This window comes from Perca fluviatilis, chromosome 14, assembly GCF_010015445.1.
Source record: "Perca fluviatilis chromosome 14, GENO_Pfluv_1.0, whole genome shotgun sequence".
NCBI lineage: Eukaryota > Metazoa > Chordata > Actinopteri > Perciformes > Percidae > Perca > Perca fluviatilis.
The window spans coordinates 36,472,874-36,544,962 of NC_053125.1; the positions used below are offsets into that span (position 1 = coordinate 36,472,874).

The 72,089-nt window shown below is 39.0% G+C and overlaps 3 protein-coding genes, 1 long non-coding RNA gene and 1 pseudogene across 6 annotated transcripts in view; 2 read left to right on the forward strand and 3 right to left on the reverse strand.

Moving 5' to 3' along the window:
• LOC120572806 (zinc finger protein 239-like) overlaps positions 1 to 3,369 on the forward strand; it is an 11,782-nt gene extending 8,413 nt beyond the window's left edge. For all 3 annotated transcript variants that reach the window (XM_039822261.1, XM_039822260.1, XM_039822259.1), the window contains one exon: positions 2,245 to 3,369. In XM_039822261.1, the coding sequence (XP_039678195.1) occupies positions 2,245 to 3,030 (786 nt within the window). In that variant the 3' untranslated portion in view covers positions 3,031 to 3,369. The remainder of the gene's footprint in view (positions 1 to 2,244) is intronic.
• Positions 3,370 to 8,212: 4,843 nt separating this feature from the next.
• Positions 8,213 to 8,568, forward strand: LOC120573024. The gene is made up of 2 exons (XR_005641598.1): positions 8,213 to 8,411; positions 8,491 to 8,568. It is a non-coding gene; the product is annotated as an uncharacterized LOC120573024 (long non-coding RNA).
• Positions 8,569 to 19,561: 10,993 nt separating this feature from the next.
• LOC120572801 (zinc finger protein 239-like) lies at positions 19,562 to 28,031 on the reverse strand. Its single transcript, XM_039822250.1, has 2 exons — positions 27,828 to 28,031; positions 19,562 to 21,379 (listed from the first exon to the last, which is right to left on the reverse strand). The coding sequence occupies exons 1-2, from the start codon at positions 27,924 to 27,926 to the stop codon at positions 20,426 to 20,428; spliced, it is 1,053 nt and encodes a 350-aa protein (XP_039678184.1). The 5' UTR covers positions 27,927 to 28,031; the 3' UTR covers positions 19,562 to 20,425.
• A 4,118-nt stretch (positions 28,032 to 32,149) lies between these two features.
• LOC120572795 lies at positions 32,150 to 41,771 on the reverse strand (annotated as a pseudogene).
• Positions 41,772 to 57,704: 15,933 nt separating this feature from the next.
• The window catches only part of LOC120572641 (zinc finger protein 271-like), a 51,243-nt gene continuing 36,858 nt past the window's right edge, over positions 57,705 to 72,089 (reverse strand). The window contains exons 7-8 of the mRNA XM_039821958.1: positions 68,682 to 69,578; positions 57,705 to 58,301 (exon numbers count right to left, since the gene is read on the reverse strand). Coding sequence (XP_039677892.1) covers positions 57,705 to 58,301; positions 68,682 to 69,578 — 1,494 coding nt within the window. The remainder of the gene's footprint in view (positions 58,302 to 68,681; positions 69,579 to 72,089) is intronic.

Genomic DNA, 72,089 nt, shown 5'->3' on the forward strand with positions numbered 1-72,089 from the left:
TGGTTACCTAACTGATCTGAGTCGAGGAACAGACACCGTCTCATTTTTTGGGACAGGCTGTGGCTGATGTGAACTGGATGCTAAATTGACTATGTTTGCAGTCAACTTCTTATTACTTATGGGATTCACCACTTTGTATGGTCTATTGTTGATTATAACTGGAATAGTACTAGTACTACATGTTACCCTGCAGAAAACATTTTCAGATTCATCCACTTGTATAGTGCTATCAGGATCAATACCTGGGGGGCATGAATCTGTGATATTTTCAACAGAATGTCAATTAGTAGAGTTAATGGCAAATCCTCCTGTGACCACCTTAACTTGATACAGTTTAAAGTCTTTCACCGAATTTATTATACCAAGTCAAAACTGTCCAAGATATACCCAGACATTGATGACAGATGTGACCGCTGTAATACTACTTCAGCCGACATGGTTCATATGTTTTGGACTTGGTCCAAAGTTAAAAGAATTTTGGTTAACTGTTTGCAAAATTTTAAATGAAGCATTTGATACGAATGTGAGGCCGAATGCAGAAATGGCCATTTTTGGTGTATTTGTGAGTGAGGTCTTAGTGACCACTAACAAGAGAAACACATTTGCTTTTGCCTCCCTGTTGGCCCATAGAAGGATAGTACTGGAGTGGAAATCTCCTAAATCACCATATACGTCAGTCTGGCTTAACAACCTGATTGTTGGTCCCTCCGTCAACCTCATCATTTTTTTAAATTTTTAAATTTTTATTTATTTTCTCTTTTCCCTCTCTCTCGCTTTTGTTTTGTTGGTAATGGCAGTATGTGGGTGGGATGGGATTCATTTTCAAACAAGAAAAAAGAAATCAAGACACTGTAACCAAATGATCAGATCTGTATTGTTTTGCCTTTCTTGAATAAAAACATGGTTTAAAAAAAATAAATAAAGAGATCACGAGGGAGCGATTTTTGGCTAACGTAATAGACGCGCTGTTGTTGAAGCTGACTGGCCTTCAGCATACATTACATTTATTACAAATGTAACTTTAAACTTCACCCGAGGAAACTGACTTCACCTTCAGAAGCTCTGGGGGGCAGCTCAGTCGCTCCAGTCTTTGCTGGGATGCAGGGCCACCGCCCCGCAGCAGACTCTCTTTGTTAATGCCGCTCTGCACGTTTAATGCAGGGACGTAGCTAAGTATTTGAGGGGCTAAGATTAGATCTACAATTATTATTTATTAATAATTAATATAAATGAGTTGTTTGTTTCAATCTTTTAAGAAGCGTGTGGACATAGTGGCAGTTTGTTTTTACAAGCACAGTTTTTTTTAACACCAAAGTTAGGGGGAGGTGGCCCTACAGTGGGGTCAGCTGCCACCCTGTAGGTCCGCCCCCGTTTCCAGCCATGTTTAACATTACTGGGCTACTTTTAAGCGTTCATTTTGAAATTATTATATCATGACAGCATTTGAACGCAGCACTTGGGAAGCTAACTTGGCTAGTTAGCTAGCTAGTATTATTAGCGTGCCCATATATAGAGGTTTACTCCTCAACGAAGTGGGCCCAGGTTCAACTCCGACCTGCGGCCCTTTGCTGCATGTCATTCCCCCTCTCTCCCCTTTCATTTCTTCAGCTGTCCTGTCAATAAAGGCCTAAAGATACCCCAAAAATAATCTTAACAAAAAGTCTCTCCACTTATGCATGAATAGGTTGTGTGTGTGTGTGTCTGTGTGTGTGTGTGTGTGTGTGTGTGTGTGTGTTTTTTGTTCAGGCCTGTGTGTAGTGATTTCAGTGTAAATTGTAATTTCCCCACTGGGGATGTATAAAATTGAAGTAAATTAATACAAATTAATAGCAACCGGTCAGCAACTGGAACAGCCTTTCCTCCATTTTGACATAAAATAAATGCAAGTGTATCAAAGTTTGAATGGGATTTGAAAGTTTAATAATACTCAGAATGTATGAAATGTTTGTATTATTTTAAAGTTATAATGGAGTTTCTAACTGAAAGTATGACTAAAGAGAGAAATGTTTCAGTTTTGAAAATTGTCTCCACTCATTTGAATGGGGAAGATTTCCTGGGAAATGTAGAACAAGTTATGAAAAGTACATTTGCTTCCATAGTAACATTGTCTGCAACCAGCACACATTTTCCTTCATTTTGACATAAAATGATTGTATGAAGAGTATAAATTGTGTGAGAGCATGTCTAGGCTTCAAAGAAGGTTGTTCACTAACTCTCTCTCTCTCTCTCTGTCTGTTGCTATAGAAACGGAGAGGAAGAGAGACACTCAAACGTCACAACTGTCAGCACTGTGACAAATCCTTCACGAGATCAACGTCTTTAAAGATTCATCAGAGAGTTCACACTGGAGAGAATCTGCACAGCTGTGATCAATGTGGGGCAGCTTTCACACGACAGAGTTCCCTAAAAAGACATCAACGCATTCACACTGGAGAGAAGCCGTACAGCTGTGATCAATGTGGGGCTGCTTTCTCACAACAGACTGACCTAAAAAGACATCAACGCATTCACACTGGAGAGAAGCCGTACAGCTGTGATCAGTGTGGGGCAGCTTTCACACACCAGGGTCACCTTACACGTCACCAACGCATTCACACTGGAGACAAACCTCACAGCTGTGATATATGTGAGAAAGCTTTCACCACTAAAAGAGATGTTGAAGACCACCGACTTGTTCACACTGGAGTGAAACCGTACTGGTGTGATCGATGTGGGAAGACTTTTTGTAATAGTGGTAAACTTAAAGTCCACCAGCGCGTTCACACTGGAGAGAAGCCATATTGGTGTGAACAATGTGGGAAAACATTTTATAGTAGTAGTCACCTTAAAGTCCACCAGCGCATTCACACTGGAGAGAAGCCATATTGGTGTGAACAATGTGGGAAAACATTTTCTAGTAGTAGTCACCTTAAAGTCCACCAGCGCATTCACACTGGAGAGAAGCCATATTGGTGTGAACAATGTGGGAAAACGTTTTCTGATAGTGGTAACCTTAAAAGACACCAGCGCATTCACACTGCCTCGTTGTGAACATGTTTCAGAGCCAATCTGTTTCCTCCTGCCACCTCCTCATACCCTGATAGCTATGTTGTTATATTGTGATCTTCTCTCCACATTGAAGGCTGACCAGCAGTAACCTCTATCTTCTGAACAGCATGGATGTTATCGTGGCTACGACTACATATTACGCTCCCTCCCTTTGAAGAGATAGTCCTGTTAGAAGTCTGTCAGAGGCTGTTTCTCCTGATTCAGTTGGTTTCAATGTGTTCCTATTATTGATTTTGTCTGTCTCATACATAGGGCTAGATTTATCAAGCCGTTTGCGTCTGTTTCCAGGCGCTAATTGGTCGCAAAGACGGGCGTAACCGATGCGGGCTATTTACAAACAGGGCGCACTTGGGTAAAATCGCAGATTGTCTGCCACATGAGCGAGAAGAGACAAGTTGCGCTTTCAATATGCGTTCGTGGGAGGGTCGTGGGGAAAGTGGGAGTTCCACCCGAAAAGGTGGGAGGATAAGCGCAAAGTGCACCTAATTATGTATTCCGTGGTAATTTACAAAGACTGTCAGTAAGAGCCTCTATTCTGGGGAAATTCTCTGCCTCTTAAAAGCAGGTCTAAACCAGCCGCATCGAATTTCCCTGCGGACCCTTTATGCCGCTGGTGAAATGGCAACAGTAATTTGAGCAAGACGAAGACATAGGCGAGGCTGAAAATATTTTTAACACAAGAATCACACTTTGTCAGTGAACACAACATCATTTAGCGTTACAGATCAAGCAGCCATGCAATATTAGAGTTACTGGAAGAAATCAAAGATGAAATTGAATCTCCCACTCAGCGTTCGCATCCCATTCCATCAGTTGTTAAACTCCTCGCTACATTACAAATATCGGCATCAGGATCATTTCAAAAAGTCCTAGCATCAGCAGTGGGAATATCGCAGTCTGCACTCAGCCGTATCATGACACAAGTACCGCTTTGCTACAGCGCAATTTACGGTATAGTGGGCGGAGAAAGACGCTGATTGCCTGATGGGTTTCAGGGTTGATAAATACTACGCAAAATGTGGAAGCATAGCGTGCGCTATTACCAAACTCGCATAAACAGACGCAACGCAAACTGCGCTAGTGTTAGTAAATTAGGCCCATAGTCTCTAGTTATTATTGGTCCCTGCTACTAAAAGTGCGAGGAACCTAATTATTTTTGAAAGGATAATTATTATTTTCTGCGCATTAGCATTTTTGAGGGGCTTGGGATGCTGAAACTCATGGCATTTCGCACATTTTCCATATATCGTTCAACCCTATCTATTACCATGTTGTATGCTGTTATGTTTTTTGTGTTAAATTCATGGGTTTAAATTAATTCTGTGTGAATGCTGGATGTTGAAAGGCTGACGCTACACTGCATTGCTGGCTTGATTCTAATATGGATAGATAATTTAAGAACATGTTGCAGCCTTGTTAGATTTAGTAATTATGTCGATTTGATATCACATTTGGGCTCGCCCTTTATACACTCGAAAACTCCAAGATGGTTGGCGCACAAATCAAAACCCCTGAGCATTGTGAGACTAATTTGGACATATATGCCCCAATATTCACAAAAATTGGTTCAAACATTCCTCTCATCATCACGGACATTTGTCCAATTTACTCTCATTAGCTCCGCCCAACTGGAATTTGGCCTTTTTGAATTGTATGCTCTCTCATAGTTATTGTTGTTTCATAGTTATTATATTTTCTTCCTTTGTGGACTTTTCATTCAATAATCTTTGTTTGACATTTTGAATTCACTGTTTGTATTCGCTGTGACTATATGTGGTTTTAAATCTGTTGAGGTTTGTTCAGACAGAAAGCAAAAACGCTGATGATGTAATACAAAGTCAGAAAATCGAAAGCTAACTGTTCCAGCACAATAGAAGAAATAAAACAAGGCCACATGCTCATTATCTGTGACTTGATTTGTTAGTTACCCTCCTGATGTGTCTGTGTTTAAACTCCTAATTAAAATTTAACGAAATGTCCACTAAAAGTTCTGTTTTTGCCGCTGACAGACTGAGATTATTATTCTAAGTGTCTGACAACATTATGGAAAGGATCCCTACAGAGATGGACCTTTTAGTTAAAGAGTAAGATCCTTTTAGTTTAACATGAAACAGCCAAGAAATCACCATCACCAAACTCCACCAGACTCCATGTAAATAATCAGGACTTTTAGCGTGTATGGAGCCAGCATATTTCCACCAGACTCCATGTAAATAATCAGGACTTTTAGCATGTATAGAGCCAGCACATCTCCACATGTAAATGCGTGAATTAAGGGTTTATTTCAACCAAACCAGAGTGGTGATTGTTGGAACAGTGGAAAGATGAACCAAGACGGACTTTGGTAGTTTTATTTAGTTTCTGTCAATTATAATTTGAAGTGTGTTTAAAAGTGATACAATTACCTTAAATGGAGTCTGGTGGGAAAAGAAATCAAAATGCTTAAAATGTGTGGTGTAGTTATAAACAGTATACCCACTAAGAAACCCTCCAGGAATTAATAAAAAAGCAAAGGGTGGCTACTTTGAAGAATCTAAAATATAAGACATGTTTTAAGTTATTTCACACTTTTTTGTTAAGTACATAATTCCATGTGTTCATTCATAGTTTTGATGCATTCAGTGAGAATCTACAATGTAAATAGTCATGAAAATAAATAAACGCATTGAATGAGGTGTGTCCAAACTTTTGGCCTGTACTGTACTATACTTTATTTGACATGCTATTCTATGACTTTTTTCGACATACTATGCTACGACTTATTTTCGACATTCTATACTATTTCTTTTTTTTGACATACTATACTATGACTTTTTTTCCGATACATTATACTATGACTCTTTTCGACATGCTATGACCTTTTTTCAAAAAAATTTCGACATACTATACTATGACTTGGCCACTTGGAGGTCAAGAGGGGAACCAACAGCTACACATAGTTTATTAATCAGCGTTATTATATTCAGTGGTGGACTGTAACTGAGTAAATTTACTGAAACACTGTACTTAACTTGAGATACTTTTACTTTACTTGATTATTAAATAATGTACAGCACTTAAATAATGGTAAAATATAAAGGGAAATAACAGAAGATTCATTTTAAGCATTTTGATTTATTTCCCCACCAGACTCCATTTAAGAACAACAGTTTTAGCACTTTTAAACACACTTCAATTATAATTGACAGAAACAAAATAAAACTACCAAAAGCCATCTTGGTTCATCTTTCCACTGTTCCAACAATCACCACTCTGGTTTGGTTGAAATAAACCTTAATTCTCCCATTTACATGTGGAGATATGCTGGCTCTATACACTCTAAAAGTCCTGATTATTTACATGGAGTCTGGTGGAGATATGCTGGCTCTATACACGCTAAAATTCCTGAGTATTTACATGGAGTCTGGTGGGTTTGGTGATGGTGATTTTGGGGCTGTTTCATTTTAAACTAAAAGGACACTTAGAATAATAATCTCAGTCTGTCAGCGGCAAAAACTGAACTTTTAGTAGACGGATTGTTACATTTTAAGGAGTTTAAACAGACACACCGGGAAGGATAAATCCAACAAAGCAAGTCACAAATAATGAGAAATTGGCCTTGTTTTATTTCTTTATTGTGCTGGAATCCGTCAGATTTCTATTTTCTGACCTTGTATTACATCCTCAGTGTCTTGTCTGTCTGGACAAACCTCAACAGATTTAAAACCACATATAGTCACAGAGAATACAAACAGTGAATTCAAAATGTCAAACAAAGTTTATTGAATGAAAAGCCCACAAAAGGAAGAAAATATAATAACTATGAAACAACAATAACTATCAGAGCATACAATTCAAAATGGCCAACTTTCAGTTGGGTGGAGATAGTGAGAGTAAATTGGACAAATGTCTGTGATGATGAGAGGAATATTTGTACCAATTTTTGTGAATATCGGAGCATATACAGTATGTCGAAAAGTCATGAAAAGGTATAGTATAGCATGTCAAAAAAGTAAAAGTATAGTATGTCGAAAAAAATCATAAAAAGTCATAGCATAGTATGTGGAAAAAGTCACAGTATAGTATGTCGAAAAAAGTCATTGTATAGTATGTCAAAAAAGTCATAGTATAGCATTTCGAAAAAAGTCAGTATGTTGAATAAAAAAGTCATAGTATATTATGTTGAAAAAAATCATAGTGTAGTACATCGAAAAAAGTTATTGTATAGCGTATTGAAAAAAGTCATAGTATAGTATGTCAAAAAAGTCATAAAAAGTCATAACAGTATGTCGATATAAGTCATAGCGTAGTATGTCTAAAAAATTCATCGTATAATATGTTGAAAAAAAGTCATAGTATAGTATGTCGAAAAAGTCATAACATAGTATGTCGAAAAGAGTCATAATATAGAATTTCGAAAAAAGTCATAGTATAGTATGTCGAAAAAAGTCATAGTATAGTATGTCGAATAAAAAAGTCCTTAGTATATTATGTTGAAAAAAGTCATAGTATAGTATGTCGATAAAAAGTCGTAGTATAGTATGTCGAGTCATAGTATAGTATGTCGATAAAGAGTCATAGTATATGGTATGTGTATGGTGTATGGTATAGCTCTGCGGTGCCCTGCAGTGTTCTGCTATGTCCACCTATGCCCTGCTATGCCACGCTACAACCTGTAATGCCCTGCTATGCCATGAACTACTACAACTACTATTTCTAGTCACTGTTCCATTATCTTTAGTGTGACTAATATTGCCACTGTTCATCACACCTCTAACCGGCACCGTCAGACACCGCCTACCAAGAGTCTGGGTCTGTCCCAGGTTTTGCCTCGCCACTGTTGCACTAAATGCTTGCTCTTGGGGGAATTACTAGAATTGTTGGGTCTTTGTAAATTATAGAGCGTGGTCTAGATCTACTCTATCTGGAAAGTGTCCTGAGATAACTCTTGTTATGATTTGATACTATAAATTAAATTGAATTGAATTGAATAGCATGTTTAAAAAAGTCGATACAAAGTCATAGTATAGAATGTAATTTTTTTTTTTTTATTGTATAGTATATCAAATAAAGTCAATAAAATGTTATAGTATAGTTTGTCGAAAAAAAAATTCAAAAAAAGTTATAGTATAGTGTGTCAAAAAAAGTAATACAAAAGTAATAGTATAGTATGTCGAAAAAAAGTCATGGTATAGTAACGTGTTTATATTAATAATAGTCGGTTTGGTGTTTGAGGTGTCGTACATGGAGACGTGGAAAGGGAAGGTCCGTCCTCTTCTGTCCCAACACACTTCCTGTCCCTGTGACAGGACGTCCCGATTTGCTCTGTCTTGACTCGCCTCTTTGTGTTTCAGAGTGTGAGCCTGTCCAGCGCCGCGGAGAAGGTTGGATGATGATATAAGCAACATGTTCAGTCTGAAGTCATAAATAATTAATAATGTAAAAATGTCTGTGTGTGCTCAGTCTCTGGAGCTCAGAGGGCCCTATGACATCACCAACCTGTATCCTTCCTATTGGTTCAGACACAAACTGTAGTCTTCAGGGGCTTCTGGACACATTTATTATTCTTACAAACTGTTTATTTAATAAAGTTTTTGAAACACCACAAGTCTAAAATTCTGTGAAATGTTTTATTTATTTTTTTTAAATCAGTGTGCTGCACTCTGATTGGTCAGCACTGAAGCAGGTAATGATGTCATCAAAAATAGAGCTCTGCAGTACATTCAGTCAGAAATATAAAAATATAAATCTACAAATAGGAAGATTTCACAACAATTCAACAACCCTTTTTTAGGGTATAAACAACCATCTGAATGGATCCTTTTTTAGAAATGTTTTACTTCACAACATCTCAAACAGTTTAATGACCATAATTAATTCCATTAATATAAAACATATAAATCTACAAATAGGCAGATTTCAGACCCTTAATCAAATTCTCTTAAACATCATTAAAATCTCATTTAAACAGGTTTTTAAATGTAGTCCCTTTTAGACAAAACACAAACGATCTGAACATAACTTTAGATTTTTAAGAAACAACATTTGAGTGTCTAGAGGAGACAACCTTAAAAACAGTGTAATAGCCCTTTAGTGTTAGCATTCATTAGCTGATATACAACCGTTGGTGTGTTAAAGGACGCGTGGACATTTGACAACTGGACTGATCAGCAGGAGTATTAAAACGATCTGAAATGGAAGCACATGATTGGTCCTTTCAGCGGCAAGGTCATGATGACGTTGTCCTGCAGGAGAGGACTGTGATTGGCCGGCTGCTCAGAGGCCTAGGATGTGGTTGATGTGACCCTGAAGATAAATGAAAACATCTGTTTAATAAACTATGAAACACATTTTCTTACCATGAATACTTGAAATGATAAAGTAAGAAAATATAAACCACCTTGGTGTTTTCAACTATTTGTACGACATACTATACTATGACTTTTTTCGACATACTGTATTATGACTTTTTTTCAACATGCTATACTATGACCTTTTAAACAAAAACATTTCGACATACTAAACTGTGACTTTTTTCGGCATACTATGCTATGACTTTTTTCGGCATACTATGCTATGACTTTTTTCGGCATACTATGCTATGACTTTTTTCGGCATACTATACTATGACTTGGCCACGTTGAGGTCAAGAGGGGAACCAACAGTTACCCGTACAGTTAATTAATCAGCCTTATTATATTCAGTGGTAGACTGTAACAGTACATTTACTCAAGTACTGTAGTTAACTTTTACTTCTCTTGATTATTAAATAATGTACAGCACTTAATTAAAAATAATGGTAAAATATAGAGGAATAACAGAAGATTCATTTTAAGCTTTTCAACATACTATACTATGAAGTTTTATGACTTTTTTCGGCATACTATACTATGACCTTTTTGTAAAGCATTGCTCCTATGTTAATTCTCATAAATAAAGCATTTGTAAATTAAATCATTTTCTCTCTATAAACTATTTACAAACTATTAGTAAATGGTTTGTCCGTAGCACTTTGAGATTCTTTTATGAAAAGTTCTTTACAAATAAAATGTATTATTATTATTATTATTATTATTATAGTAAGCAAGCCCATGTAAAACATTTATAAGTTGATTTTTTTAATAATTCATAAATGATGCATTAACCATTTGTAAAGTAAGTTATTTTACCATTATTTACTAGGTACTCAGAATGTATAGGGTCGGTTAAAACTAGGAAGTTAATGATTAACAGACTATCTAGACCTACATTTTGATCAAGCCTTAAATAAAATGTTATGATTTAGAAATAGGCCTAAACTAATAGCTGGGGTGTTTATACATCTGTTATAAATAGGATTTTTTATACGTTTTTTTTACATACTATACTATGAATTTTTTCGGCCCACTATACTATCACCTTTTTCTCAAAAGCTTCGACATACTATACTGTGACTTTTATCGACATACTATATTATGACTTTTTTCGGCATACTATACTGTGACTTTTATCGACATACTATATTATGACTTTTTTCGACATACTATACTGGGACTTTTATTGACATACTATATTATGACTTTTTTCAGCATATTATACTGTGACTTTTTACGGCATACTATACTTTGATCTTTTCTGACATACTATACTATGACCTTTTTCTCAAAATTTTCGGCATACTATACTGTGACTTTTCTCGACATACTATATTATGACTTTTTTCGGCATACTATACTGTGACTTTTCTCGACATACTATATTATGACTTTTTTCGGCATACTATACTGTGACTTTTATCGTCATACTATACTGTGACTTTTATCGTCATACTATGTCATGACTTTTTCCGACATACTATACTGTAACTTTTATCAACATACTATATTATGACTTTTCTCGACATACTATATTATGACTTTTTTCAGCATATTATACTGTGACTTTTTACGGCATACTATACTTTGATCTTTTATGACATACTATACTATGACCTTTTTCTCAAAATTTTCGGCATACTATACTGTGACTTTTCTCGACATACTATATTATGACTTTTTCGGCATACTATACTGTGACTTTTATCGTCATACTATACTGTGACTTTTATCGACATACTATACTGTGACTTTTATCGACATACTATATTATGACTTTTTTCAGCATATTATACTGTGACTTTTTTCGACATACTATACTGTGACTTTTATCGACATACTATATTATGACTTTTTTCGACATACTATACTGTGACTTTTATCGACATACTATATTATGACTTTTTTCGGCATACTATACTGTGACTTTTATCGACATACTATATTATGACTTTTTTCAGCATATTATACTGTGACTTTTTACGGCATACTATACTTTGATCTTTTATGACATACTATACTATGACCTTTTTCTCAAAATTTTCGGCATACTATACTGTGACTTTTCTCGACATACTATGTTATGACTTTTTCCGACATACTATACTGTAACTTTTTTCGGCATACTATACTATGACTTGGCCACTTGGAGGTCAAGAGGAGAAACAACAGCTACTTGTACAGTTTATTAATCAGCGTTATTATATTCAGTGGTGGACTGCAAGTGAGTAAATTTACTCAAGTGCTGTACTTAACTTGAGATACTTTTACTTTACTTGATTATTATATAATGTACAGCACTTAATTAAAAATAAAGGTAAAATATAAAGAGAAATAACAGAAGATTCATTTTAAGCATTTTGATTTATTTCGTTATTTTATTTAGACTCCATTTAAGAACAGCAGTTTTATCATTTTTAAACACACTTCAATTATAATTGACAGAAACAAAATAAAACCATCAAAAGCCATCTTGGTTCATCTTTCTACTGTTCCAACAATCACCACTCTGGTTTGGTTGAAATAAACCCTTAATTCACCCATTTACATGTGGAGATATGCTGGCTCCATACACGCTAAAAGTCCTGATTATTTACATGGAGTCTGGTGATGGTGATTTCGGGGCTGTTTCATGTTAAACAAAAAGGATCTTAATCTTTAACAAAAAGCTCTATCTCTGTAGGGATCCTTTCCATAACGTGAAAAACCTAACTTTTAGTGGACGTATCGTTACATTTTAATGAGTTAAAAGACAGACACATCAGGAAGGATAAATCCAACAAATCAAGTCACAAATTATGAGCATGACGCCTTGTTTTATTTCTTTTATTGTGTTTGGAGAGCTGAAGAAGTCCAGAGATCCCTGCAACTCTGCTGCTACGTCCAGGTCAAAAGCACAAGCAAGTTTGTTATGAATTTGCATTAATTTGATCCACATTTAAAATTAAATCATTGACATTAATTTACAAGTCCGATGAATTCATCTGCTGTTTGGTATATGACTTGGTCAGCATCCTGCTGCTCCATCATTCTTTAGTGTCTGCTGGAGTTTGCTTCCCATTTTCTGACTTTGTATTACATCATCAGTGTCTTTGCTTTCTGTCTGAACAAACCTCAACAGATTTAAAACCAAATTCAGTCACAGAGAATCCAAACAGTGAATACAAAATGTAAATTAAAGATTATGTAATGACAAGTCCACAAAGACGAAAAAAAAGAAGAAAAAGTTAAACTTCAATTCAATTCAATTCAATTTTATTTATAGTATCAAATCATAACATAAGTTATCTCGAGACACTTTACAGATAGAGTAGGTCTAGACCACACTCTATAATTTACAAAGCCCCAACAATTCCAACAATTCCAGTAATTCCCTCAAGAGCAAGCAGTGCGACAGTGGCGAGGAAAAACTCCCTCTTGGGAAGAAACCTCGGACAGACCCAGGCTCTTGGTAGGCGGTGTCTGACGAGCCGGTTGGGGGTGTGATGAACAGTGGAGATAGTAGTCACATTAATAATGGAACAGTGACTGGATGTAGTGGGAGGCTGCAGGGTTCAGCAGGAAGCAGCAGGGTTCAGCAGGAAGTAGCAGGGTTCAGCAGGAAGCAGCAGGGTTCAGCAGGACGCAGCATGACATTGCAGGGCATCGCTGAGCTCAGCAGGGAGTGCAGCAGGACCACGGCGACAGCTGCAACCAGGATCTTGGTGCCAACGTTCTCCAAGGAAATACGCTGGGGGAAAGAACATAAGGACTCCGGGGAGTAAACTCCCCAGAAGCTAGGATTAGTAACAAGCATTTCTGGGACGGGCTGCACACAAATAGTAATAGTAATAGTAACAGTAATAGAAACAGTAATAGAAAGGGAGAGGAGAGAGCAGCTCAGTGTGTCAAAGGAAGGAAGTCCCCCGGCAGTCTAGAACTATAACAGCGTAACTATAACAGGTAACTAAGAGAGACAGGTCATAAGGAGAGGTAGCTTTTTCGGGCTTAGAACTCTCCCCCTGCCGGATCGGGCTTGGCTGGCCTGCCTCCCTCTACTTTGTTATGTATTATTAATCTAACAATTATGAAGAGAAGCAGTTGGGCCAGTTAGGTGAACACTGCAACTCCTCACTCCCTAACTATAAGCTTTATCAAATAGGAGAGTTTTAAGTTCATTCTTGAATGAGGTGACAGTTTCTGCCCCCCGAACCCAGATCGGGAGCTGGTTCCATAGGAGGAGACCTGATAACTGAAGGCTCTAGCTCCCATTCTACTTTTGAGACTCTAGGTACCACCAGTAACTCTGCATTCTGGGAACGCAGTGCTCTAGTGGGACAATAGGGTATTAGGAGCTCTTCTAGATATGATGGTGCTAGACCATTTAGAGCTTTGTAGGTCAAGAGAAGGACTTTAAACTCAATCCTGGATTCAACAGGAAGCCAATGCAGAGAAGCTAATACAGGAGAAATATGATCTCTTTTCTTAGTTCTTGTGAGAACATGCGCTGCAGCATTCTGGATCAGCTGGAGAGTCTTAAGAGACTTATTTGAGCAACCTGACAGTAAGGAATTACAATAGTCCAGCCTGGAAGTAACAAATGCATGGACTAGTTTTTCAGCGTCGTTTTGAGACAGGATATTCCTAATTTTGGCAATGTTACAAAGATGAAAAAAGCTGTTCTTGAGGTTTGTTTTAGATTGGCATTAAAGGATATATCCTGATCAAAGATAACTCCTAAATTTCTAACAGTGGTGCGGAGGCCAGGGCAACACCATCCAGAGTAGCTATATCTTTAGATAATGAAGTTGCGGTTAGGGGCCCCGGCACAACACAATAACTTCAGTTTGGTTAGGGTTTAACATCAGAAAATTATAGGTCATCCAGGATTTTATATCCTTAAGCACGCTTGAAATTTAGCTGCTGACTGGTTTTGTCTGGTTTGATTGACAAGTATAATTGGGTTGTCATCCGCGTAAACAGTGAAAGTTAATTGAGTGTTTTCTAATAATATTGCCTAGAGGAAGCATATATAAGGAGAATAGAATTGGTCCAAGCACTGAGCCTTGAGGAACCCCATGGCTAACTTTAGCTGTTTGGAGGATTTATCATTAACATTCACAAATTGAGATCGATCAGAGAAATAGGACCTAAACCAACTCAGAGCAATTCCTTTAATGCCAACCAAGTGTTCCAATCTCTGTAACAGGATTGAATGGTCAATAGTGTCAAATGCAGCACTAAGATCTAGTAAAACAAGAATGGAGACAAGACCTTTGTCTGCAGCAGTTAAAAGGTCGTTAGTAATTTTCACCAGTGCCGTCTCTGTGCTATGATTCTTTCTAAATCCTGATTGAAAGTCATCAAATAAACTATTGCTATGTAGAAAATCACATAACTGATTAGCAACCACCTTCTCAAGGATCTTGGATAGAAAAGGAAGGTTAGATATAGGTCTATAGTTTGCTAAGACCTCAGGATCCAGGGTGGTTTTTTTTCAGAAGAAGGTTTTATCACAGCTACTTTAAATGACTGTGGTACATAACCTGTTAATAGAGACATATTGATCATATCTAGTAATGAGGTGTTAACCACAGGTAATGCTTCTTTGAGTAGTCTCGTTGGGATGGGGTCCAAGAGACAGGTAGATGGCTTAGCTGAGGATATCTTTAACATTAATTGTTGAAGGTCTATAGGATAAAAGCAGTCTAAGTATATGTTGAGACTAGTCTTTATTTCTAACGACTCTGCGTTTAAAGGTGAACCATTAGAAGTTGAGTGTAAAAGGTGATGAATTTTATCTCTAATTGTTGTAATTTTATCATTAAAGAAGCTCATGAAGTCATCACTACTCAGAGCTAGAGGAATAGATGGCTCAGTAGAGCTGTGGCTATCTGTCAGCCTGGCGACAGTGCTGAAAAGAAACCTTGGGTTGTTCTTGTTTTCTTCTATTAGTGATGAGTAATAGTCTGATCTGGCCTTTCTTAGGGCCTTCCTATAGGTTTTGAGACTTTCTCGCCAATCCAAACGAGATTCTTCCACCTTGGTGGAACGCCACTTACATTCGAGGTTTGTGGTTTTTATGACAATTTGTGCGAGTTTGGGAGTTATACCAAGGTGCTAGTTTCCTTTGCTTCATCATCTTCTTTTTCAGGGAGCGCGCGGAGTCTAAGGTCGTCCGTAGGCATGTCGTAACACCGTCTACAAATGCATCAATTTGAGAGGGACTGAGGTTAACATACAGGTCCTCTGTTATGCTAAGGCATGACATAGAGTCGAATGTTGTTGGAATATCTTCTTTAAATTTAGCTATAGCACTGTCAGATAAGCATCTGGTGTAGGAGCTTTTATCTAATTGAATATAATCAGGTAGTAAGAATTCGAAAGTGATTAAAGAATGATCTGATAATACCGAATTCTGCGGAAATATTATTAAATCCTCAATTTCAATACCATATGCCAGCACAAGGTCAAGGGTGTGGTTAAAACAGTGCGTCGCCTTGTGCACACTCTGACTGAAACCGATTGAATCCAGTAATGAGTTGAAAGCAGTACTAAGGCTGTCATTGTCAACGTCCACATGGATATTAAAATCACCTACAAGAAGTACTTGGTCTGATTTAAGGACTAAACATGATAAAAACTCTGAGAATTCAGATACAAATTCAGAATACGGACCTGGAGCCCTGTAAATAACAACGAATATAATTGGCTGTAATGTTTTCCATTTTGGATGTTGAAGATTAAGAACAAGACTTTCAAATGAGTTATAATGTAATTTAGGTTTAGGAGTAATTAACAGGCTTGCATCAAAGATGGCTGCAACTCCCCCTCCTCGGCCTGAGCCTCTAGGAATTTGAGTATTAATATGGCTGGGAGGAGTGGCTTCATTTAGACTAACAGTCTTCATGGCCCAGCCAGGTTTCAGTAAGACAAAATAAATCAATGTTATTATCTGATATCAACTCGTTTACCAATACTGCTTTAGAAGACAGAGATCTAATATTTAATAGTCCACATCTAATTTTCCTATTTTGTTCTATTGCAGTCGTTTTAATTCCAATTAGGTTGTTAAGTATAGCGCATCTTTTGATTACCTTTGATTTAACCGATCTGAGCCGGGGGACAGAGACCGTGCTTATTAGACTATGAGTAGGCGACTGCTCCAACGGAAGCACAGAGGGACGCATTGCACTGCACCGCTGATTACTAATATCAAACTTGGGTTGTCATGGTTTATGTCTGATAAACTCGTTCAGATTTTTTGATATGAGAGCGGCACCGTCCCAGGTGGGATGAATGCCGTCTCTCTCAATCAGACCAGGCTTTCCCCAGAATGCCCTCCAGTTATTCACATAGCCCACATCATTAGCTGGGCACCACCCCGACAACCAGCGGTGGAAGGATGACGTACGGCTGTACATTTCATCATTGGTCAGGTTTGGCAGGGGTCCAGAGAAAACTACTGAGTCCGACATTGTCTTTGCGTATGCACAAAGTGACTCAACATTAATTTTAGTGATCTCCGTTTTGACACCATTCACCACCTACGTGATGCACGATCTTACTGTATTTACGGTTCTTTTTGCCAGCAGCTTTAGATGGGTTTCTATATCGCGCCGGCTCCAGCCCCGGGACACATATGACCGTGAGGTAGGCCTACTGTAGCCGGCCGGGGCGCTGGCTTCACATATCGCAGTATAGAGCTCCCAATAACCAGAACTGGCTTCTCAGCGGGTGTATCACTGAGTAGGGAGAAACTGTTAGAGAGGCGAAAACGCCTCGGTTTAGAGCGACCGTCGTGTGCACTCCCTGGTCTAGATCTAACGCTACGCTTCCCTCGGACAGTCACCCACTCGCCCGGCTGCTCGGGGTCTGCCGGGGGACAGCTAGCAGAAGCTACAGAAGCTACAGTATGTTGGCCCGCATTAACTACATGGTGCTGGCTAGCTACGGAAGCATACGATTCTGATTCCATGATGCGGAGCCGTGACTCAAATTCACTAAACTTCAAAACAATAACTAGAGAGCATACAATTCAACATAGACAACTTTCCAGTTGGAAGGAGCTAATTAATGAAAGCAAATTGTAAATATGTTATTAATGATGAGAGGAATATTTGTAGAATTGTTTTGTTAACATCGGAGCATATAGGACCAAATTAAGGCTTTCCACGCATTAGGGGGCACTCATTAAACACGCATGGACCAAATTGCTGTATAGTCTTTTTGAGATTTGCTCTGGAAGTCAGTCTGGCGAAGAGCCCATTCGAACCCATTTCCAATGTCCCCAAAATCGAGGCAACAATCACAACCGCTTAGGCGGGCTTTACACCAATCACAACCATTGAGGCGGGCTTTATGTGACGATAGCGCAGCGATGGCTAGCAGCTTTTTGTTTACATTCAACATGACGGCTACTGAAGCGCAGCGTCACCTGGATCTTTGGTTTGATTGGTTGAAGGACTATCCAATGACGGTGACGACCCTTTGGAAATGAACTGTCTATGAACCTTTCCCCAGACCCATTCTCAGTTACAACTGAGAAGGGTCTGGTGCCAACAAGGCTAATATAGTCTCACAATGCTTTGGGGTTTTGGTTTGTGTGCCAACTTTCTTGAGTTTGAGTGTATAAAGGGTGTAAAAAATTTACTAAAATGCTAAAACTAATGAGGGGGTAGTATAGAGCCACCAAGCTACGCCTAAGCCCAAATGTGATAAATCAAAATAATTACTAAATCTAACATGGCTGCAACATTTTCTTAACACATGTTATCGTAAAATGAAAGCGCACATATTAGAGATGACTGACATTCAGTTTTCATTTTTAAAATATAAGAACAATGTTCTAACCAAATTTCAGGAACATCAACTATGGAAACCAGTAAGCTTTCTATTTTCTGACTTTGTATTATCAGTATCTTTGCTTTCAGTCTGAACAAACAACAGATTTAAAACCACATTCAGTCACAGAGAATACAAACAGTAAATATATGTCAAACAAAGATTATTTAATAAAAAGTCTAAAAGAAAATATAACTATAAAACAACAATTACTATGAGAGCATACAATTCCAAATGGACAAACTTCCAGTTGGGAGGACCTAATTAAAGTAAATTGGAAAAATATCCGTAATGATAAGAGGAATATTTGTACCAATTTTTGTGAATATCAGAGCATATATGTCCAAATTAAGACCTTCCACACATGGACCAAATTGTCTCATAAGGCTAAGGGGTTTTGGTTTGTTGTTTTCGAGTGTATAAAGGGCATCAAAAATGTGTTTTAAGGCTAAAACTAATGAGGGGATGGTAAAGAGCCACCATGCCACACCCAAATGTGTCAAATCGAAATAATGACTAAATCTAATATGGCTGCAAAAGTTTCTTAAAACATGTTATTATGACTGATGAGATGACTGACATTCTGTTTTTCTTTTTTAAATATGCACCAAACAAGCCACTTTGAAATGTTGCTGTTATACAAAAGTTGGGTGACTGCCTGCCCCCCCAAGACTAAAAAACATTGGATGACCCTCCCTATCTTCCTCCGGTGGTCCATTCCATAAAATCGAACGGTCCCTTAAGTACCGTATTTTCCGCACTATAAGGCGCACTTAAAAGCCTTTAATTTTCTCAAAAAACGACAGAGCGCCTTATATATGGATCAACCTCTCAAGGATCACTGCCCCGTTGACGGGACACTGTGTCGCTGTAACCTCGATAAAACTTCGACTCATTCGCGTTTTTATAACTTTAAAGCATTAAATCTTCAAAATATACAGCCATGCGACACACCAATTGAAAGCTTAGCCTCTAATGATTAATGTAAGCCCACATACAAAGCATGCGATGATTTATAGCAGTTACACAACTGTTACAAAGTAACAGAAAATAAAACAATTCAGCCGTAATCTGCGCAGGTGTCGAGAGTGCATCCATACCTGTTTTCGTTGTCCTTTCAGCAACAAAGTGGTATTTTGCCTAAAGCTTGATTTTCATAAATCCACAAGAGTCCAAGGAAATGTAATATCCAAGCTTTATATTCCAAAATGATCTGTTCGCCTCACAATGTTGAAGTTTCTGGCCGACTCACAACGGAAAAACTCGAAACAGTTTTCCATTTCCGCACTTGTCATTGCCGCTAGCTTCTCTGCCCAGCTTGCTACATGATCGATGTGGGCGTCATCGTATTCCCTAGCTTCTAAGCTTTCGATTGGTAGCTCATATTAGCCAATCCGTTCAGGTTTGCCTCTGATATGGCCAATGGAAGCGGACAAGCCGATGACAACATGTCAGGGACCACGTTGAGACGATCGCCATTTTCTTGGACCGCTTAGATTTAAATGCTATAAGGAGGGAGTGAATGGAGTTGTCAGAATGCTTAATAAAGTTTGACTTTATCTGACATTTTTGTTGACATTCCCTTTAGCACAGCTCCATCTAGTGGATGCATAACGCATCCCCAGTCAAACGTTTGACTGCAGTATCTTCTATTCTATGCGCCTTATAGTCCGATGCACCCTATATATGAAAACGGTTCTAAAATAGGCCATTCATTGAAGGTGCGCCTTATAATCCGGTGCGCCTTATAGTGTGGAAAATACGGTAAAGTAAATTTCATATACTTTAAGACTTTTACTCCAGTAATATTCTAGATATTACTTTATACAAGACTGGTTGCATGATATATGGAAAATAGGCAACAAGCCACGAGTTTGAGTACTTTTAGTAGCAGGGACCAATAATACTCCCTATTGGAGAGACTATGTATGAGGCAAACAAAAACAATAATGGGAACACATTTGTAATTAATCATTCTCACTTAGTCTTCATTAAAACAAACTGAATCAGGAGAAACAGCTTCTGACAGACTTCTAACAGGACTATCTCTTCAAAGGGAGAAAGCGTAATATGTAGTCGTAGCCACGATAACAAACATGCTGTTCAGAAGATAAAGTTACTGCTGGTCAGCCTTCAATGTGGAGAGAAGATCAGAATATAACAACACAGCTATCAGGGTATGAGGAGGAGGCAGAGGGAAACAACTTGGCTCTGAAACATGTTCACAATGAGGCAGTGTGAATGCGCTGGTGAGATTTAAGGCTACAACTCTGAGAAAAAGTTTTCCCACATTGTTCACACCAGTACGGCTTCTCTCCAGTGTGAACTCGCTGGTGGACTTTTAGGTTACCACTCTGAAAAAAAGCTTTCCCACATTGATCACAGCTGTACGGCTTCTCTCCAGTGTGAATGCGTTGGTGACATTGAAGGGTACCACTCTTAGAAAAGGTTTTCCCACATTGTTCACAGCTGTACGGCTTCTCTCCAGTGTGAATGCGTTGGTGACATTTAAGGTCACCCCTCTTAGAAAAAGCTTTTCCACATTGATCACAGCTGTACGGCTTCTCTCCAGTGTGAATGCGTTGGTGACATTTAAGGTCACCCCTCTTAGAAAAAGCTTTTCCACAATGATCACAGCTGTACGGCTTCTCTCCAGTGTGAATGCGTTGGTGAGCTTCAAGATGACACTGTTGTGTGAAAGCTTTTCCACATTGATCACAGCTGTACGGCTTCTCTCCAGTGTGAATGCGTTTGTGAGCTTCAAGATGACACTGTTGTGTGAAAGCTTTTCCACATTGATCACAGCTGTACGGCTTCTCTCCAGTGTGAATGCGTTGGTGACATTTAAGGTGACACTTTAGTGTAAAAGCTGCCCCACATTGATCACAGCTGTGCGGCTTCTCTCCAGTGTGAATGCGTTTGTGAGATTTAAGGTGACACTGTTGTGTGAAAGCTGCCCCACATTGATCACAGCTATGTAGATTCTCTCCAGTGTGAATGCGTTGGTGAGATTTAAGGTAACTCTGTTGTGTGAAAGCTGCCCCACATTGATCACAGCTGTGCAGATTCTCTCCAGTGTGAACTCTCTGATGAATCTTCAAATATGTTGATGTTGTGAAGGATTTGTCACAGTGCTGACAGTGGTGACATTTGAGTCCCTCTCTTCCTCTCCTTTTCTACAGCAACAGACAAACACAGAGAGAGAGTTAGTGAACAACCTTCTTTGAAGCCTAGACATGCTCTCACACAATTTTTACTTTTCATACAATCATTTCATGTAAAAATGAAGCGCCGGTTGCAGACAATGTTACTATGGAAGCAACTGTACTTTTCATAACTTGTTCTACATTTCCCAGGAAATTTTCCCCGTTCAAATGAGTGGAGACAATGTTCAAAACTGAAACATTTGTTTCTTTCAGTTAGAAACTCCAGTAGAACTTTAAAATAATACAAACATTTCATGCATTCTAAGTATTATTAAACTTTCAAATCCCATTCAAACTTTCATACACAGGCTACATTTATTTTATGTAAAAATGGAGGAAAGGTGTGGTTTTAAACATTTTGAAACGGTTGGGTGCGTTCTCTGGCTACAAGCTCAACTACCATAAATGTGAGCTCCTAGCGATAAACTCTCGTTATCGTCATTTAAGTGGGCTAAGGACGGATTTCGCTACTTGGGGGGTTTATATTACAACGGCTGTGTCAGACATGTTCCGCAAAAATTTCTTACCTCTGGTTGAAAAAGCTGAAAGCCACTCGTAGCCTTTATCTATTCCTGCACATCCCAGTGCTAGGGCTGCTCGATTATGGAAAAAATAATCACGATTATTTTGGTCAATTTTGAAATCACGATTATTTAACACGATTACTCATTAACGTTTGGATATAATGGATAGTGTCCAGGTTATAATCTGTTAGTGTCCTTTATCTCGCAGAAAGAGTCTTTGGATCAGAATAAAATCTGTTTTACTACTGTGAGTCGGTTCAGCTTTACAGATATAACACATAACGTTACACAGGTAATGAACAGTTCCACAGACATAACACAATGTGCATCTCACATCACACGTTCACTCACTCCGACCACTACTACTGTCATTACTAAACATTGTGCCAAAATATCAACAATAATGTCGCCGTCAGTGGGCTTATTTGCTAGCTAACCTTAGGAAAAACAATGTCTATAGACAGTTTACTACAGCGGGGGGGCTAAGGCAGAGGGACCGCAGGGTTAGCCAACGTTAGCTGTTCCCAGACAACTGAGTTGGTTTAGCCTTTTTTTGCTCACCAAACGCTGCTGCCATTTTCACTCGTGCTGAGTTTTTAAATTCCAGTGGATGATATGCACATGACTTGCCTCCCTGACTGGCTTCGGGAGGGGCAGATGTGTGCATGCCATTCAGAACACAAGACAAAATAAGAGTGTTCTTGCAAAACAGAATATGGCAAAATAATCGTTTCTCGATTATACTATTTTGGTGATCGCTGGGAGCCGAAATCGAAATTCAATTAATTGCACAGGCTCTCCCTAACTTCAGATGATATTATTGGGCAGCTAACCTACATTAACTGGATGCGCGACGACTGTGCCACACTACCGGTCAAATTGGAATGTTTCCAAAATTCCCCAGCCTACCTTTCCATGGAAACCCTTTGCAACCCTAGTTGCACCCAACATTAGCTTAGAAATTGAGTCCGCTAACATCAACAAATGACTGCCGGCTCACACCACATAGAGTCCACTCATGCTTTGGACCTTCAGTTGCGGCTGCAGAAACTCAAACCCAGCCAGACCAGAGCTGCTGCCCACCCTCCTCATTCGCCGGCAGCTAGATAGTAACATTAGCATACGTCGTGGTCCCTCGGCCGGATAGCAGCTCTGCTCTGGCTGGGTAGCTGCAGCAATTGCTGTTTGCTGCTGTTCGTTCTACTCCCGACGAAGTAGTCTCCGCTGGGAACCCTAATAATACTAGCTAGCTAACTAGCCAAGTTAGCTTCCCAAGTGCTGCGTTCAAATGAAAAAAAATGATATAATCATTTCAAAATGAATGCTTAAAGTAGCCCAGTAACATTAAACATGGCTGGGAAATATTCACTACAGTTACTACAATATTCAATTCAATTTTATTTATAGTATCAAATCATGACAAGAGTTCTCGAGACACTTTACAGATAGAGTAGGTCTAGACCACACTATAATTTACAACAATTCTAATAATTCCCCCAAGAGCAAGCAGTGCGACAGTGGCGAGGAAAAACTCCCTATTAGGAAGAAACCTGGGACAGACCCAGGCTCTTGGTAGGCGGTGTCTGACGGTGCCAGATGGGGATGTGATGAACAGTGGCAATAATAGTCACATTAAAGATAATGGAACAGTGACATCAAATGGTAGTCATAGTAGTTCATGCCATATCAGGGCACTGCAGGGCATTAAAGGATGTAGCGTAGCACAGCAGAGCATGGATGGACGTAGCAGGAAGCAGCAGGGTTTAGCAGGACGCAGCATGACATTGCAGGGCACCGCAGAGCTTAGCAGGGAGTGGAGCAGGACCACGGCGATAGCTGCAACCAAGATCTTGGTGCCATTGTACTCCAACGAAATATGCTGGAGTAAACTCCCCAGAGCTATATGAACACGAAGAGGAAACACATTTGTCACCAGGTGTCTGTTGTTTAAATAAAATACTTTTACTTTAAATATCTGATATTTGCATTCTCCTCTTCATAACATTCCGGCAAATTAGCTATGTTGCACAACGTAAGAACTTAAGTTACCTGTATGAGGTTTTAGCTGCATATAATTTCCCAAATGAAATAATAAAAATGATCAAAACTGTATACGTAAGTCCCCTGTAGCGTATGTTTAATCAAATGGTATTCTATCAGAAGCAATTAAAATAAGTAGGGGCACAAGGCAGGGATGTCCATTGTCCCCATCACTCTTTGCATTGTCTGTAGAGCCGATAGCTCAGAAAATTTGCCAATCAGACATGATAGATGGTATTAATGTTGGAAGAGAATGTTATAAGCTTAGTTTGAAGCGGGATGATATGATGTTGTATTTGACTAACAGTGAAAAATCTATTCCATATTTAATGAAAATTATTGAGCAGTACTCAAAAATATTATGAAGAAGATTATGGGCTTATTTAAAGCGCATTTCATGACACCCAAGGTCACTTCACAAACAAAGATTCAAATTATAGTCAACTTATAAAAGGTGCTGAGGTTCACACCATGCAGCAGGCCTTTTGATAATACCTAATTATAGTTTGAATGTTACATATCTAGTTGTTCTGATTGGCTGCTGTTATTTAATTTGAATGTAAAATGGTTGCATTTTTTGTAAACCTGTAAATATATATAATTTCTATTCACATGGCTTTTTTGATACCTGGGAAACTAATACATGTGTTTGTCATTCAATGATTACATTTTTTTGATAACAATAGTAACAACAATAATAGGCTTATATTAGGGAGTAATCATTAATATTCGGGGCAATTAGCCTACATAATATTTGATGGGGGGCGTTAGGGACCTGGATAATGGATAGGGGGGTGCTGGCACAAAAAAGGTTGAGAACCACTGGTTTAGATAAAGCAAAACTATATAAAGATAATTTTTCACCATTAGTTAAGGAGCTTAAATCTAGTCTAGATAAATGGACAGACCTGCCTATTAATTTAATTGGTAGAATTAATTTGTTTAAAATGATATGGCTTCCTAAATTTCTGTTCATCTTCCAGACAATACCAGTGATCCCCCTATGGATTTTTTAAAAACAATTAATAAATTATTCAGTTCGACAGAACTAACTTTGAAACCTAACTTTAACTCAGGATCGTATTTCCTACGTTTTTTGCTGGGTCCTGTTACATTTTAGTTGAATTTAAGTGTTGAGGCATTCCGCCACCCTCTGTCTCTATAAATGGGCGCCTGCTCTACCAACTGAGCTATCCTGGCCCCCATAATTTGACTCAATTTCTAAGCTAACGTTAGATAGTGTTGCACTTAACGTTAGCTTAGAAATTTAATCCGCTAACGTCAACAAACGACTGCCGGCTCCCATCACACAGAGTCCACTCATGCCTTGGACCTCCAGTAGCGGCTGTAGCAACTCAAACCCAGCCAGACCGGAGCTGCTGCCCGCCCTCCTACCTTCGCCGGCAGCTAGCTAGTAATATTAGCGTACATCGCTGGACAGCAGCTCCGCTCTGGCTGGGTAGCTGCAGCCGCACCTCGAACCCAGTTCTCCCAGCGAAGTAGTCTCCGCTGGGAACGCTAATAATACCAGCTAGGTAACTAGCCAAGTTAGCTTCCCAAGTGCTGCGTTCAAATGCTGTCAGAAATGATGTAATAATTTCAAAATGAACGCTTAAAGTATCCAAGTAACGTTAAACATGGCTGGGAACAGGGGCGGATCCACAGGATCGGCAGCTGCCCCCCATACTTTGGCGTTCAAAAAAACTGCCACTATGTCCACAAGCTTCTTAAACATTGAAACAATTAATTTATATTAATTATTAATAAATAAATAAATAAATAATAGATGTAATCTTAGCCCCTGCCCTCAATTGCTACGTCACTGCATCAAACGTGCAGAGCGGCCGCGCACAGCGAGTCTGCTATGTGCGAACGCACCAGTCTCGCTCCAGTCTTTGCCGGGATGCAGGGCCACCACCTAGCAGCAGACTCGCTATGTGCGAACGCCGCTCTGCACGTTTGATGCATTGACGTAGCTAAGTATTTGAGGGGCAGGGGCCTAAGATTACGTCTACATTATTTATTAATAATTAATATAAATGAATTGTTTGTTTCAATGTTTAAGAAGCTTGTGGATAGGCCTGTCACTATAGTCAATAAATCAATCGCACGATAAAAAAAATTAGCTTGTATTTAGTGTTAAATAACTGTAAAATGTAGTACAGAGTCTGTAGTCTGAGGACATACGTGTCACAAACGGCAATTCCACAACTGTACAACAGCGTGAAAGACGACATACTAAAAGGAGATCAAAGACATATTGTGGATATTTAAAATGTCTTCCAGTTCCAGTGTTAAATATTCTTCAGAAATAAAAGTGTATTGATCTTTGAAAAGGTGTAAATGCATTATTATGCCATTATCATTATATTAGATGCAAATGGTCTCTCAACAACAATATTAGCGTTTATCGCAATAATTTCTGGGACAATTTATCTTCCAGCAAAATTTGTTATCCTGACAGGCCTACTTAGACATAGTGGCAGTTTGTTTTTACAAGCACAGTTTTTTTGAACGCCAAAGTTAGGTGAGCAGCTGCCACCCTGTAGATCCGCCCCTGTTCCCAGCCACGTTTAACGTTACTGGATATTTTAAGCGTTCATTTTGAAATTATTACATAATTTCTGACAGCAGTTGAACGCAGCACTTGGGAAGCTAACCACACTATAATTTACAAAGACCCAACAATTCCCCCAAGAGCAAGCATTTGGTGTAAGGAAGTCGCATGGTTATGACACAATTGTAAGCCTAATTTTTACAAAAATGTCTGCTACGGAGCCATAACGCGAGGAACAAGGTAACGGAGCCTTTGATACATTGTCGTGTTTCTTTAGTTCAGCAATGGAGACGAGAGCGACGCGTCTCATGAGACGGTGCTATAGCTACATGTAAGAATATAATATGTAATCTTCACCCTGCTGTAAATATTGATAACGTCGGAGCTTTTGGTGCAACAGTGGTAAGGAAAACCTTCCCTTTGGGCAGAAACCTCAGGCAGACCTAGGCTCTTGGTGGGCAGCCATCTGCTGCTGCCGGTTGGGACACAGAGACGGATACAGATATAGAGAATTATGATTCATAATAATTATGGCAGTTGGTATGATGACCAGTGGCAATTATAGTAACAATAAAGATAATGGAGCTATGACTATAAATAATAGTTGCAGCAATTCAGGGACGTAGCAGGGGGTGCCTGATCCCTCTCTCTCAGTTATGGGGTTCTTGTCTTTATGGTCAGAGCCCCCGTACCAAGATGGCGACGCGAGAGACGTATCACATGAGACGGTGCTATACCTACGTGTGATCTATTGCTGAATTTGGAGATTTTAGAGAAAACTTTCATTTACGAGGTAGTGAATACGACATGAAGGGGACGTTTATACGGACTCTACGCATCAACACGAGGCAATTTGAAGGCACTATATCTGAGCACAGCACGTCGCCGCCATATTGGAGCGGTAAACTGCGGTTTTTCTGGATAAAAAACACTGTTAACGTTTCTCAACTGGTTTCATCGGGTCGTTTTTATATTGAAGTGTTTATGATCTCAAGTATGCAGTTAATGAGACTCTCCACAGTTCACCTATTATCGTGTTTGTTCGGCAACTTGTTTTGTTTAGTTTTGGAGGGAAATGTTGCATCGTTTGTTCCGCGCGCTCACTCGACAACAAAACGAACAAGACACTACGCATTTACTTAGTTTGAGTGTCTACAAGATGGAAGCAGGAGACGCGGAGACATCTAAACACGCCTTTCCTTTCTCCACGTCTGATCTCTAACAACAGAATGAACGGACGATACACGGAGCCTCTTCCGCGTGTGTTTAGTATCGTTGTTGTGTCCTGAACACTGACCTGAACATCGGTGGTATCAGAGTCCGAGCCTGCTGCTTGTCTTCTGGGGACCTTGTTGCTCCGCTGCTCCGGGTTCTGGTCGGAGGCCTGGTCCTCCATTCCTCTCTTTGTCTCTGAAATCCAGCAGCTCTCCTCTGTGGCTGCTCGCTCTGTTGTGTGGGCTCACTCTGACCGCTGCAAATCTCGCAGCGTCTCGCGGTCACAACCCCGTACTAAACCACGCCCCTTAGCTACATAGGAGAGGGAGAGATAGATAGATACTTTATTGATTCCCAAGGGGAAATTCAAGGTCCCAGTAACTTAAAGACATTACACTGTGGTAAAGTTGGTTTTATATTGGACGTTGGGTATTCCACATTCAAATAATCTATTATGCAGCTTGATATTTTGACCTATTCATGTCAAACCACTTTAGATAAACTCCACCAACTCCCCTAAACATTGCACAAAGATTCTTTTAAAAAAACAAAAAAAAACACACCCTTTGATTTCATAGAATGTTTATTAGACAAAAAAAATAAAAATAAAACACACACACGCACACGAAGAAACAAGGAAATGAATTTGGCGACATACGTGTTGCTTCCGCTTGGTCTGTAGCTCTCAGAGTCAAAGTCTGGCACGTGGGACTGCTGGGATTGGTTGAAACTCCGGTTATTGGACAAAAGTAAAAATTATTTTAAAAATTAAGGGATTTTTTTTTTTTTTTTAAACAAAGCTTTGTGCAATGTTTAGGGGAGTTGGCGGAGTTCACCAAAAGTGGTTTGACATGAGTAGGTCAAAACGGCAAGCTGCATAATCTGTTTATAGCATTTTTTAATATTACAAAATATTTATAAAATCAATGGATGTTTTTTTGTTGAAAAAATAAGCTTTGTGTTATGTGTAGGGGAGTTAGCTGAGTTCACCAAAAATGTTTTGACATCGATTGGTCAAAAGATCAAGCCGCAAAATGTGTTGAATATCCAAAAACACCCACTCTATAAGTTATGTCGGGTGACAGGGAAAGCTTCTTTACAAAAGGCAATCTGATTGGTCTAGAGATGTAGAATGTGTTCTAATCAGCATGACAGCCAATACAAAAACTATTTTATAAACATTTGTATTCATAAAAATAAATCAGGAACACCCAGAAACTCTGCAACATATTGCGTCTCAAACCTCCGGCTGCCTTGATCTTGTGAAGTTACCGTTGCCCACGTGTGCATGTCACAACCTCGTACTAAACCACGCCCCCCTTAGTTACTGTTGCTACAATAACAGGACCACCAGAAATCCCCAACAAATCTAATCATCATAATTAAATGCAGAAATACCAACATCTCCTGTTACTCTGCGATTAACCAGATAAACTGACATGCTGTTGGAACAATAAACATTTTATCTACAAATGAATCATTTGCTATCAAATCTACAATTGTGTAAATAATATGTTTTATACTGGTGTAAGATATTAAATGATATTGAATCCAATCAAATCATGACTCCGTCTTAAAACAGTGTTCATGCTGAGAAGGCCAAATACAACAGCTCAACAAATATTGATGATGGAAACACTTTGAAATTAGAACAAAATTATGTATTATACATTTTATTGTATATTTGTTTATGTATTATAGTATAAGCCTTTGTGTGCGCAATAATACAATAAATGTATACCTAATTAACATTTGCTTTACATAAATTGGTGACATTTGTCTCTGCTTTAAACCATTTTCAAAAATAACTAAATTACTGAAATGTACAAACTAGGAAATTAGTGAAAATGAGGCAAAAGTAATTAAACTCAAAAGATAAGTTAGAAGTGACCAAAGAGTTAACAGGACTAATCCAATCCAATACAAAACAAAAAGTTATAGGTTATTGATTAATGATAAATGCATTGCATTCTTAATCTACTTATTCTAGTCATGTTTGGTTAGAATGGTCACTGGTATGTTGTATAACAGACATTTAACATGTCAATTTACAGCACATATTATAGATCATACCACAAATTGCTGTTGTATTACATCAGTGTTTTTGCTTTCAGTCTGAACAATCAACAGATTTAAAACCACATCCAGTCACAGAGAATACAAACAGTAAATATAAAATGTCAAACAAAGATTATTGAATGAAAAGTCCACAAAGGAAGAAAATATAACTATAAAACAATAACTACAGAGGAAACAATTCAAAATGGCCAATGATGAGAGGAATATTTGTACCAATTGTGAATATGTGAGCACATATGTCCAAATTAAGGCTTTCCATGCATTAGGGGGCGCTCATTAAACAAGCATAGACTTACCTACACCTCACTTTGCACCACTTTTGTAATGTATAATAATAGTAAAACTTAAATCGGTACTTAAGTACTTACTACTGGATTCTGTATTCTTGTATTGGATTGAATGTGAAACTGTACATTATCTTGCATGCTTATGCTTTTCTTGGCCAGGTGGCCGTTGCAAATGAGATCAATCAGAATTTAACAAAGACCAAAAAAAATAAAAATAAAAAAAAGGATGAGTTCAAGAAGGAGTAGGTGGAAGCAAATAGCTTATTTGGTCCTGCCCCTACTTCACAATATCATATCAATACAAAACACTCTCTAACTCTTGGTAAGACTGGTCACTGGTATGTTGTATAACAGACATTTAACATGTCAAGTTACACCACATACTATAGATCATACCCCAAATTTCCGTTGTATTACATCAGTGTTTTTGCTTTCAGTCTGAACAAACATCAACAGATTTAAAACCACATCCAGTCACAGAGAATACAAACAGTGAATATAAAATGTCAAACAAAGATTATTGAATGAAAAGTCCACAACGGAAGAAAATATTTTAACTATAAAACAATAACTAGAGAGGAAACAATTCAAAATGGCCAACTTCCAGTTCCAGAATAAAGATTTAGCATTTTATACATTATTTGCTAATGCAGAATGTGAAAAAACCATTGAAAGCATCCAAACTCTATCAACATTAATAAAATTCAGTTGAAACAGTAGAAACAAATGTGTCCCAACAATAGATTTCCCATTCAACAAGAAAAAAGGATCTCCAGACTCATAATACAAAGTTATACTTTGCACACCGGTGTGCAGAAGTTAACATATTGAGATTCTAAGTCAATATTTTAAAGTTTCTCATTACTTTCAGATTCCTAGTCAATAGTCTGAGTTACTAAGTCAATATATTGAGATACTTTGAGATATTGAGTCAATATATTGAGATTGTAAGTCAATATTTTGAATGTTCTCATTGCTTTGAGATTCTTAATCAATATTCTGAGTTACTATGTCAATATTTTGTGATACTGAGCCAATATTTTGAGATATTAAGCCAATATATTCAGATATTAAGCCAATATATTGACATTCTAAGTCAATATTTTAAATTTTCTCATAACTTTGAGATTCTTAGTTTATATTCTGATATACTAAGTCAATATTTTGACCAGAGGTAGTGGTGACTTGAACTTATACTAACTCCTCCAAAATAATTTTGCAGACCTAATGGATTTTGCCACTAAATAGTTACCAAGGGATCCTTCAAAAGCTGTAGCTGAAGGTTCACTGAGAGGCAGCCTGGAACGCCCTGATCACATTCACACAGTTCCACATTCATACCTGGAAGCTGCCCAGTACAACCACAGTCTGATCTGCTGGCCACTGAGCAGCTCCACTGGAGCGGTTGGGGTTAAGGGCCTTGCTCCTCAGTGGTGGTAATGAGGGAGGGTCAAGCGCTGCTCTTTCACTTTTCCCTCCCAGATTTTTATCCTGGCGGTCTGGGGATTGAACCGACGACCTACCGTTTACAAGCTCGCTTCTTTAACCTTCAGGCCACCACTGCCCCACCATTATTAGCTGATATTTAATCCGGCGAGTCTCAGAGCTGAGGTTTTACAATAACTGACTGACAAACGAGCAGCGGAGTAGTAACGTTACGAGGCTGAGAGCCAGCCACTAAATGAGTCAAATTAACTTCATGCTTCATCCACACAAAGTAAACTGCTATCGCCACGAGTGACAATGGTGTATTTGGCTCATTTTCTGTGAACGATATGGCGAGGGGGTAACGGTAAGGCGGAGGTAACAAGCTAATGTTAGCTAACTAACACCGGCTGGCTCGCCGTGCTTTCATGTTGCATCGCTTACAGAGAATGAGCTGAACAGCGGGCTGGGTCTAACGTTAGCGGCCCGCTGACTTGCTGCAGCCGGGTCCGCTGCCGCAGATTGTGGGGGAAAAAATGTTATTTGTTTCAAATCGGTAACATAGACGTAATGAGCGGCATATTCACATAACGTGAAGTAACATGGCCTTTTATTTTGTTTGAGTTTTAACTTGTCCAGTGGGGCAAGTAAATTTCTCTTCCACTTGCCCTACAAACAAAATCCACTTGTCTCGTTTTCCCACAAGTTTTCCCACATTGTTCACAGCTGTACGGCTTCTCTCCAGTATGAATATGTTGGTGAGATTTAAGGGTACCACTCTTAGAAAACGTTTTCCCACATGTTTCACACCCATATGGCTTCTCTCCAGTGTGAACACGTTGGTGAGATTTAAGGGTACCACTCTTAGAAAAAGTTTTCCCACATTGTTCACAGCTGTACGGCTTCTCTCCAGTGTGAACACGTTGGTGAGATTTAAGGGTACTACTCTGAGAAAACGTTTTCCCACATGTTTCACACCAATATGGCTTCTCTCCAGTGTGAACACGTTGGTGAGTTTTAAGGGCACTACTCTGAGAAAACGTTTTCCCACATGTTTCACACCCATATGGCTTCTCTCCAGTGTGAACACGTCTGTGTAATTTAAGGTCACCACTCTTAGAAAAAGTTTTCCCACATTGATCACAGCTGTATGGCTTCTCTCCAGTGTGAACACGTTTGTGAGATGTAAGGCTACTCCTCTCAGAAAAAGTTTTCCCACATTGTTCACAACCATAAGGCTTCTCTCCAGTGTGAATGCGTTTGTGAGATTTAAGGATATTCCTCGTAGAAAAAGTTTTCCCACATTGTTCACAGCTGTACGGCTTCTCTCCAGTATGAATGCGTTGGTGAGATCTAAGGGTACTCTGTTGTATGAACGCTGCCCCACATTGATCGCAGCTGTACGGCTTCTCTCCAGTATGAATACATTGGTGATATTGAAGGTGACTCTGTCGTGCAAAAGCTGCCCCACATTGATCACAGCTATGCAGATTATGTCCAGTATGAATGCGTTGATGTATTTTTAGGGAACTCTGTCGTGCGAAAGCAGCCCCACATTGATCACAGCTGTACGGCTTCTCTCCAGTGTGAATGAGTTGATGTATTTTTAGGTTACTCTGTCGTGCGAAAGCTGCCCCACATTGATCACAGCTGTACGGCTTCTCTCCAGTGTGAACTCTCTGATGAATCTTTAAACACCATGATCTTGTAAAGGATTTGTCACAATAGTGACAGTGGTGACGTTTGAGTCCCTCTGTTCCTCTCCGTTTCTATAGCAACAGACAAACCGAGAGAGTTAGTGAACAACCATCTTTGAAGCCTAGACATGCTTTCACACAATTTTCACTCTTCATACAATCATTTCATATCAAAATGAAGGAACATTTGTGCCGGTTGTTGACAATGTTACTATGGCAGCAACTGTAGCTTTCATAACTTGTTCTACATTTCCCAGGAAATCTTCCCCATTCAAAATAAAGGGAGACAATGTTCAAAACTGAAAAATGTGTCTCTTTCAGTTAGAAACTCCAGTACAACTTTAAAATACTACAAAACATTTCACACTTTGAGGATTATTAAACTTTCAAATCCCATTCAAACCTTTTGATACACTTACATACATTTATTTAATGTCAAAATGGAGGAAAGGTTGTATGCATGTTACAAAGTGTTTATTAATATTGATATTTGCATAATCAGCATGTCTTCGCCTCTTCATAACATTGTGGCAAATTAGCTATGTTGCATAATTTAACCCTTGTGTGGTGTTCATATTTTTGCTATACAGCCAATGTTACAGCCATAACAATTTATGTAAAAATACTGAATAGCCTAGATGTTTACTTTAGCTCAATTACCAATGATATATACATCATTTATGGTTCATATTTGACATTTACCCCTATGAGATCACATTTATGATCATATGATCATTTTCGTTTTTTGTCCAAAGATTTGAACCCTGGGCCTCTGCGTAGAGGAATACATGTCTTCATGTGGGCGTGCCCTCTGAGCTACCCGGGCAGCCATCATTGCTCTTTGTTAACCAAAATGCACAATATTGATTCATGATGACAATCATCGCCATTGGAAGTTTACAAAAAGTGAATGAGGGCAGCAGTGTCATTGCCTTGAAAGTGTGTAAATACTCATTCCGTTCAGGCTTTTCACGTACATTAAAACAAGCATTATTGGATAATAACTAGGACTTATTAGTAGGGATGCACCGATCCGACTTTTTCATTCCCGATACCGATGACAGGGCTTTGTGTATCGGTCGATACCTGTTACCGATCCTATACCTTTGCTGAATTAATAAGAAACTGTATACCTTCCACCTTATACCTTCCTTCCACCATGTGGGAGAGACTAAAGGCACCAGACTTTCCTAACTAAGACAAAATAACATAGATGTAATGTATTGAATTCTTTTTTTGTTATTTAAAAAACAATTGTGCATTAAAATATAATGTAATCAAACTTCTAAAATAAATAACAATAATAGGGGTGGGAATCACCAGAGGTACCACGATACGATATTATCACGATACTTAGTTCACGATACGATATTATTGCGATTTTAAACATATTGCGATATTCTGCAATATATTGCAATTTATTACCTTTTTTCCAACTTCATTATTATGTCCCCAAAGGAAAACTTTGTCAACATCTGTTTGTTCATCTCACATGAAATTTATTGCTGTAAAATGTGACTGTCAAGCTAACTAACTAAGTGTTTGCCCCGGTGTGACTTTCGTGTACTGCTCTAGTTTGGAGAACGTGAGACAGCAGTTGCCAGTCTTCTGTGAGATAATGAGCTGTAATAGTCACATAGGAATCCACTGCCCGTGACGTCCATGCATCACAAGTTAATGCAACACGTTCTGCTGGTTTCAAACTTTCCTGAACTTTAAGCTTAACTTCTCTGTAGAGCTTGGGTACGGCTGTATCCGTGAAAAACCGGCGCGACAGAGTCACGTACCTTGGTTCCAGTGTTTTTAGCAAGTGACAAAATCCCTCATTTTCCACAACGTTGTATTCTACTACCAAAAAGTTAAATTCTCATGTGCAATTTAAATAATAAAAGATCGATACTTGGCGTCTGTGTATCGATACAGTATTGCCACGGGAAATATCGCGATACTATGCTGTATCGATTTTTTCCCCCACCCCTAAACAATAATGGGCGTTCAATAATGGGCCACCTTTATATAGGTTTATACAGGCTTAATTCTACTGTCAGGAGTACATAAACTTAAAATAAAAAGTAAGGAAATTTGTGTTTGGTGGATTATTTCCCTGTGGTAACAATGTTTTTGGGCAATAAATGTCACACCGTTGGAAAGCCTGTTTAATTCCCTTTCAAATGGTGCCCTATTTGTAAGGAACATGCATTTGTGGGATGAGCAGCAGCGCTTAGTATGTGGGTTGCGCTCATGAAAAGATTTGCCAAATCTTCTCTGCCAATGCCAAACAGCTTATTCTGCAATTGACTCGTTTGGTGGATTGGATGATTGAAGTTTGAAGAAACAAGACATATTGGCAATTTAACAATTTATCCATTTCACAAACAGGAGTGTCAGTAGTGTGTGGAAGAACCACAACAGCCTGGCACCTCCTCCTCATGCTGGTCACCAGCCTGGTCACACACTGCTGTGGGATGGAATCCCATTCTTCAACCAGCACTTGTCGCAAGTCAGCCAACATGGTTGTTTTGGTCACTCTGGCATGAACAGCACACCCAAGCTGATCCCACAAGTGTTAAAAGGGGTTGAGGTCAGGAATTTCGATTTCAATTTCGGCTCCCAACGATCACCAAAATAGTATAATCGAGAAAAAAACGATTATTTTGCCATGTTCTGTTTTGCAAGAACACTCATATTTTTTGTGTTCTGAATGACCCGCGCACATCCGCATGCGCACATCCGCCCCTCCCGAAGCCAGTCAGGGAGGCAAGTCGTGTACATGTCATCCGCTGGAATTTAAAAAATCAGCGTGCGAGTAAAGATGGCAGCAGCGTTTGGTGCAAGCCCTCAGGAGGAGCGCTAAGTCTATATGCCAACATGGGCTTAGCGGATAACGGTGGTACTGCACCCCATGGCCCAGAAAGAATTTCCACATAGACATTACATGGTGAAAGAAACATCTCTATTTCAGCGGATAATTAGTTTCGGGGTATATCAACCTACCAGCACGAACACTGAAAGGGTCCTTGTTTAAAACGTTACGTTTTTTATATTTTTAACATTCACCAGAAGCGAATACAGAATTATTAAATTTGAAATGATGAACCAGCATAATGGACGCGAGCAAACCCACGGGACTGTGCACGTCCGCTCACATGACTGTTCTCCCGAGCTCAAGTAGCTAGCTGTAATAATGGATAGAGCTAATGGTTGTAATTCACCGTGTGTTCTATTAATACGTCCATGGTATTATCTTGTGAAGTTATGATACATCCGAGGGATGTATGTATGCTGTAAAGCCTGTTACGTGGATGTAACGTCATTAGCGTTTCCCAAACTGGCAGGGCTATCGGCTAGCTAGCTAGTTGCTAACATCAGGGTTAGCTAGCATGGCTGTATTAAGATCATGCCTACATAACGTTACTACAGACATAGTGATTACATGGCCTTGGTTCTCTCTTATGAGAGAGAGCCAAGAATGCGGAAAAGCCGAGCTCCATGCTTATATGTCAATGGCTCCATGTTGTCTTAATGCGTTTTGAGCACTCTCATTGGAACGTACGGGGCTTCCCGCCGACCACTGTATCCAGTTCTCTTAATACATCCATGGTTTGGTGAGCAAAAAAAAGGCAAAACCAACTCTGTTGTCTGGGAACAGCTAACGTTAGCTAACCCTGCGGTCCCTCTGCCCCCCGCTGTAGTATTCCCCCGACACGCTGTTTTCAATTACTGTTTAAAACTTTTTCCAGCTTAGTGGGGGTGCATAGGCATACTGCTCAAAACCAACATGAAAAAACATAGTAATGTTCCCCCAGCATTTAGATTTGTTGTTAAACTGTATGTAAATGAGCAGGGACGTTAAATCACCTGTTTCACGTAACGTTACTCTAAGGTACCGTCTATGTGCTGGATTTTTCCTAAGGTTAGCTAGCAAATAAGTCCACTGACGGCGACATTATTGTTGATATTTTGGCAGAATGTTTAGTAATGACAGTAGTAGTGGTCATAGTGAGTGAACATGTGATGTGAGATGCACATTGTGTTATGTCTGTGGAACGGTTCATTAGCTGTATACGTTATGTGTGATATATGTAAAGCTGAACCGACTCACAGTAGTAAAACAGATTTTATTCTGATCCAAAGACTCTTTCTGTGAGATAAAGGACACTAACAGATTATACCCTGGACACTATCCATTATGTCCAAATGTTAATGAGTAATTGTGTTAAATAATCGTGATTTCAATATTGACCAAAATAATCGTGATTATTATTTTTTCCATAATCGAGCAGCCCTAATTGTTACCACAGATACTAATAATCCACCAAACACAAATGTCCTTACTTTTAGGGCTGCATGATTATGGCCAAAATGATAATCACGATTATTTTGATCAATATTGAGATCGCGATTATTTGTTGATTTGAACCAAAACTAATTTTATTGTCACATAGGCTAATTATAACTGCTTTTACATCCATATTGTGCTACATTCCTGCTAATATATCCATATTGTGCTACATTCCTCCTTTATTGAAGGATACTGTGAAGGAGTATGCCATTTCAGCTGTTGTGCGACCACTTTCTACACATGCACGTTCGCCGTGAAAGATACAGGCAACTCAATTTTCTGTTCATGTTAACAGCACATGTGGTGCCCGGTATCTACCGGACGAAATAGCAACGCGGATTTCGGTGGCTCATTACACTGCCACATGTCTGCGTCGCGCTCTGATGCTCCGAAAACCTAACATAAAGATCGCTGCATGTCACGCTAGTAACCACTAAAAACATGTTATGCAGCAGGTAACGTTAGCCTACCATTAGCTACAGTAGTAACTGGATTAAACACGACTAAAATGCTGACAGCAAAACGGTGTAGCTTGTCTGTATTTCACGGGAGAGGATTCCAACAGCGGGATGTCCAACAGTCTGCTGTTAAAGCTATGAGCTAAAAGACACAAACTGGCACTATGGTCACGGCTGTTGTCTGAAAAACAAAACGGACGGGACAAAATGTTGCGTTTACTGGTAAACATAGTGACCGGCTTATGATGACCGACTGCTACCTGTTGTGGAATTTTCCTCCTCACGTTACTCTGTCCTCTGTGACTGTCTACATCTAGAAACTAAGCTGCGCGGTGCAGGGAACAACTCTGATTGGATCATGGAGGCACGTGATCAGACAGTGGTTTATGGAGCGCTAGATTGGCTTTGCAAAAACTTTGATAAGGAGCGTTCTATGAACGGAATGACTCATTTTAAATATCGCTCGATCACGCAAGTTTGATCGTGGGCTGAAGCTACCCCAAAATGTTCCTAAGCCCCCCTAAATAATAATAACAATTTGAGTTATCCTCATTGATATTTAGACGCAACAAATGATGAGATATATATATATATATATATATATATATATATATATATATATATATATATATATATATATATATATATATATAGATAGATAGATATAGTAAAACAAAAAAGATATTAAAGATTAAAATGAGTGGTGTTGCAATTTTACGACAGTCCCTAACTACCTCTATAGTGACAGGCTCATTGGACAGACATTCAGTTCTTTGCGCTGTTAACTGCGTCATCATTTTTGGTGATTTTGAGTTAACTTAAACTGTGAAACATCTGTCTAAACAAGCTCTCCAACATACCCTGAAACTGGGGGAAATCAAAGTATTGACATGGAGCAATCGAAGGTAACATCCGCGAAAACCGATGAATGTCAAACATTAAACTAACTTCACCGCTGTTAAATAGTAATTTAAAATCTGCTTTAAAAATAAACATATATGTTTATTTAGCATGTTAGCTTGTCTCAGCTGCTACAATGAGATTTTTTAATTTTTTGCCCAACCCAGTGCAGATGGCATCAATAAAATGTTAGTGAGGGTCATGCCTCTTTTCCCAATCATTTTAGAGGGTCATAGAAAATGTATTGCTATTATAAGTCTATTTTGACAAAAGATCCCAAAACTCCTCCGGTGGCCCCATAAATAAATAACAACCCCCTTCTAAAATCATGCCCAAAACTATGACTTTAATGTCTTCGTATTTAATGCACTAAATGTGTCTATGTGTATGTAGCAGGGGGTCCCTGATCCCTCTCTCTCAGTTAAGGGGTCCTTGTCTTTATGGTCTGAGCCCCCGTACCAAGATGGCGACGCGAGAGACGTATCACATGAGACGGTGCTATATCTACGTGTATATATTGCTGAATTTGGAGATTTTAGAGAAAACTTTCACTTACAAGGTAGTGAATACGACATGAAGGGGACGTTTATACGGACTCTTCGTATCAACACGTATGGCGAGTGGATTGTGTCATTCAAAGGATAACCAGGAGAAGGAGCAGGCTACCCTCCCCGTCGTCGCCAAACCGTGTGGAATTTTGAATTGATTTAATAGGGATTGCAGACGAGAGACCAGCGGCGACTAGGCGGCGAGTGCATGTAGAAACATTTTCCAGTGACAACGGCACGTTAGAATTCCAATCAAATTTACGCCTACTAAAGACGTCTAAACTCAGTACGTCGCCATACAAACGTGTGAAAGACACGCCTTCACTATCTAAAGACGTCTGAACTATGTAGCTACATCGTCAGTGTGACTTTTCCCCTAACAGTGATAACTAACTAGAGTACAGTATGTTGTCATTGTTTAGATTCACATTGTGTTAATGTTCTTTTGCTTACTTTGTGGTGCTTATGTGTTACTCATAATGTTTGGCTAATAATATCATCATGCTTATAAAAAAAGTATTAAACTGCTGAACGAACACTCGGAATGTCTCCATGGCAACAAGAGACAGATGCCGCCAGCATTAGCTACCTTCTGAACAACAATCATTAAATAAAATAGCAATTTGGCATATTTAACCAAATCAACAACAATCACCAACTGTCTTACGCCTTAGGACCGTAACGAAGGTATAGTCACAAGATATATGATCAAAATCATAAAAATAACAGCTTATATAGCCAGGTAGCTTGCTAGCCTTAGTGATAGTTGCGTCCACTTGTTACCCAAAATGAATGTCAATTCACTCAAAAAATACAAACAAATGAACTATTAAGGGTATTCTCCTAACGTTAAAACAAATATGAAGGTGCTTGAGTGACATTTACCCATTACAGAATAAATAAGTCAGTGATTTGGCTGGTCATAGATTTGCTGGGGTTATTACCAACTAGATAAATAAATTGGGGGTATCTGCAAAGATACTTAATAAATAAAGAACTTACAGTATATTTCGGATTTTTATCAGAAACTGCTTTATTTGCCAAGTAAGTGTAAACACGAGTCTGGCTAGGTGTTGCTTTCAACACAGAAACAGACATAACGTTACGGCTAAAAACAAAGATAAAAGGTAACGTTAAACATGAACGTTTGACTACTATGTAGTATGTATAAATATTGTATATAATAAAGTGTATACATGCATACACATACGTACATGTAAACAGATCTATCAAGCTTAATAAATAGTAAGGCAATTAGTGCCAATGATCCAGTAGATGGCGCCAATGTTCAATCAATGTTAGTGTTACAATGCATTCTTCCAACAGTGCATAAGCTGATGAGATACTACAATTTAATTTTTCGTATTATTTTTATACTGTCAGTACTTTTAGAGCAACTTGTATAATGGCTAAAGGGCCTGGAACATGTATTGAATTAATTGAAATACATTTAAACCTAACGGCTTTAACATAGGCTTACTGCATATTGATTAACTTGAATTCAATCAATACATTTTTTTTTGGGGGGGGGGGGCACGTCTGGCGACGACACTAGGTGTGGCGGCGTACATATCAACTACGATGTACCCTGGCGACGGTGTAGTCAATCCACACGTTAGTCACACGACAGTCTCCTTCGGTAGGTTATCCGTGGCACTATCCACTCGCCATACAACACGAGCCCATTTGAAAGCACTATATCTGAGCACAGCACGTCGCCGCCATATTGGAGCAGTAAACTGCGGTTTTTCTGGATAAAAAACACTTTGTTAACGTTTCTCAACTGGTTTCATCGGGTCGTTTTATATTGAAGTGTTTACGATCTCAAGTCTGCAGTTAATGAGACTCTCCACAGTTCGCCTATTATCGTTTTTGTTCGGCAACTTGTTTTGTTTAGTTTTGGAGGGAAATGTAGCATTGTTTGTTCCGCGCGCTCTCTCGAGAACAAAGCGAACAAGATACGCATTTAGTTAGTTTGAGTGTCTACAAGATGGAAGCAGGAGACGCGGAGACATCTAAACACGCCTTTCCTTTCTCCACGTCTGATCTCTAACAACAGAATGAACGGACGATACACGGAGCCTCTTCCGCGTGTGTTTAGTATCGTTGTTGTGTCCTGAACACTGACCTGAACATCGGTGGTATCAGAGTCCGAGCCTGCTGCTTGTCTTCTGGGGACCTTGTTGCTCCGCTGCTCCGGGTTCTGGTCGGAGGCCTGGTCCTCCATTCCTCTCTTTGTCTCTGAAATCCAGCAGCTCTCCTCTGTGGCTGCTCGCTCTGTTGTGTGCGGACTCACTCTGGCTACTGCAAATCTCGCAGCGTCTCGCGGTCACAACCCCGTATTAAACCACGCCCCTTAGCTACAATAGGAGAGAGATAGATACTTTATTGATTCCCAAGGGGAAATTCAAGGTCCCAGTAGCTTAAAGACATTACACTGTGGTAAAGTAGTGGTGGGCAGATCAAGGCTTCGTGAAACAATGAAACAGTTGAAGCAAATTTGCCATATTGTGTCGAGGCTCCGAAACAATCCGACACCCGTCTCAACGATGACACCTAGTGGTCACTTGCAGGTGTTGATCTGAAACAACCTTGACAACGAACCATTAAAAAAAAAAATGTATTATTGTATTTTTGTAATATGTGAAGCTTGTAGGCTCCTCACTGTGCATAATGTTATTTTGGTCATGAAAAATTAATATTAATAAAAAATCAAGCCACAATGTCTCACTTTTTTATAGATTTTTATTCCAAAATATGAATTTCTCTGCTGTGGAAGGACAAGCCTACTTCTTTTTTTACGCATAATTTCTCCAGCCTTTGAAAAAATCCTCTCACAAAGGGACACTTGTTGCTGGCATGCGAAGATATTTTTTAGCAAGGACATACAAATGAGGAAAGATTACTGCTCTCTCTTTCCAGTAAGTTAGGGGATCATGAGATCTGGGCAAAAACGCAGAGTGGAGGTATTTTTTCACTTCCACTGTGGCATCAGCTGTAGCATTGTGTATCATCTTGGTTTCACGGATACTATCATCAAAACTTTCCCATAAACTGTCATGTGTTTCTACTATCTATCTATCTATCTATCTATCTATCTATCTATCTATCTATCTATCTATCTATCTATTATCTATCTATTAATGTGTCACTGTATGTATACTCTGTCTGTTTCTAGCCTATCAGTCAATGTGTAAGATTAAATGTAAGCCTTAATATAACTAAACAAATCGCACTATAAATGTCACTATATCACCAAAAATCTGCTATCTCAAAATCAAACTCCTGTCACAAAAACCCAAGAGGTCAAGATGTACTGACTTCACTTTTATACAGATGTGCGATTGTGTGGTTTGTTCCAGACCCTGTCAATCAAACGCTGATTCGGCGGACCATGCCACCTGTCGAAAAACATGTGAAACACTCCGAAGCTTCATTTAGCCGTAGTCACATGACATGGGTGTTTTGAATCACGCTTCGGATCAGTGTTTCGAAACTCTGCGCTTCGGGATCTCGACAAAGCTTCGGAACGTCAGTTTCGCGTCACCCATCCCTATGGTAAAGTTGGTTTTATATTGGACGTTGGATATTCCACATTCGAAAAATCTATTATGCAGCTTGATATTTTGACCTATTAATATCAAAACACTTGTGATGAACTCAGCTAACTTCCCTACACATTTCACAAAGCTTCTTTTTTCAAAAAAAAACACACCCTTTGATTTTATACGTTTATTAGACAAAAATTAAAAATAAAAATCACACACAAAGAAACAAGGAAATGAATTTGGCGACGTACGTGTTACGTCAACCCATTCTCACTTCCGCTTGGTCTGTGGCTCTCAGAGTCAAAGTCTGGCACGTGGGACTGCTGGGATTGGTTGAAGTTGCGGGAAACTTCGGTTATTGGACAAGCGTAAAAATTATTTAAAAAATTAAAGGATGTTTTTTTTTTTTTTTTAAACAAAGCTTTGTGCAATGTTTAGGGGAGTTAGCGGAGTTCACCAAAAGTGGTTTGACATGAATAGACCCTTTGCACGTGACGTCACACTCTACTCCCACGAATTATGAACGCCATGACGGACGGAGGAAGAGCTATTCTGTAGACGGACGGCAAGTCAAACGAGAACGTGTTCGCTGCTTATATACTGTCTATGGTTCGCTGTTCTCACATACACAATCTGCAGAGTTATCCTCACCAACACAAGCATGTGTATGTATTGCCTTTCTGATTTAAATGACTGATAAATAATAATAATAAAACTTCCTCACCCAGCTGCCGTGCTAACCAGCTGTTCCTGCTAACAGGTCCCACATAACTATCATCGGTTATTCACTGACCTACATATCCCAAAAAGAAAGCCGTTCCCTAGATCATTTAACTTAACACGCATACAAAAAATATTGGTTAAATTAAAGATGACATGGCATGGAAACTAGCTTCAAAAAGGCCAAACAACTGAATTAAATGCGGGTCTGCGGAGCTCCTACCCCGGTTAGCCGACAAGCTAGCTGTCGAAATATCCACCGGTCAGCAGCGAATATAATCACAGATAAGACGATGGCTAGATGTTACATTATGTGTGGTTAATACTGATCATAGACACTCCGTGATTTACTGCATGGATTAACGTTTGATGAATTATTTCCCAGAGCTGGGATGCGTTCAGGCATCCATTAGAAAGTTGCATTGGCTCAGCCAGTGAACAACGGTACGTGCCTGTAGCTAGCTTGCCCTGCTAGCTGATAGCCGTTAGCTGCCGTCCTGTGAATGTATTCAGACAGGCTTCTGTGATAATCATCCCAATAATAATCCACGGTGGTGTGGCTATGTCCTCCAAAGGACAGGTCATGTCACGTATTGAAGTGTATTCCCCCCTAAAAAAAACAGTAGTGTGGTAGTAGCTGCTAGCTGCTAGTTGTAGCAAGAAAAGGTAAACAGTAGTGTGCCGATCGGAGCGTAGTGTGTGAAGAGTGAAGGGCAGATTTGTTTACAAGGGAAGCAGCTTGGAGTAACGTAACTATGGAGAATATAGCAGATATACAACACACGGAAGAGCCTTTTGAGTTATATGGTCGTCCTTATTTATTCGAATCCGAGTATACAGACGAAGAACTAGCCTCACAAGAGTTGGAAAGAACGAGACAGACAGTGGGGCAACAGGCAGATGAACTTGCTGCTCCAAGCGCAAGCTAAAGCTAGCCTTCAGTAACTGGAAGACATAGCCACACCACTGCCGCTCCATGGATTGTTATTGGGATGATTATCACAGAAGTCTGGCTGACTACACTCACCGGACGGCAGCTAACGGCTAGCGGGGCAAGCTAGCTACCGGCAGGATCGAGACAGGGACCAGGGTAGGTGAATTTAAACAATGTCTGAAGAAGCCATGAAGAAGAAGATAGTATTATTATTAGTATTACAGTTTATTTAGTGTTATTTATTTGAAACTAATGAAACTTTCCGCTCGTCTACTACACTGTTTAGCTTGTGCTTCCGGTGATTCTGCCGTCCGTCAGGGCGTGGTCACGTGGTCGTGGTCACGTGTTTGCAATGTTGCTATCTAACATAGAATCTAACGGCTCAGTTCATCAATAGGTCAATGCAGTAACCTCTTTCACCCCTCTGTGCATCAAGAGTCTAACCCCCAAGTGCATGTATACAGGGCCCCAACAGCACTTCCTCTTTCCAGCTGTGCAGGTTTTAGACAGATAGTTACGCAAAGCAATTCATGCGTCTGAGGCCTCTTGCAAACACCCTCCTCTACACGACTGCGGGGTCAGACTGGCAGCTCCACACAGTAATTCACACTAAAATATCTCTAAGCATATGTATAGTAATATCAGTAACACAAAAAACTTAGCATGATTATATTTCTAAAGGCACATCAGCACTCATAAACCAAAATCAAAGGCAGTATTATAGTTTCAAGAGCAGAAATATATTTTAGCTGTTTTTGGGTTAACTCATGTCAAAAGCAGAAGCACAGTCTCCACTGTTCTTGAGCTGATACACAGTAAAAACAGAAGTGTTAATTTAACTCCTATAGAGTTGAATTTAACTCTGTTTCAGATAACATTTGGTCCCACTCAAAATCAGTGTAAAATGTACTCTTTGGTCAGTGTAAAATTTTTAGAGTTAATTCTACTCAATATTGTGTAAAAAATAACAATGAAATGTGTCAAAATATTTAACACTGTAGTTTAATCACACTGTTGAGAGTAATATGATTACACTGTATAGAGTTAAGTCAACTACAATTTTACTTTCAAAAATGACACTTTAAAGTGTAATGTTATTTACTTTTCATTTCTCTAGTTTTTGTTTCAATATAAATCATATGATGCAATAAATGACACTTTAAAGTGTAATGATATTTACTTTTCATTTCTCTACAGTGTTTTTTTTTTATTTCAATCATATGATGCAGTGTTACTAAATTATAGAAATATCAATACTATCAAATGAAATGAAGCTGATGTCCATGAATTTACATTGCACACCCATTGCCTTGTCTATGACAGAGAAGTATAACATCATAAAAATGTTCACCAGAGAAAGCAATATGGCACGACAAGGAGAGCTGTGTCATTTCCTCCATATGACCTTTGTATGTCAAAAGGCCTAGGGTAGTGCAGGTTGTCAACATTAAAAAAAATTAAACCATGCTTTGATCTGATCACCTCATATGCATGGAAATCTTCTTGAAAAGTTACTGTAACTAAAGGCACTGTGAGTAGCAACAGTTTTTCACACATTATCAGAACTGACTCAATCTGATAAAACAATGGCACTTCAGAGTCAACTTTGCCACAGATAACCAAGTGTGGGCGATAAACAAACCCATTATGTTTAGCCCAATTAACCTTCATAACCTGAATGCTACTGGGCACTTGCATTGCCAAAGCAATTCCAGAACCTCCTTTTACCATATTTAAAGCCACCATTTTTCCTGGACCAATATCTAACCGACTAAAAGTTGTTGATCTTCGCCAACTATATGCCATATGATTCTGATGCTTTTTTGCCAGCGTTTTGGTAATATTTTTAAACGATTTAAGCTGTTTTTTGAAAAGATTATGTTTGCCTTCATACCTCATACACCAACCATGAAGTACAGGCCCTATTTTCTGGATGCAGCGGGGATAGTGGATAAGAAAATGGTGCTTTGGTAAAAGTTTTTCTGAGGATACAACTTCTTAAACAGTGTATGGTGATCAACAATTAAATGTTTTAAATATACATATAGACCTTGAGATAACATGGGCGAGAATATAATGTTAATTATTTGCAGTAATTAAAGAAGCAGGCCCCAGTGTTGGTCAGTAGAAGTTACCAAATCTCCAAAGATAAGAGGAATATTCCTAAGTAAGCACCAGGACTGAATTGCATTCAGTCCCAGATCATTAGATCCTTCACTTAAATTAACAGTCACAGGCCTGTTGTTTCTCTCTGTGAAACCATAATCAAAACTTTGTATTCTTGAATGTATTTCTCCTGATGTAACATGTTTTTCATTCAAATACAGAAATAATAACTTCAATTCGTACTGGCCAACCCCTTCTAACACATCATGCATCACATCAACTGAGAAGTTCTCAGTTGTGTGAAAATACCTCAATGAATTTAATATGCATGACCTTTTCACACCAAAAACATACGGAAGGGATGGATTACAATCCATTTCTTGACAGTGAGCAGTATGCATATCTTTGGTGCGTAAAACTATTTTGGAAGAATCTTCAGAGAATTCTGTTTGAAAGTCCTCCTTTTCTGCTAAACAGAACCTGCAACAGTACCTTGCACTGAAAGACTCCACCAGACCAAACAAACTATGCAAACCCAAATTATCACCTGTTACCTGTACTACAGTGCCACGTACATAACCACCGTATAATGAAATCTCAATACCATCACTCTCTAACACTTTAATGTCTCGAACAATGGGAGCAAAAATTTCACTAAAACCATATCGTTTAACATCTTGAGTATGAAATAAGGTGCACAGGTGTATGTTAGCCAAAAAAGAATTCCATTTTGGAGAGAAGTTTCTTAAAGTAAAATATACTCCACCCAATTTATGAATACATCGCTTAGAACCCAGAGGGTTGGCGACCTCAAAATCATCATAGAACATCTGGACCTGTATTGTCTGCTTCTCAGTTGAGAACAGGGGGTGACTTTTAAAAAAAGATCCATCACAAATATCTCTCAGTCTAGAGTTGCTGGTAGCTGAGCTTTGCAACATTTCTGCAACATACTGACTTTTAAATATTGACTGCAGTGTAGATAAAATTGGAATATACATGAATTTATCTTGAACTACGACCTGATCATATGTTCCAGTCTTTTTATTTCGTCTTGTCTCAAATCTTGAACCAATCACACATTCAATTCAATTCAATTTTATTTATAGTATCAAATCATAACATAAGTTATCTCGAGACACTTTACAGATAGAGTAGGTCTAGACCACACTCTATAATTTACAAAGCCCCAACAATTCCAACAATTCCAGTAATTCCCTCAAGAGCAAGCAGTGCGACAGTGGCGAGGAAAAACTCCCTCTTGGGAAGAAACCTCGGACAGACCCAGGCTCTTGGTAGGCGGTGTCTGACGAGCCAACTGGTTCATTCAACTGGTTCAACTATTTCCCACTTGGCAGTCATAAATTTTGATCGCTTGTATTCCGAATTTAGAACTGTGAAAGGATTCTCTAACCCCTCAAAACACGCCTCAACTTTCTTGCACATTTCTGTTTCTCTTTCATTACTAAATACATGCTTTATCACTGTTTCTTTAGCATGCTGATGGATATCTTGAACAATCTCTTCCATGGAAATCACTACAGTATTCACTGTACTTTGACCAACACCTGCTGCCTTTAGATCAGAAATTACAGCTGCACAACTATTTACAATGTATGGCGAAGATAACTCTGACTCAGCCTCTAAACATTCAGTCGACACTTCAACATGAGAAATATTACTGGTGTTGACGGTACTTTGAGGGTCTGAAAGATCATCTTCTACAGAATCTACTAAACTGCTTCCATGGTACTTGTAAAGGTGTTTTCTAAAACCAGAAAAGCTACCAAAAGAACGTGAGCATCCTTCTTGACCACATTTCAGAAAAAGAGTCCTGCCTGTACATAGCCCATGAATTATCTTAAGGTGCTTAACAAGGTTGTTTGTACTTCCATGGTCACTTTTGCAAAGAAAACACTTCATAGTTTTATCTCAACTAACGCACCATTCTTGCTCGCAACTCAGCAACTCTAGGAGTCTCCTTTGTTTCCCCCATGTCGATGTTATAGATGGTTGTTTGCACAAAAGTGAAAAAGCTGCTCAAGGAAGAACTGTTTGACGTACCAAATACGTAATGGGCTTTAAAGACTTAGTCAAAAGCTCCTACTGAACCTGTTGCCTTGCATGGAAGTGCATGCTTGTCAACCACAATGAAGTAGGAGTGAATGCTGCTCTGTGTGGATCCCTGGGCGAGAAGGTAGGGCTGACTGCTTTGGGTGATGTTGTCAAGATGCTGCGGCACACTGGTTCCAACCTACAAAAAAAAAAACACATTCAACAGAATTGTTTTGGTGACTAACCTCTGACAATAGATAAGATCACCTCAAACTGTGCACAAGATTGAGATGATGGAATATATATTTTAAACAACTGTTAAGCATACCTTTTGAAATCTGATGAGCTGATCTACAGCTTGATATGCAGACATCTTTCCCGGCCTCTTTCTACCTTGTGCAGATGGTGGTAGCAAATGTAGCAGCAGCAAGATGGCAGACATGTCACTGTCCCAGCCTACAAATAAGTAAATAAAAACCTGGTTAACATTGTGCCATAGCATAACATTCTAATTGACAACTTGCACCATTATGGACATGTATACTGCACACCTACATAATCCACAATAAAAAGTAAAACAGTTCATTCATACCATTCTCAACTTCAGCAGCTGACTCAGCATTGCGCATCAAATCCAAGAGTTCTGTGGTGGGTACAAATCCATGGCTTTCCTTTATTACTTTTGCTTTGAAAGTGGTTGGCCACTTCTCCAAGAATTTGTTGGCTGTGGCCTCACCAAACAGAAGTCTGAAATCTTGTTCTATCTGCAATGTAACACACAAAGACAGAAATAATGAGTGTTACCTGATGCTACATTAGATATTTTTGGTGATGCAGTGAATTAAGTTGTCATACCAGTCCTGGTGTGTCCAGAAATCTTGGGAAGACCGAGAAGACATCTGATCATTTGGCTTCATCGTTGACCATTGCTTGCCGATATATGAAGGTCATTTTAATCTTCTCACGGACAGTGTTTTCATCAGCAGAGTGTCTCAAAACAGCAATAGCTGCTTCCACATCCTCATCAGATGGCTCTCTGTCATAGGTGAAGGGCTGACGACCACAGCCTGGCCCACCAACTTAAGACAAAATACAGTGTTAGGAAATCCTTTCTGTACAATTCACAGGTCACCATTATAATTACATGTCACTGATCAGAAAACATACATTTAGGAGATTTGCTGACTGAGGCACCTCTTTCCTCTGCTGTTTTTCTTTGTATGGTCTTCAATCGCCATGCAAGGTATCCAGAACCACTCTCCGGATCGTAGTAATGTTCCTATATTATTATAAATAAATTATAAAGGAGTACTATTCCCATTTCAAAGAGTGAATATGTGCATAATGTTGCAATAACCCATTTACTTACATATCCATGTTGTGAGTATGGGTCTTCTAGATAGGGAAACAAAGCTACTATCCCCTGTGCATACATCACTCTGACACTTTTGGGGGGGGATGTCCTAGCATATGAATTCAAAGTTAACATCACACTGAACTGACATTGCACAACACATTTTACATAATTAATAACCGGAAAATAATAATGTTTCTTTACAGCCCATCTATATGCTTAATGCTTACCCATGTGTTTCTGTCATCTTCTGGTGGCATCTGTCAGAGATTTGGTTTTTCCATACTCTTGCATAATGCGTTCACCACCAGGCTTTGATGTTAGGATTTTTTCAATCAACTATAGGTGGAATGAAATGTGCTTTCCGTAATTGTAAAACAAAATGTAATGCTGTCACATGATGAAACAACATTCAGATTGGACTTAACAGCAATGTTCACCACTTACTGCTTTTGCCTCATAGTTTATGTGGCATGGCCTTTTAGGCTGGCTTCCTTCGCCAGCCGCTGCTTCTTCAACATCGTCACACATAGTGAAATTCAGAATGATGGTGTCATCAGATGTACCCGAGCATGATGATGATTGAGAGGTATCTGTTCATTATGAAATTTGTGCAAAACATAGAAACATATTACAATAAGTTAGTTATTTATAGTAATATATATATAATATAGTTATTTTTAAGACAATAAAGGTTCTCATTCTGGCCTTTAAACTAAAAAACTAATTGAATGAATGAATACCAAGTCCATTGCCCAGCATGATTCTGAAAGTTCCAGGTGACTCCTTTACTAATTCTTCAAAAACATCTGAGTCAACTTCTGTGTCAGACTGGTCATATACCTTAATGTCTGGCTTTCTGCTTTCTGGTATGTTGAATTTTAGACACAGTGTTAAAAAAAGAAAAAAAAAGAAAAACATGCATTCCCTTCTCACAAGAATCCAAGGTCATATTTAAGTTTGCCTCATGTATTCACAAAATGATGAAAGACAAGGATCTGCACCTGATTTTATGTTACTGAAAATATAAAGCACAGCAGAAATGATTATAGACCTAACTAGATATCATAAGATAATAGCTTAATGCTGTATTATTTTGTCATTAGGGTGATGTGTATTGCTTTAACCTAATATACCCACCTTCTCTCAAGAAAGCATTGAATGTCAGCTCAGACAGCTTGACGTATTTCTGCTCTTCCCCGAGCTGAACAAGCAACAGCATTTTGCCTCTGTTAACAAAGAAAATATATATTCAAAATCATCATTTAGTGCTGGTTCAACTAAGCGTTAGCTAACTATCCATTTCTCTCAGTAGTACTAGCTACGCAGTGCACTATGCATTACTTAGACATTACACTTCAATTACAAAGGCTGAAGTAGACAAAGTTGTGCTGGTTGAATATAACGTTAAGCTTCCATTTTCTGCAGCAAATGGGTGTAGGCTAGTTCAAGTTTAGAGGCACGTTGTTCCATTAGCTACCAAATAAATAGCTATGTGCCAAAGTTAGCTAGCTCATTAGCTATTTTAGTTCGAACAGTAACCATTAAAATGGTTAAGCAATGTTAAACAATACCGTCATGAAAATCATTGATCTAAGTTATCGTTTTATAACAACCAACAAGCTAGCTAACTATCAGAAGCATGCTAACATTACCAGTATATATAGCTTTATAAAAAACAGTTAACGTTAGTGTAAGGAAGCCTGGGAAGCTATACAATAACGTTAGCTAACAATACTATCTGTATAAATGTTTTGTTGTTAGCGAACGTTATTTTACGTATTTACCATTCTGACAAACTTCATTCGTGAAAATATTGCAACACATAAAGAAAGACAGTTACCGATACTGATTGCTAGCTAGCTAACCCCATGACAAGCACAATCTGCGCTCATGCTGTCCTTCAAACGAACTGATTAAGTTAACGTTACCTATTTTTAGCCATATGAAACAGCAGGCCATTCACAAAAATATCCAACATATTCCATGGGTATATCATATAACAGTTATTGCTGTCAACCATCTGAACTGACAAGCTAATTTAGCTGGCTGATGACGAGCTCACTGCAAGGGAGACCGCCGCATGGAACTCGTAACTTATAATATGACCTCGACATCAGCACAACTCTAAAATTATGTAAAGTTAAAAAATACAGGTTTGGTGTTGACAAACCGGATGTAACTTACCTAGCAATATCAGTGGCCTAGCTACTCCTTCGCAATCTTCCTCCACCAACGTACGTGCCAAACTTCAGCAAAGCAGAGTGGCGGGTATTCATCACTGCTGTAGAGTTGAAATTGTCACTGCGTATCTGCAGATTTTTACACTCACTTTTAACACCACTGATAGAGCAACTATACTCTCAAAAATGTTGAAAATACTCTATCTGGGTTAAAATAACTTTACTCTGAAATATTAACACCCCATTTTTTACTGTGTACATTTCAAAAGCAGAAGTATAGTTTTTGCTGTTTTTTGGATTAATACAAATACCAATGATGAGAGGAATATTTGTACCAATTGTTGTGAATATTGGAGCACATGTGTCCAAATTAAGGCTTTCCATGCATTAGGGGGCGCTCATTAATCAAGCATAGACTTACCTACACCTCACTTTGCACCAGCTTTGTAATGTATAATAATAGTAAAACTTAATCGGTACTTATGTACTTACTACTGGATTCTGTATTCTTGTATTGGAATGAATGTGAAACTGTATGTTGTCTTGCACGCTTATGCTTTTCTTGGCCAGGTGGCCGTTGCAAATGAGATCAATCAGAATTTACCAAAGACCAAAAAATAATAATAAAAAAAGAATGAGTTCAAGAAGGAGTAGGTGGAAGCAAATAGCTTATTTGGTCACCCCACAATTTTAACAAGAAGTTGTATGAACATACATTGTCCTCTTAGACATCTAAGCCTGTATCTGGAGCCTGTTTAAAGTGTAAAAAAAAGTAAACGTTTTTGACCGGAGAAGGGGAGGGAAGCGGAAGGAGGTCAACCGCTTCTGCATTCCCCCTTCTCTGGTCGAAAAACTTAGAAAAAGTCAAAAAAGATTTTGACCGGAGAAGGGGAGGGAAGCTTTCATTAAACATTATGTTGTTACATGGTAAATTATTTTCTTCAACCCTCTTGAGGTCTAAGGGTATGTTAAGATATCTTCTTGAAATCTCCTTTTAAGGGTTTTGAGTATAACCTCTTCCGTGTCAAAATGTTAAGAACAAACTCAACTTTCTGTATAGTGACGCCCAAAATTGTTCCAGAGCAACGTGTAAAGAGATCATTTGGCACTAAAGCGGACATCCTTCTCAAATCTCTTGAGAAAACATACCTAGGCCTACACTCAATTGTTTTGGTGCTTGAAATGAGTTTACCAAAGTCTTGGGTTAACAAAAGTAGCGCAATATATGAATAAAAGTTAGACTTTGCTGTAATTTCTACAGTTACGTACCACAAAATGCCCAGTAAAATACCATAATTTTCTTTTCAGGTTCATTACTGTAATATGCATTGCATTATGGGTATTAACATTTCATTTACAGTGATTTACTGTATATTTTGGATTTGCGGTAGTCTGCTGTAAAACAACAGCAGTGGTGCTACTGTAGTTGAATAAGAAAGACTTAAATAAAATTGTTAGTTAATGTTAAAGAAGCATAGAAATAAAATGGAAAAATAAAATATCTCTATAAAATGAAATACATCTTATTTGTCATGATTTTAGCAGTGAAGGTAATTAAAAAATCTGACATATTTTTCAGCAGTGTAAATAATTTATTGAGAGGAACAAGAAAGGGATTACGGATATAAATGCTTGACCGCCAGATTTGAACTCTGACCTCACAGATTCAAAAGAGTAGTGGGTGGATACTTCAAAGTCGTTTAAAGGAGTACCGGTTTGGTCTGTGCGCACCAGAGTCCGGTCACACACACTCCTCGAAGAGAGCTGGAGCAGCGTTAAGGTAAAACCAATCTTCACTAATTCTGCGACATTAAAATCTCTGCTCACAAGCCTTCGCAAGCGCCGACATTAGGTTTAGGTTACCGACCTGCGTCACAGCTAGGCAAGAGCAAGCTGTTAACTAGTTTTCATTTTCCCATTTTTTTTAGCTATAATGACGACGTTCGGTAAAGCTAACACAACTCGTTTTACACGCATTGTTTGGGACACCATTACGTCTTTGTCGGAATTAAAATGTAACCCATATTCTGGAAGTTTTAGGTCAGTAACTGCTAGCTTTTGAGCTTGCTGTTGCCGTATTTTGGCTAACATTACCTCTGCTTAATGCTAATGTTATATTCCCGATTCTGTTGTTTGGTTTGTCAAGTGTTTTAGCATGATTAAGCAAAACTTATTATCAAGTTTATATTAACCTAACATTAGTGGAGGTAATGTTAACATTAAACTGTGACCTCTACAGTTGCCCATCTAGTTTTAATAGCATCTAATGTTAACATTACATCTTTAAAAAAAAAAAAAACACCCACTCTATAAGTTATGTCGGGTGACAGGCTTTTTTACAAAAAGGCAATCTGATTGGTCTAGAGATGTAGAATGTGTTCTAATCAGCATGACAGGCAATACAAAAACTATTTTAGAAACATTTGTATTCATAAAAATAAATCAGGAACACCCAGAAACTCTCCAACATATTGCGTCTCAAACTTGCGGCCGCCTTGATCTTGTGAGGTTACCGTTGCCCACGTGTGCATGTCACAACCTCGTACTAAACCACGCCCCTCTTAGTTACCGTTGCTACAATAACAGGACCGCCAGAAATCCCCAACAAATCTAATCTTCATAATTAAATGCAGAAATACCAACATCTCCTGTTACTCTGCGATTAACCAGATAAACTGACATGCTGTTGGAACAATGAACATTTTTATCTACAAATTAATCATTTGCTATCAAATCTACAATTGTGTAAATAATATTTTTTATACCGGTGGAAGATATTAAATAATATGTTTTATACTGGTGTAAGATATTAAATGATATTGAATCCAATCACATCATGACTCGGTCTTAAAACAGTGTTCATGCTGAGAAGGCCAAATACAACAGCTCAACAAATATTGATGATGGAAACAGTTTGAAATGAGAGCGAAATTATGTATTATACATTTTATTGTATATTTGTTAATGTATTATAGTATAAGCCTTTGTGTGCGCAATAATACAATAAATGTATACCTAATTATGAACATTTGCTGTACATAAATTGGTGACATTTGTCTCTGCTATAAACCATTTTCAAAAATAACTAAATTACTGAAATGTACAAACTAGGAAATTAGTGAAAATGAGTCAAAAGTAATTAAACTCGAAAAAGATAAGTTAGAAGTGACCGAAGAGTTAACAGGACCAATACAAAACAAAAAGTTACAGATTATGGATTAATGATAAATGCATTGCATTCTTAATCTACTTATTCTAGTCATATTAACTCTTGGTTAGACTGGTCACTGGTATGTTGTATAACAGACATTTAACATGTCAATTTACAGCACATATTATAGATCATACCCCAAATTGCTGTTGTATTACATCAGTTTTTTTGCTTTCAGTCTGAACAAACATCAACAGATTTAAAACCACATCGAGTCAGAGAATACAAACAGTAAATATAAAATGTCAAACAAAGATTATTGAATGAAAATATAACTATTAAACAATAACTAGAGAGGAAACAATTCAAAATGGCCAACTTCCAGTTCCAGAATAAAGATTTAGCATTTTATACATTTTTTTTTTATGTGTTTTGCTAATGCAGAATGTGAAAAAAAATATTGAAAGCATCCAAACTCTATCAACATTAATACAATTCAGTTGAAACAGTAGAAACAAACGTGCCCCAACAATAGATTTCCCATTCAACAAGAAAAAAGGATCTCCAGACTCATAATACAAAGTTATACTTTGCACACCGGTGTGCAGAAGTTAACATATTGAGATTCTAAGTCAATATTTTAAAGTTTCTCATTACTTTCAGATTCCTAGTCAATAGTCTGAGTTACTAAGTCAATATATTGAGATACTTTGAGATATTGAGTCAATATATTGAGATTGTAAGTCAATATTTTAAGATACTGAGCCAATATTATGAGATATTAAGTCAATATATTGAGATAGTAAACCAATATATTGAGATACTAAGTCAATATTTTGACCAGAGGTAGTGGTGACTTGAACCTATACCAACTCCTCCAAAATAATTTTGTAGACATAATGGATTTTGCCACTAAATATTTACTAAGGGATCCTTCAAAAGCTGTAGCTGAAGGTTCACTGAGAGGGTTCTCTTTTGCAGGAACGCCCTGATCACATTCACACAGTACACACAGTTGGGGTTAAGGGCCTTGCTCAAGGGCACCTCAGTGGTGGTAATGAGGGAGGGTCAAGCGCTGCTCTTTCACTTTTCCCACACAGATTTTTATCCTGGCGGTCTTGGGATTGAACCGACGACCTCCCGGTCACAAGCTTGCTTCTTTAACCTTTAGGCTACCACTGCCCCACCATTATTAGCTGATATTTAATCCGGCGAGTCGTGGGGCTGAGGTTTTACAATAACTGACGGACAAACGAGCAGCGGAGTAGTAACGTGACGAGGCAGAGAGCCAGCCGCTAAATGAGTCAAATTAACTTCATGCTTCATCCACACAAAGCAAACTGCTATCGCCACGAGTGACATCTGTATTTGGTCCATTTTCTATGAACGGTGTGGTGAGGGGGTAACGGTAAGGCGGAGTTAGCAAGCTAACGTTAGCTAACTAACACCGGCTGGCTCGCCGTGCTTTCATGCTGCATCGCTTACAGAGAATGAGCTGAACAGTGGGCTGGGTCTAACGTTAGCGGCCCGCTGACTTGCTGCAGCCGGGCCCGCTGCCGCGGATTGTGGGGGAAAAAATGTTATTCGTGTCAAGTCGGTAACATAGACGTAATGAGCGGCACATAACGTGAAGTAACATGGCCTTTTATTTTGTTTGAGTTTTAACTTGCCCAGTGGGGCAAGTACATTTCTCTTCCACTTGCCCTACAAAAAAATCCACTTGTCTCAGACAAGCGGACAAGCCTTGATGTCAAGCCCTGCTTTTAATTATATTTCTGGAAACTTTTCCTCCAATACATTTCCCTTGAGCATCTTAGTTACTCGTTACTACAAAATAAAATCAGACGGAATTTGTTACACTGGAAAAAAAAGGCTTATACTTGCTTTCAAGCATTTTATACAAGACTAGTTGCATGATATATGGAAAATATTCAACATGCCATGAGTTTGAGCATCCCAAGCCCCTCAAAAATGCTAATGTTAATTATCCTTTCAAAAACAATTAGGTTCCTCGCACTTTTAGTACCAGGAACCACTAATAATAAATCATGGGGGCATAGCGTAATATGTAGTCGTAGCCACGATAACATACATGCTGTTCAGAAGATAAAGTTACCGCTGGTCAGCCTTCAATGTGGAGAGAAGATTACAGATATAACTAAAATAGTAATTTCACAATGAAGTGTGAAGGCACTGGTGAGATTTAAGGCTACCTCTCTGAGAAAACGTTTTCCCACATTGTTCACAGCTGTACGGCTTCTCTCCAGTGTGAACACGTTGGTGAGATTTAAGGGCACTACTCTGAGAAAACGTTTTCCCACATTGTTCACAGCTGTATGGCTTCTCTCCAGTATGAATACGTTGGTGACATTGAAGGTGACTCTGTCGTGTGAAAGCTGCCCCACATTGATCACAGCTGTGCAGATTTTCTCCAGTATGAATGCGTTGATGTATTTCTAGGTGACTCTGTCGTGTGAAAACAGCCCCACATTGATCACAGCTGTACGGCTTCTCTCCAGTGTGACTCTGTTGATGTGTTTTTAGGTGACTCGGTTGTGAGAAAGCAGCCCCACATTGATCACAGCTGTACGGCTTCTCTCCAGTGTGAATGCGTTGATGTGTTTTTAGGATACTCTGTCGTGTGAAAGCTGCCCCACATTGATCACAGCTGTACGGCTTCTCTCCAGTGTGAACTCTCTGATGAATCTTTAAATACCATGATCTTGTAAAGGATTTGTCACAGTGCTGACAGTGGTGACGTTTGAGTCCCTCTGTTCCTCTCCGTTTCTATAGCAACAGACAAATAGAGAGAAAGTTAGTGAACAACCTTCTTTGAAGCCTAGACATGCTCTCACACAATTTTCACTCTTTATACAATCATTTATGTCAAAATGAAGGAACATTTGTGCCAGTTGCAGACAATGTTACTATGGAAGCAACTGTACCTTTCATAACTTGTTCTACATTTCCCAGGAAATCTTCCCCATTAAAATGAGTGGAGACAATGCTCAAAACTGAAACATTTGTCTCTTTCAGTTAGAAACTCCAGTACAACTTTAAAATACTACAAACATTTCATACTTTGAGTAATATTAAACTTCCAAATCCCATTCAAACCTTTTGATACTGAGAACAGTTTTTGTTGTTTGAATGAATCATTACAATGTATATATGATTAGTAAATTTGGAAGTGTTTTTTGTCCTCTATTTTTTCAGGGCCAGTAAAAATATACAAGGGGCCAGTAAAACTCTGATCTACTGGCCTAGGGGGCCAGTGGGGGAAAAGTTATGTTGGACCGTGAGGTTTAAATGTAGCAAAAGATATTCGTTTTCAAACCAAAACATAAGTAAATGTAGCAATAGTAGCATGTTAAATAATCATAGGTGTGACTGGCATAGGACAAAAAAGCAGGAAAATATACGGCGCACCCAGTAATAGTACCGTTTTGATGGGTGATTTAGCATATACAATTACACTTTATGTTGTTTATGTTGCAACAACTAATAAAGACCTAACTAAAGACCATGGGTAAAATTGGGATTTGTTCTGTAGGGGGGGGCTCACCTTAAGGGGGTCCGGGGGTATGCCCCCCCGGGAAAAAAAATTAACCATCAAATGGCACTTTCTGGAGAGTTTTGTGCAAAGAAATGGAGAAATTGAGTCTTACAGGATATGTGCAAAACTGCAAGGTTAAGAGCCTATACTTTCCATTGTTGTAGTATCAACAGGTATTAGGGCATTTAGCATTTACATTACTGTTAATCAGTCATCACTTGATTACACATTGTATTACCTTGTTATGATATAAGAAGTGACCCATACAATGTGCCAAACATAATGTGCCACACGAAGAGACTGCAGCATATGACAGTAGCAACAGCTGAGAAGATTTGGGTCTGTGGTGACCAGGTCCACCTCACACAAACTTTCTTCTCCCAATCTTTCTCTTTACTACAAGACACACACACACACACACACACACACACACACACACACACACACACACACACACACACACACACACACACTTTAACCCCTGGCTAAGACGTACTATTTGAGAATCTACAGATTTTTGTTGGTTTCTCCAAATACCTGAGGAAAAATGTCATTAGCACCACATAATAAAAAGATTTCTGGCTCGTTTGTCACTTTTTGCAATGTTTTTGGCAAAAAAGCTTTCAAAGCTTTCTTTATTCATGGTCAATAAACCGAATTTATATGACATTATACCTATTTTGTTTTAGGTAAAAAACAGAAATTATTCATTATTTTGACTAACAGTTAAGATCAGAGGACGTTGATTGGATCACAGACTGGTGTATGTTAAAGTTTAGTCAGGATACGGTTTTATAACCATTTCAACTTTTTTTTTCAAATGCTATAAAATTGTATATAACAAACCTAAATTTAATTAAAGTTATCATTAATTTTACCTGCATATAATGTTGTATGGAACCCATAAAACATATCCAACGATCCATGTTAATTTTCTGCAATTTGGTTAAAACCCATATTTCTGATATAAAAAACTTTTTCAAAATGGTCAAATTTGACCCGAGGACAACACAAGGATTAAAAGTCCATACTTGAGGATACTCAGAAACATGGAGCTATTTACCATTTCAAAAAAATGTATGTTGGAACTAGGGGTGGGAATCACCAGAGGCCTCACGATACGATATCATCACGATACCTATTTCACGATACAATATTATTGCGATTTTAAACATATTGCAATATTCTGCGATATATTGCAATGTACTACCTTTTTTCCAACTTCAAATTTTTCCCCAAAAGGACAATTTTGTCAACATCTGTTTTATCTAAAAAGATACATTTCTCTGTTTGTTCATCTCACTTCAATTTTATTGCTGCAAAATGGGATTGCCAAGCAAACAGACTGACCAACACATATATCATAAAAGATCGATACTTGGCATCTGTGTATCGATACAGTATTGCCACGAAAAATATCGCGATACTATGCTGTATCGATTTTCCCCCCCACCCCTATTCGGAACGTCGCTTCACAATCCGCGAAATTGATATTTTGTTGTGTTTTCTAGTAAATTAAGTACCCTAAGTTTTAGATTAGTTGTTGGTCATTCTCAACACCTTTCTATCCCCTGCTGTGACTTATCAAGTCTGGACTCTGTGCTGCTGCCAGCCTGTGTAGCGGCGTTAACTGCATTCAACTTCGATCAACTGTTAGTTAGCTTCGGCTAACGTTAGCTGTCAACCTCCCGACTAACGGTTACCGCAAGATAGTGATCTATCGAGGATTGTCCCTTTAGACCATAGTGGACTTCAGTGGACTCTCCATCCAAACTCCCGACTGGACCTTCGTCTGCCACGACTGACGGACTCTTTCAAGTCCACGTACTCCCTGTCTCTGCCGATCACCTGGTCAGCTGTCGGCTTACGCCAGCTAGCTTCTACCGAGCACAGCACATCTGTTCGCGCTGTGTAGAGGTCTTTTTCCCGGCTGTGAAATTCATGGTGAAATTATGATTCCTAAGACCCGCCCTTCAATCACTATTATTGGCCAGGCGCCGTGCTTACGCAAGGTAACGTAACCTGATTTGTTCAGGTCTTATCCCCTGACCAACCGGCTATGGTCAAATGCCTGCTAATAATAATAATAATAATAATAATAATAATAATAATAATAAATATATATATATATATCCAGCTACTAAAAAATATCAGAAAAGCTGGAAGTGCTATAATGGAAGTGGTTTGAGATGTTTCTATGTTGTAAAACAAAAAAGATATTAAAGATTAAAATGAGTGGTGTTGCAATTTTACGACTGTCCCTAACTACCTCTATAGTGACGGGCTCATTGGACAGATATTCAGTTCTTTTTTACTCTAAACTGCGTCGTCATTTTTGGTGATTTTGAGTTAACTAAAACTGTGAAACATCTGTCTAAATAAGCTCTCCAACATACCCTGAAACTGGGGGAAATCAAAGTATTGACATGGAGCAATCAAAGGTAACATCCGCGAAAACCGATGAATGTCAAACATTAAACTAACTTCACCGCTGTTAAATAGTAATTTAAAATCTGCTTTAAAAATAAACATATGTTTATTTAGCATGTTAGCTTGTGCTGTGTTCCCCAAGTGGCAGGCCAAGTCTCAGCTGCTACAATGAGATTTTTTGCCCAACCCAGTGCAGAAGGCATCAATAAAATGTCAGTGAGATGTCATGCCTCTTTTCCCAATCATTTTAGAGGGTCATAGAAAATGTATTGCCATTATAAGTCTATTTTGACGAAAGATCCCAAAACTCCTCCGGTGGCCCCTTAAATAAATAACAACCCCCTTCTAAAATCATGCCCAAAACTATGACTTTAATGTCTTAGTATTTTATGCACTAAATGTGTCTATGTGTATGTAGCAGGGGGTCCCTGATCCCTCTCTCTCAGTTATGGGGTTCTTGTCTTTATGGTCAGAGCCCCCGTACCAAGATGGCGACGCGAGAGACGTATCACATGAGACGGTGCGATATCTACGTGTATATATTGCTGAATTTGGAGATTTTAGAGAAAACTTTCATTTACGAGGTAGTGAATACGACAAGTGGGCGTTTATACGGACTCTACGCATCAACACGAGCCCATTTGAAGGCACTATATCTGAGCACAGCACGTCGCCGCCATATTGGAGCAGTAAACTGCGTTTTTTTCTGGATAAAAAACACTTTGTTAACGTTTCTCAACTGGTTTCATCGGGTCGTTTTTATATTGAAGTGTTTATGATCTCAAGTCTGCAGTTAATGATACTCTCCACAGTTCGCCTATTATCGTGTTTGTTCGGCAATTGTTTAGTTTAGTTTAGGAGGGAAATGTAGCATTGTTTGTTCCAAAGAACAAGCGAGCAAGACACTACGCATTTAGTTAGTTTGAGTGTCTACAAGATGAAAGCAGGAGACGCGGAGACATCTAAACACGCCTTTCCTTTCTCCACGTCTGATCTCTAACGGATGAACGGACGATACACGGAGCCTCGAGCCTCTTCCGCGTGTGTTTAGTATCGTTGTTGTGTCCTGAACACTGACCTGAACATCGGTGGTATCAGAGTCCGAGCCTGCTGCTTGTCTTCTGGGGACTTTGTTGCTCCGCTGCTCCGGGTTCTGGTCGGAGGTCTGGTCCTCCATTCCTCTCTTTGTCTCTGAAATCCAGCAGCTCTCCTCTGTGGCTGCTTGCTCTGTTGTGTGGGGACTCACTCTGTCCCCTGCAAATCTCGCGATGTCGCAGCGTCTCGCGGTCACAACCCCGTATTAAACCACGCCCCTTAGTTACCGTTGCTACAATGGGCTCATTCGAGACAGACAGCTAGATAGTGTTTTTTTTTTTATATATATATACAAAATATAATATATATTTTTTTTCTGTATGCTAAGTAGCACCTACATGTGCCATATTTCCAGATAGAGCATGCTAACTGTTGTCCTTTGAGATGAGCATTCACACACTGTTTTCTTCCATTGTAAATGCAGGCAGAGGCTGATTAAACTGGCTGTTACCAAACTGACTGGCTCCCAGTGATACACAAGACATCTCACATAGGTCACATGCGCAGACATTGCTCATCTCGAACGAGCTTCATAACAGGACCACCAGAGACCCCCGACAAATCTAATCATCATAATTAAATGAAGAAATACCAACATAAAACATCTCCTGTTACTCTGTGATTAACAAGATAAACTGACATGCTGTTGGAACAATAAACATTTTATCTACAAATGAATCATTTGCTATCAAATCTACTATTGTGTAAATAATATTGTTCAACATAGTCAGTGGTTAAGTCAGTGGCTTTTTTAGGGAGGGGGAGCCCTTATTTACGGAGAATGGTCATCATTCAAAATCGTGCCGTAAAATGACTTCATGTGTTTTTACACCAAAGGGGCTCTTTTTTCCAGTATTAATGTGTAAGGTAGGGTTGATTAGTTATTCAAACAAAGAGAAATACTTTACAATTTACTTACTTTATTATTATTATTTTTTTTACCTTTTATAGGCTAATGTTAACAGGCAGGCAATGGATTTCACCCTTGGAAAATGTATGAAATTGAACATGTTTCAAAATATTGGTTGGCAAATATGTAAAAATATTTTTAAACAAGAAAACTATGTTGATTTAAGAGAATCAGAAGCCACTATTATAGCCCTTTTAACAGTGATTGGCTTGCCCAGCTTGTTAATAGCCAGTGTATGTTCATTTTAGCTTCCCGTTTGTTGGATGGCACCAACATTTGGTCTAATCATAACTGGCCTGGCAACCCAAAGGCCAAGGTTTTGCTTCCAGATTTGTTTGGTGACTTATGATGTGGGGGCTGGGGGGTGGTTGTTGTTGCATTAAACACTTCATGTTCTGCATTTTGGTGAATTTTTATACACCTATTTCTACCTTTTTCAGAATAAATATGCATGAAATATCTTTATGTAAAGGGAAACATTTGGCTACAATCCAAATATAACAACATAATGGGAAATATTGCAGTAAGGCTTTCAGGCATTCTGTATTGCTTTCATCTATTTATTCTCCTGTAGATCGACTTTTCTAATTATATCTGAGTCAGCAGACATGTAGCTTAGGCATAATTTATTCTTCCCTCTTTTGCATCTTTTGTTGGGGAAGTGACCTCCTTAAATGTGCATATGACAATTATTTATCTCAGTGATACATTGTTAATTACATTTATTAATAAACCTCTGGACTTTAATATTTCAGATGTTTGAGCAAGATTTCTGCTCATGTCCAAAACTTTGTGCACATTCAAAATATAACTCATCCCATCTGTGCTCTCTGAGATTTGAAGGAGTCGTGATATTTTGTGAAACAAATAAAGTTATAATAGGCTATTACGAAAATAAAGTCACGATATTTCAGAAAATAATCTACCTGCACCATATTCTGCTGTGCATTACATGATTTCTCTGCTGATATGGTAGATCTCAGACCTTCTGACAGACACAGAGCCCCGTTTGAGACGTTTAGGGAAGTGGTTGTACGCTGCTCTACATCGGAGGTGGAAACCCGAAACTTATGGCAGAAATGCACTGAGCACAAACGCGACACATCTGCCGCAGCATGTCGACAGCAGAGCGCATCCATAACAACACAGTCTCACTCCCTACTCATCAAATGTATGACGCATGGTCAAGAACCCTGGCGTCAAGTTTCAACGAAAGAGGTGTACCCTTGACGTTATTTTTCGACGAGGGGGTCCGTCAGATAGACATTCATGTTATTCCCTCACCGTCAAATACCGACGAAAGAAAAAACGAAATCTGTGACAGTTATTATTGGTATTTTTAGCCCAATAACCACTGCTTTAATCAACATTATTCACGAGATATTATCATGGTTTATATGTATTTCTTTTAATGTTATTATTTCGGTCTATTTCGGCCAGGGAAGCTGGGTTGCTTTTTTGTTGATTTATATTTTTTAAACTATAACGCTACATCTATCAACATTTATTTAGCTGTTATCATAGTATGCATTTCTTTATTTTAATAACATTACTTCGGTCGTATTACCGGTGAAATATTAGGCCTACAGTATATGCTGTAATACAGAACATTACGATATGCCCCGAGCTGGACGCATTCAAAGCCGATGTCCCCCCATGCAATGCGGCCATTCATTTCAAAGAATCGGGCAGCGATCAGCGGGTCTTTAACGTCAGGATCGCTTCAATATACATATATACAGTGATTGTGTCACCAGCAACAACACGTTGCTCAGTTTTGTTCCAGTAAGTTATGCACCATAATAACGTTTAAACGAATCCGCGGAAAACTCCGGAAGTGACGTAGTACGTCCCGCTCAGCGGATAAGATGATAAAAATATATAATATTCGTAATATTGATGTTTTTTTCTAACGTTGCAGTTGAGGAGTTAAACAATGAAGACAGCAATAATAATAAAATACAGTTTCATGAATTTCTCTCATGTAATGTGTGCTCGGCCGGCCGGCCACGTTTAAACGAATCCGCGGAAGTGACGTAGTACGTCCCGCTCAGCAGATATGAAGATAAAAATATATAATATTCGTAATATGTGAAATAAAGTGTGCTCGGCCGGCCGGCGGGCGGCCTCAATCTGAAATAGAATCAAGCCATCTTACGGCAGACAGACAGAAACACAGGAGCTGAACGAGTCCCCCCACCCACCCCGGAAGAACTACAAGTGCTCAAGCTTTGTAACAGCTTCTGTGGCGTTTCTTATGGGAGTTGTAGTTTTAAAGCAGATTGTTATATTTCTCATAATTAGAAGTTGGCAGTGTATAATTTCGGATACACCCAGGGTTTTTTTGGGATGGAGAACAAACTGGTGTCATCAGATTTTAAAAATCGAATCGTTAAATAGGTGAAAATAGCTTATTACCATATTTGATAGTGCTTAGGCCTACAGTGGGTAAACTTTGGTGACCATATCTACATGATAGCTGAGGTCCAGAACTTTTAGAACAGCTGGTCTTATGTGTGTAGCACCTTCTGTTGCTAAATGACAAGCCTTCATACATGTGCTGGGTTCAAGGTTCAGAGGTCAATATTTCAAACCAGGAGTAATGTATCCTCTGCAGACTGACATATGTTACTGTCTGGTCTGTAAAGGAGGACACGCCGGGTGGCGAGGCAGCACCGGCCGCTGTCACGTTAGCCTGCTGAGCTCCTGCTGAACTGCGACACAGTCGGACAAAATTTGCAATTAGTCATCAATTTTCATATAATGGCCCATATTTGACCTCTACATAGTTCATTTCTCGCATAAAAAAAGTCTCAGAAGTGAATTTTGTAATTAAATAGCGGACCTCTGGAGATCTGCGTGACCTAGCTAGATTCAGAAGACTAAGCTGACCTCAGGTCAGAGGTGTATCGTATGCAAATGTTGGGCAGTGACAAAGGCTAGGAGTTGGGATGTTGACGTCAACTTCCAACTTTGTTCAGATTCGCCCGTTTTCAGAGGCAGTTTCAAACTGTGAGATTTGCAGAGGAAAGGGATGTCAATGGGATTTTGAGGTTCTATGTATGTCCCCACCAAACTGTCATTTTTTTTAACTATGACAAGGTAAAATCGGTTTTGCATTCTATCACCCCTTTAAATGATATTGAATCCAATCCCATCATGACAGTCTTTAAACAGTGTTCATGCTGAGAAGGCCAAATACAGCAGCTCAACAAATATTGATGATGGAAACAGTTTGAAATGAGAGCGTCTCTTTGTTGAAAACCAGTCTCAGATTATGAGAGCAGCAACTCTGGCAGCAAGAGCGTAATTGACATAGATAGATATAGAAAGAAGACTTCACATCTGTCAGACCTATTTAAGTCTTTAGCATGCACCGTGTCATTTCATACAACAGTCTTCTGAGTAGAGTATCAATACTCACAACTTGAATGAAGCAGCTACTGTTTTATGGCAACAGACCATGCAATGCATCATGGGATGGTAGTTTTTCTAAACTTTTATTGCAATCAAGGGCAAAATACAACAAGGCAACAGTGGCATCAAGTGATGAAACTAGAAAAACAACACAAAATAAATGACCTTAATATTATCTATGAAGGTCTTAAAGGCAGGGTTGGTAACATTGTCCAACTACTCTTTTCATATATTTTGTTTGAAATGGTCTTTAAACCCCCGACAGCAATAAATAACGTATGGGCTCTGAAAAAGGAGCGACAAAGATCCATCATCTGTAGCTGCTGTAATCCTGTAAGAACGCCAAACAATCATTACCTCACAGTCCATACAGTCTTCAAGTCATAACGTTTCTTTTACTGAGCGATTATTAAGAAAATTCTTGGCTGATCAAAGCTGCATTCTCATGACCTCAGGCCTCATTTGACAGAGAAAGAGATAAAAGAGGGGGTCACGTTTTTACCCTTTCGGTCTTTAAAAAGTGTTCTTGTGGCACGATAGATGCAGGATTGTTTACTGGACTCACACCGCTTCAAAACGTCACAGGAGTGGCGACCTTCTTTGGCAAAAAAAAAAAAGAAGAATAAAACATCCAAATGGATCAGGAATCATAAAACACACTAAATCAGAAAGAGCTTCCTGGCCTCCCTACCCACTTCCTCCAAGCAGAGATGTGTGAACATCTGTATGAACATGTGCACATAGTGTGTGACGACAGCAGTATTTGGGGAGGTGGGGGCAGGCCACTATGTAGTCATAACAAAGCTCTGTACATAAAGTTACTGCTGGTTAGGGTTGGGTATCGTTTTTTTTTTTTTTCGATTCCGGTACTAAATCGATACTTTTAAAACGGTGCCGGTGCCTAAACGGTGCCTGAACCGGTACTTTTCAATAAAGTTAAAAAAAAAAGAAGAAGAAAAAAAATAAGGGTAGTAAACAACAGTCAGTGACTTGTTTAAAGATTTAATAATAATGTAATAACTATAACAATAACAATAACTTATTTCACCAGTAAATTGCTGTTGAACCCCAGATGGGAAAAGGGTATTTTACAATTACTGTGAATGCACCACGAGGCTACCTGTTTTAAGTGAATGCACCGTCCGTGTTGTTTAATTCCGACAACGGCAGCTGCAAGTGAACGCGCCGTCTGTGTTGTTTAATTCCAACAATGGCAGCTGCAAGTGAACGCCCCGTCTGTGTTGTTTAATTCCGACAACGGCAGCTGCGAGTGAACGCACCGTCTGTGTTGTTTAATTCCGACCATATAAACCTACTGTATATCTATGAATTCGGACAACGGCAGCTGCTGCTGCGCTGCAGTGCAGACTGTTACATCCCGCTGTTGAAGTCCTCCACAGTAAAATACAGTCACACTTTACACTGTTTAACGTTAGCTGTCAGCATTTAACCGGTGTTTAATCCAGCTGCTAGCTAAAGGTAGGCTAACGTTACATGCTGTCAGGTGTAGTGTAAAGTCACGCACCGAAATGAGGCACCGAAACTTTCGTTCTTATTCGGTCTCGTTACTACCGTTTACGTCGGCACCGGTTCCCTATTGGCACCGAGTTTCGGTACCCAACCCTACTGCTGGTCAGCCTTCAATGTGGAGAGAAGATCAGAATATAACAGCACAGCTATCAGGGCATGAGGAGGAGGCAGGAGGAAACAGCTTGGGTCTGACACATGTTCACAACGAGGCAGCGTGACTGCACTGGTGAGATTTAAGGCTACTACTCTGAGAAAACATTTTCCCACATTGTTCACACCAGTATGGCTTCTCTCCTGTGTGAACGCGTCGGTGGAGTTCTAGTTGGCCACTCTGACAAAAAGTTTTCCCACATTGTTCACACCAGTACGGCTTCTCTCCAGTGTGAACACGTCGATGGGATCGTAGGTGACTCTGATTGGTGAAAGCTTTCTCACACAAATCACAGCTGTACGGCTTCTCTCCAGTGTGAATGCGTTGGTGTTGTTTAAGAGAATCACTCCGGGAAAAAGTTTTCCCACACTGTTCACAGCTGTACGGCTTCTCTCCAGTGTGAACACGTCGATGGGATTGTAGTTGACTCTGACAGCTGAAAGTTTTCCCACACTGTCCACAGCTGTACGGCTTCTCACCAGTGTGAATGCGATGGTGCTGTTTAAGAGAATCACTCCGAGAAAAGGTTTTCCCACATTGATTACAGCTGTACGGCTTCTCACCAGTGTGAATGCGCTGGTGTTTTTTTAGGTCACTCCCTGTTGTGAAAGCTGTCCCACACTGATCACAGCTGTACAGTTTCTCTCCAGTGTGAATGTACTGGTAGTGTCGTTTAAGATGATCACTCCTTGAAAAGGTTTTCTCACATTGATCACAGCTGTACAGCTTCTCTCCAGTGTGAATGTACTGGTGGTGTTGTTTAAGATGATCACTCCTTGAAAAGGTTTTCTCACATTGATCACAGCTGTACAGCTTCTCTCCAGTGTGAAGGCTTTGATGTATTTTAAGGGAACTCTGTTGTGTGAAAGCTGCCCCACATTGATCACAGCTGTGCAGATTCTCTCCAGTGTGAACTCTCTGATGAATCTTTAAATACGATGATCTTGTGAAGGATTTGTCACAGTGCTGACAGTGGTGACATTTGAGTCCCTCTCTTCCGCTTCGTTTCTATAAAAACAGACAGACAAACACAGACAGAAAGTGAGATACCACTCTTTGTTTTAGCACCTGTCTCTTTGAGGGCCCACTCCCAAAAAGCCCAGTCTGCTCTGATGGTCACATGGAGAAGCTGTTCCCATACACAGATTGAGACCTGCCAAGGCAGATAACAACCTAATTGCATTTTTTCCCCAATCAACAATGTAGTTTTTACAGCACACAAAGACCAGCGGCCTCCAGCCCTCGTGTATGTACATCCACGGGCATGTCAATGCTTAACTTCAGACTCCGAGGCTATAGTTATTAGTAGCATGCTGCTGCTGGTCTTGCTGTGGGATTAGTAAGTGTTGATGCCCGATGAGGTGTCCATTGTCAGGTATTAACGGCGAGGCGTAAACCGTCCTCCGCTGAAGTCCTTATTTATTGATATTGATTGATTTCAATATCGATCAATCCAACACCAAAGATTCTTTTGTACCTTAAAATAATGTTTCCAAAATCGTTTCAGTGGTTCAAAAACTCGTTCGAATGAGACATAAGAATAATGGTAATGGACAATTTGCTTCTAACCTGTAGGGGGACCAAAAAGTGCTTTGGTACCTACTATAAAAAGGCGCTGGTTGACAAGCATAGACAGTAAAAACAGTTGACAAGTAGCTAATGCTTGGTCTATAACGTTAGCTAATTCTTGGTGGGTAACATAAGATTAAGACATCGTTCAACACGCTCAGTTATTTTTAGTAAGATTGTGTTGACCACGGTTAACAACTCTGGGCTAACCCACGAATGCATCAGTAACTTTAACTGTACAGATAGACGACTAATCTCATGGTAATTTAGCCAGATAGCACACCCCTGTCTGTCTGCCTCACTCTCCCGGCGCTGCAAGGCTTCAGTCGGGAAGAGAGCTGACAACAGCCCCGGGGACACATCCACAGTCAGCCCCCAGCCACTTAACTCTGGTGCTAAGGACAACTAAAGGCAGTTTACTGAACTGTCGGGAAACCGACCCAGGAACCCGAGTCAGAACAGCGGCCATTCGTAATGTTACACCTCTGTTAGCGTTACCGGTAAAATGTAAAGATGTGGTAGCATTGGATCCGGACAGGAGGGATAACTCTGGGAGTTGGAAGGGGTGTGTCGCGATTCTGCCTTCTCACTCCGCGACACAGGTTCGTGGATCTGAGTGTCGCAATTTCGGATTCATATCGCATATCGTTACAGCCCTACCGTGGTGCATTTAAAGTTATTGTAAAAAACCCTTTCCCATCTAGTGGTTATTCTTGTCGTTTAACAGCCATTGACTGGTGAAATAAGTTATTATCATAAGTAATTGTCATTATCAGTGGCGACTTGTCATTACGAGCAGGTGGAGCACAGAAAGAAATGCAAACTAATGTTATTTTTAATTAATTCAAGATCACTATCATCTATAATTTATTATCTACTATGAATACAACATCTTCCTAAATTGCATATCATTTGTGGTAGGATTTTTATTTCACATTCTGCCGCTGCCTTGCTGCTTCAGACAGCGTTCTCCCGTGTTCGCGGTAGACTACAGCAGCCTGAATGTGTCCAAGTGGGGCTAGCCCCTCTCACACAAATGCAACCACATGTGGGAAGTTAATACTCATGCTCAGAGTGTTAGGCTGCGTCTCATTTCTCCGTCTTACCCCTTCCCCCTAGTTTCTCGCGTTCACGTGAGAGTAAGGGCTATCCCAATTCTCCTTTTGATTTGATATCTTTTATTTTGAACATGTAAATAAAACATCAGAAAAAATAATAATAAAAAAAACATTTAAACAACAAAAACTCCATAATTTCCAGTACTTAAAGACCTCTATTTACACATACAAAAAGGAGTAGGAATAAGTAAAACTTATGTACTCTAACCCCTTTATACCCTATTAAATAAGTTAGCTACAAAATAATAAGTCTACAGAGATAATCAATCTGTAATCAATGAAAATATAAAATCAGAAATTCTATTCACATTCATATATTTACCCATACACAACAATTATTATACACATACTACACATTGTTCAGTATAAGCCCAGGTTATTAATTACACTGTGTTTCTCTGTACCTCTGGAATATAATTTCTTTGAACATCTTTTTGAATTGGAATATGTTTAGACCTTGCCTTAATTCATTATTTAGTTTATTCCACAATTTTGTGCCACTAACAGATAAACTGAAACTTTTGACCACAACGATTGACACTGACAAGACTCCTACTCACCAACGCCAGATGGATCACACACAAAATGGAGATATATGCTACAAATACACACGGAACTGCTTCGTGATGATTATTACCGAAGCCTGGCTGAACACACTCACTGCCCAGATGGCAGCTAGCAGCTAACAGGGTAGGTGAATTTCAACAATGTGGATTTACATATTGCAATAATATCATAATCCTACAATTAATTGTGAAAACTAAACTTTGTAGATGTGTTG

Excerpts from the sequence above, each read along its gene's own strand:
- LOC120572801 (XM_039822250.1), bottom strand. The coding sequence starts at position 27,926 with ATGGAGGACCAGGCCTCCGACCAGAACCCGGAGCAGCGGAGCAACAAG. Across the intron at positions 21,380-27,827 it reads CTGATACCACCGATGTTCAG|AAAAGGAGAGGAAGAGAGGG; the intron begins GTCAGTGTTCAG and ends CTGTTGCTGTAG.